Below are 59,440 nucleotides of genomic sequence, written 5' to 3'. Positions count from 1 at the left end.
ATAAAAATAGAGGGGGGTGTGCGTGTGTTTAATTTTAACCTGGATTTTTCCCTTGGCCTGAGACAATATAAGACTGTGGCCTCAGACGTTTAATTCATGTTTCAGCGCTCTTCCCTGGTGGCGAACCTGGTTTCAACCTCTCTTGCTCCTGACCCAGTGCTGCACTCTCAGTTGTGCTAGTAACAGTTTGTGGGGCTGCATAATAGCCTGGATTAGCTCTGGATTCAAACCCTCCTCTTTTAAGTGTTTTTCCTCCCAAGGTAAAAATGTCAGTGGAACTATACTCTTGATCTGTGTATTTGAATCTGTACCCAGATCATGGGAGCACTGGTATTGGATTATAGTAGGTACAAGATCAAATCCATATGCTGCAATATGTAAGTGTATAACTAAAAAGCTTTTATTTCCTGTTACTTATGCTTGCTATCCTGGAAGTGGTTGTATATGCATTTACTGAGACCTTGGTGTTATCACTGCCTTCAGGACTGTTTTATCAGGAAAATTTGTAGTATAAGTCAGAAGAAAGGCAAATAAATTATTCTTTAAACCAAACTTCCTTTGTAATTTTGACAAAGCTGTGCTGCCCTCTTTGCAGATCCGATACATTTTCAGGTAACAAATTGAAAGACTTGTTAGCTTTAGGTTTTAGTAGCAGTAGTTCTTGCTACACCTAGGTCTAGCAAAGCAATGCGTGTAGTGTTCATCAGCACGCTAGTGTCATTGTTGCGTAATAGTCATGTTAGTTGACTTGCGTGCGTTTCAGATAGTTTTTCCTACTTTCATTTTCACGTGATCTGATGCAGCCCCAGGTCAAAATGAGCAGGTCACAGCATCACATTCCAGGGTCTCGCATTGCGCTGGCTGGTGGTAGCACCAGGGAAGGGTACTCGCATCCATCCTCTTAACCTTCCCCTGTAAGTCCATGTCTATTCTCTGTTACTAGTTTGACCCGAGGAAGTAGTTCTTTCTGAGGCTCTTCTCAATGGCTAATATTGAGAAATATCCTGAACTGGTAATTTCAGCTATACTGCATGCTGTAAAAAGGTGTCTTGTGCTTAAAGTTCTGCAGTGTTTAGTGCGCTCTTGTAAGCGTGTGCTTAGCTTACTGCAGCACGGTAGTATTTGATCTTTGACGTAAGCAATAAGACTTATGTTTGGAAGTATTAGCTAATTAAAACATGGGAATTGCAAGGGTGCTTGTTCTAATCCCGGTTAGCAGGTGGCGTACTCCACAGTGTGGAGGACATAATAGCACAGAGAAACGAAATAACTTGTTCATCACAGATTTTCTGCTTGGAGGAGGACGACAAAAGGCAGCAAATTGAACTCCTGTGCTGCAGAGGCATCCTGAGCTGGTTCTGGTTTACAGGTGGTTACTACAAGATGCCACCAGTCTCCAGTCACCTGATTTGGTCAAGACAGCAGCTTGCTTTTACCTATAAACGAAAGGGTTTAGATCTGGTGATGCAGAAAAATCTGTAACTCTGTCCCTTGCGCAGTGGTGGAGGGGTGTCTACCCAAATCTGCATGTGGCCTCACTCTAGCTCCAGATATTGAGTCCCATCCTATACCTGAATTTGCTGTATCTTCTGCCACCGTGGGAGGGCACGGTCATGGCTTCCTCTGTGGAGGGCTGGATCCCAATGCAGAATGTAGCCATGCTCTGCCTTCCAGCTGGGGAAGGATCCGCAGGGAGTTACAGGTGCCTTGTGTGTTGCTTTGAGTGCTTTTATGTCTCTGCTACTTCAGTGTATTCAGCAGTGAGGTACTCAGAAGTATTTCACTGCTGGCAGTTCATTCTCGGAGAAACTGAGGCAGAACTGCAAGGCTGGAGAGCTGATGAGAAGGCGATTGAAGTCTGTTATCTGGGCCATCGTTGCAATGTCTGTAACAGGAAGGAAGGGCTTTAATGATGGTCAGTTTTGTAATAGCCGTCGACTTCTTCAGCTCACACTGTTCCCTGGAGACAGGGCTGGATTCAGAGTCAGCCTCAGCCAGCGGTTCTGTAGGTCCAGAAATTGGCTGGCTCTTGGGGTTCCCAAAATCAATGGAATATTCAGGGAATTGTGGAAATCTTTTCTGTGTCTGCTCTTTAGGTCATAAAGGGGATGTAAATATTGTTCCGTGCATCCTTTGAGAGAGAGCTGAGCTGGGCTTAGTTAGTGGCTCCCCTTTAGAAGGGGAAATCTTTGTACTGTTAAATATTTTCCTCTGTATCTTCTGGAATAGCGTGTTTGCCAACAGGCAGGGACCTATGTGATGATAAAAGAACCGCAATGAAAACACTCATAGAGGAGAGTTAAAAAAATGTGGGAACTTTTACTTCTTTACTTTTTTTGCCATTGTAAAATTGGAGTGACTAATTCCTCCTTCCTGAGAGTTTTGCCATGGCTCTGAAATGGACTTTAAGGATGTTGAACATTATGCAGGAAATGGGAGAGGCATGGCTCCAGAGAGGGAGAGACATTTGGCTCAAGGAAATCTTTCTAACAACACTCCCAGCCTGCTGCCTAACAAAATGTAGTTGTAAAGTTAGAGAGATGATGCAAAAGGGGTGATATTTGTAGGTTCTTGCCTTTTGTTCCACACCCAGCAAATTCTTAGGAGACTTTTTAAAGCCTGTGTTCCTGAATCTGAATAGGTAATAATAAATAACCACCTACATTGTTTAGAGGTTTTTATCCTTCAGTTGTCATGCATACATTGAACTCATCTGTAGCATGTGAATTCCAGACCAAATCCACTACAGGCATCTTCTTGCAAAGACTTCTGGACTCATTAATAAATCAATTTTAGTTTTTGCTGTCACGATGAGGGGCTCACATTTTTAAAGTAGTAACCATAGACTTAATTTTCTTTCTGTTTACACAGTTGAATTATTTTTGTTCTAGACTTATCAATTAAGTTATTTGGATGACACCTCAAAATCCAATTCTGGACAGTACTGAAGTGTGAGCCGGAGGCTGTCCCAGGGAGCAACTGCTGCAGAGGTCAGGGGTGTGAGAACAAGAGGAAACGTAACCGATACTGAAAAATGTGCAGTACTTTGTGCAAGAGCAAGGTGCTGTCTTGTTGCCAAGTGAGGTGATTGTCAATTGTGTGGATCGTGAGAAAGGATTTGTCCTTGTTTGATCCAAATTCTGACCTGAAATAGATGGCTGTAGCTTATTATTTACATAAGGTCTGAGTTTGTCCGTGTGTTTTGGCAATCTCCACAAGGCAAGATAATGCAAGTCAAGATGACGAGCGGTGGTTTACCCTTGCTTGCTGGAGAGGAAACACACCAGAGACAAAGTTGGCCTTTAGATTGTATTAGCCGTGAAAAACACAACTAAATTCTGTTATGTTTTTCTGCTCTAAATCTGGAATAACTATTACTTTAAGGCAGTTATTCTGGTATAGAGGTGCTGTAAGGGGGGTTGCAGGCATTTCCACATCCTATTGCAGTTTGCCTTTGCAGCACAGTAGACTTTGACCCAGGCTTTCCGCGAAACACCAATGTATACAAATGTATTTCAGCTGCTCCTTGGTTCCGTTTGCTTTGCTGCCTTTCTGCAGGTGAGGTTTTGCATCCACTTGTGGGATTTATCTAGAACTTTTCCTTTAGATTAATCTAGATAATATCCCTTTAATAAATTTGAAACTGACGGCTCCAAATATCTGCTGTTATCTTAGTATCTGTCACTAACTCAAGCGCTGTTTCTGTTCTCTTTGTACGCTCCAGGGCTTTCCCCTTTACCTTCGGTGAAGGGAGCTCAGACCTTTACACAGCAGTGTGTTCACAGCCTAACCTGCCTGCCTATTAGTCTCTTACATAATATTCTCATTATCCATCTTTACCGTAAACATTGTAATCCTTCTGCTTCTACATCGCAGGTTCAACAGTGTGACCACTCTCTTGATTCATATACTCACAGCAAAGCCTCCATCTGTCTCATGGATTATAGATCTAAATTGGTAACTATCACTTGCTTGCAATATTTGTTAGCAGTTATGTTAATTGCTCATACTATGTTTTCTGCTTCTGATAAATCTCTCTTGTAGTTATTAGCATTTGTTAAGACTCCTTAAGGTCACGGACTTATTTTCTTTATAAGCTTTATTCTTAGGACAGCGTACATTGGCTGTAAAAAAAATAATCATTATTTGATAGAAATCTGATTCAGGATTTGATTTAATTTAATTCCTGAAAAATATTTTTTTTTCAGATGGCAGAGCACATAAAGGAGTGAGTTTTTATAATAGAGAATTAACGTAGATGTGTAATTTGTGAACTAGAGTATGTTTAACATAGATGCACTTTTTAAGACTTTTGGGGGAAAAAAACCCACAAAGTATTAACTCTTTTGAAAAGAAGTTATGGTGCATGTCAGTAATGTCTCTCATGGATTACTGCTAAGCTGTAAATATTAGAGATGAAGAAATCTTTTGGTTTGGCTACTTTTTTGTTTCTTCCCTACCACATAACTTACAGAATTATTTCCACAATCTTTTAGCATCTTCAGAGCTGTCTACAGTGCTCCTGTCCTATGTTTCTGTAAGAGCCTTGGCAGATGTGTGATCTATTTGCCTTTAGCACAATGTATTGACTTTAGCACTATGTACGTGGTGTTTTGTTGTTGTTTTTTTTTTTTTTTAACTTCTACCTTTATTTAGCCTCATTATTTCTGCTTGTACTAAATGAGTGTATCTAGTAATCTCTCTTCTTCCTTCCACACTCCTGGGTGGCTATGGATAGCCAGGAGTCTAACAGGTACAGCTGTGTGTGTGACAGTGCCCTTTCTCTTGTTGCCTGCTGATACCGCTTACTCCTTCTAGGCTGATGGTTGTTAACCTCTTTCTCAGTTTTTCTCTGTTGGCTGATCTTGAGCACTGGAACTCAGGAGCAATAAAATGGAAGTAAGAAAAAGGAAGTTTGGACTCTGAAATAAAGGACTGGTTTAACACTGGTGTCTCTGTAAGGCAGTAAAATAGTACGTCAGGAGGAACAGCAGAGGCTCAGTTGCTGAACACACAAAGCGAGGCTGGAGCCGGTGGCATGAAGCAGCATGCTGTCGTAAAATCTTTGATTCTTAGAAACATGGAGGGGCAGTTTCACCCCTATCTTTTCATCTGCCTAATAAAAGAAACATGTGTGTGCTAGTAGATGATGATGCAACAGTTAAACAGTCACATTTAAATTGCCACTGGTCCTATAAAACACAAAGCATATGTAGTAAATTTCAGTTTTGGCTTTAAAAATAAAGGTGTGACAAATATTAAAAGATGTTTTTACTGTTAGAAATGCATGGAACTTGTAATACACGGAATACAGAGGTTCATAACAAATTGAAATTGCAGATATGTCTTCGTGTGTAGTTTGAAGTGTAAGTTAAAATCATAGAATAGTTTGGGTTGGAAGGGGCCTTTAAAGGTCATCTGATCCAACCGCCCTGCAACGAACAGTTCCATCAGTGTGACCACGTTTCATGGTTAACTGAGGTGACTGACAGCAGACAAGGAGATCCTTTTCCAAAGGTAATTCAGACTTCTTCCTCTCAATGTTGTGAGAGAGTGGGATGTGGAAATGGCCGTGTCTGAACAGACCCATGTGGTTGCTAATACAGAGATGCCTAAACTTCCAAGGTAATGGTCAGATTTTTTGTTTCCTGTCTGTGAGTGGATAGAGAAGAACAACCTTCTGTTAGTTTGTAGCCAAAATGATAAAGTCTGGAAACACTTGAATTCAGCATTAGGTTTTTTTTTTTTTTAGGGAAGTAAATGAATGGCAAGATATACCAGTTGATTTCTAGCCAACACCATCAGCTTTAGACAGTTCATGTACTGCTTTTCACTAAAGTTGGCTGTAGGCAATAAATACTGCAGAACTGGGGCTGCAGTGACCACTTTTAGTGATTTGTAAGAGCAGTAACACTTTGATGGTTTGTGTTGCACTACAAAACAGTTTGATTCTTTACCATAATGTTGGTCACAAATTAAAGAGCATAGCTGTGTGGAGCCATCTATGTGACACATTTCAGTGAGTACTGAAAGCAGTGAAGACTGGTTTCCCATGGAGGTGTCTTATGGTGATGGGCTTCATTTTTTTTAAACTTCATTAGGTCAAAATATAAAATAAAGGCAGAAGAGACACCTTGACTAAGGAACATATTCTTTGGTGGCCAATAAGCTCTGATTAAGATTTTATTGCTTTAGAGCATTTGTAGCATCCTTCTCCTATGTGGTTTCTCTGTCTAATAAAAGATGAGCTCACACTGCAGGTTTTTTTCTCAATAGGGAAATAATAAGGTATCTCATAGCTATGTAACTGCCTATTCTCACAAAACTAGCTGGAAGTGGATGTGTTTGAGACCTTGTTCCCATTGCTAAAGCATACGGGGAAAACAGGTTGTCAATATTAGTATGCTCTTAGGCACAAAGAAGTGAGATACTCAGGCGAAGAACTAAAAGATGCAAGGTCTCGTACTGAAGTGTTCTCAAGGACAATCTGATTGGCAGTTTTTTCTTCTCCTGTGTAATGGGTTTTCTGTAATGTAGCTAAATCTTTCCTACTATAGGTATTTTCTTGAGGATTATTCCAAGGCAGTCAAAGTGGAAACAGTCACGGGCCTTTCTTTTGCACTCTGCATGCCAGTCGTATTTGACTTGGGTTTCTGTAACAAAGCCCCAGTTAGTCTGCACATGCTGGTAAAACAGCAGAGACGCTGTTGTGTTTGGAGTCATCCTAAGCAAAGAGTGTATGTAGCTGTGTACCCAGAGAGCAGGGGGTTATGCTGCCAACCAAACGTCCTTTCACCAAGGAGGGAATAAAATCCTCTGGGAGCGATGGCTGCGCAAGCTGTTCTGGCAAGTTGGACGGGAGCTGCCCGCATCAAGTGTGTTGTTGCCTTTTCCTTCCACTGCTGATGCTGAATCTCCGCCAGGTGCGGAGGGCCTGCAGGAGATGTGATTTTGTGGACCTTTCTCTCAGTAGCATAGCAACTGCCATCGCTTCCCACTGCTCAGTCCCCTCCGCTTGGCTCCCTCAGCTGTGCTGGATCAGGAATGGAACCAACTTTAAAAACAGCCCTGCAAAACAGGAGAAGTTGTGGGAGGGTTTATTTTTAACTGGGATCTCTCTGTTCCGTGAACCAGCTCTGCGCGGTCCTCAGGACTGCCATACCCAGGGAGGGCTTGGAGCAGGGGTGGGACAACAAGTGGGTAAGAGGAAGGGAGGGGAGGAGAACTGGGAGAAAGGTCTCTTGGTTCCTGACTTCAGGATTCAAGCACAAACTCAGAGGCAGCCCTGAGAACTCCTTCAGCCCAAATGCTGGTGGAGCACAGCTTCAGTGATGATCTGCAATCAGAGTCATCATCAGTAATTAGTACTGAAGTCCTCTCAGTTTCACCGTGCCAGCCAGAGGAGGGGAAAGGGAAAACTCAAATTTAAGCAAGAACAATTTTCTTTGAAATTGTTGTGCCCCGACGCTGCCTCTGATGATTCAGGGAGCCGGCCTGCAGCATCTTCAGCGCAGCACAGTGGCACGCGCAGGCCGGCGAGTGTTGTGCTTCTATGACAACAGCCCCGCGTTCCGTGCGAGTATCATTGGATCCTATTTTCTGCATTGTGCTTCTAACAAAGCTTCTCTAGCTGGCCGCATTCTGTAATTGCTTTTTTAACTGAGATCTGAAAGTGGCATTTGTAGCCAGGTACGCTTTTGATTATAGCAATCTAGGGGGGGTTAATAGAAGCAGCAGTGTTTCATTTGAAAGATCAGCTTGGAGTGTGCAGATGGATTCTGCGAAGGCAGGGGTAGAAAGAAGGTATTGATTCCTGTATGATTAGTGGAATACTTCTTTGTTAAAGGTCTGCCTCTGAATCTTTAAATGACCAGGATTCAAGTGATGAGGGCATCTCACTTTTTCAAGCCTCTGTGAGTGGAATGGAGAAGTAGAGATTTTTACTTTTTTTTTCCTCATTAGCAGGTGCACGTGTGTTCTCAATAGCACTTGTGGAAGTTATGTATGTGTATGAGGAAGATAAATTACTCAAATAGATAACTTCTTATTGTCTTCCAGCTTGGTGACGGTACAAATCAACTAATTATCTGGATTCATAATTTTTGCAGCTGAGACTTCTAGCATTTGAACTGAGGCAGTGAGTGCATTGGTCTGAGTATGTGTGTGGAAGTCAGTTGGGTGTTGAATTCTTCATTTTAGAAATTCCTGTTATGAACCACAAGGCACGAATAGAAGAGCCCTTTTCTGATACACTGGTGAGAAGAAAATTTGTACTTGGTTTTTCTGGAGTGCTTGCACAGGACTGTAGTCTTACTGAATAGCAGCTGAAGTTCAGGAGAGCGTGTGTCTGAATTGTGTTGTATCCTACAGAGAAACACTTGTGGGAAGATTTTACTGTATTTAGTGCAGCTGTTGCCTATTGAGCTACTGATAAAGTTCTTCAGAAACTGTCCTTGTTAATGCAATCTGTGAATGAAATGTCTGCTGCACCAGCCCTTTTCTGTGTGAGAAAGTTGCACGTGTTTAATCAGAGATAATCACGCATATTTTACTGAAGTTTAAACTGGGTTGCATTTGGTTTGTTTCCTCTCTGTTGGGAATTTAAGTTAAACTGTCATCCCAATTTAAGTTGCCTTTGGAGAGCATTTTGGTTTGTAGCTGTTTAACTGCAGTGCGTTTTGAACTGTTTGTTTTGATTTGTTTTTTTTTTTTCAGTGAGTGAGGGATGTCCTGTGTGCAGGTGAGACTTGCTAAGAAGGAAAGTACTTGGGCACGTGGTGGGAGTAGACATTGGTGGGAGTTTTGTTCCCAAAGGTGCCCATGAATCTGAGTTGAAGAGAAAATTAACTTATTTCTTTGGGTGCTGGGGGAAGAAGAGACTTTGGTCTCTACTCGGTGCTTTCTGACACTGCACACAAGTAGCACATGTCCTGGTTTGGATGAGTACCTGCTAATCAGACCCGTGCTGTCATTGCCCCGGTTTGCACAACCCCAGGACTGGTTATAAGGAGTCAAGACCCTTGCTTGTTTGATGTGGGATAGATTTTGAAACAGCTGTTAAAAGGTAAAGTTTCCTTTTTCTCCTCTCTGTAGTAATTTGGTCTGTGTAGTTGTCTTCTGCTCTGTACAAACAGATGAAAAGTCAGGGCCTTGCCTTCTATGGAGCGTCTGAACTGCGTACATTAAAGCAGCCAGGGCTGCTCAGTGAGTACTACTCATCTTGATATTTCAGATGTCACAGTTGTTTTTTGGTTTCTGAATCCAGTGCAGGGTCACAAGAGATGGAGGGATCTCTGAGGCTACATCTTCCCCTCTCCCCACTCCACTAACGTCTCCAACTCTCAAGTCCCCATAATAAAAAGGGATAATTTATCCATTCCAAATGCTGCCTGCAGCCCCACTGAGCCCTCATGTTTTATGCAGGTGCTGTTTATTTTAATTGCAGTCTTGAGAGTAAGTACGTGTTGGATGGATTCAAAGTTGTCAGTTGAAATTCCTGATGTTTCATCTTCTCCCGTTGCTTTTTTTTTTTTTTCTGTAAATGTTGAGGACAGAACTTTTCTAAGGATAAAATGGTCATGGTGCCTGTGCTAGAAATGCAGATTTTCCCTAGTAATCAGAAACGGAATTATTTAGGTTTACCTGCCTTGGAGGCTGCTTAACGAATTGCATAGCTGGATGCACTGTCAAAGATTTTAGTTCTTGGTTGAAGTACTCCAGTTTATTGGAGTAACAGAAGTGGCACCCTGCCACTGGAGTAAAGAATGCTGTTTCCCCACTAGTATTTGAACAATCTGCAATAGCCATCTGTTACTCTTTTAACACAAAGCAGCGCAACAGGTGTATTTCTTGGGTTTGGAAATCTTACCAGTACAAGCGGATAATAGAAATTTAAAGCGAGGATTTAAAATAAAATTTTAAGGTGTGTTCCTCTTTATTCAGCAGATATAGTAGTTATGATATTAGAAAGAAGAGAGGTAAGCTAAACATATGGTACACAGTTCAGGAAAACAAATGCTGAGTTGCTCTTAAATCTGTTCTTTTTCAATGTTTGTCATTTTCTTAGATGGCTTCAGTAACAGATGCCAGATACAGGCAGAAAGATACTTCAGATCAAAATTTTGATTACATGTTCAAACTCCTGATCATTGGCAACAGCAGCGTGGGTAAAACATCCTTCCTCTTCAGATACGCCGATGACACTTTCACACCAGCCTTTGTTAGCACAGTAGGAATTGACTTCAAAGTGAAAACAGTTTATAGGAATGACAAGCGGGTGAAACTGCAGATTTGGGTAAGTGCCAGCATTTTCAAAAATTCTTTATATTAATCCCAGCAAAGATATGATGGTAAAAAACAGCTTGTTTGGGAGTAGGTTTTTGGATTAATATAGATTTTGATTGTTCATTAAGTTTTGTGTGGCTGTATCATTTGCATCTCTTCAGTATAGCTGAGTTTTCTTTGTGTTGCTGTCTTGCTCAGCTGGTGGGACTCCTGACATGGTCTCAAGCAGCTGCTCTGCGTTCTCAGGAGTCAGTGTACTGTTAAACTGCAACAAACCCAAAGCAGGTCTGGAGCCCTTTAATATAGTGCTTTTTGAGTAAGCATTAGTAGGTGAAGAAATTCAGTGAGCGAACTATACACATAGCTTCTACTGTCAGCTTATGTCCTCCAAATAAGACATTTGTATGTTCCTGCCACTCGTGTACCTGCTCAGCAGCACCAAGCCAGCTCACTTCATCCATCCAGGATTCCTCAGGGGAAGACAGAGGTATGCTTCAAACCATCTCTGCTGACACGACTTCTTGGTAAATCAAATGGGAAGAGAACTTGTGCGGGTAAGATGGAGGCTCCTTCTGCTCAAACACCCAGTCATGGGACATTTTCAGCCTTTTTGAATGACAGCATCCTAACCTAGTTTTAAAAAAAAAAAAAAAAAAAAGAGTTCCTGAGCTGCAAAGTGGCAGACCAAGGCCAAGCAATTGTCAGTAGCTCATGATGTTTCTTTTTATGGAAACTAAATGTTTACTTTTATTCTACTGGCTGGCAAATTACTTAAACCCTGTGGTGCAAGTGCAATTTATCCTGATGGTGCTTAAACCCTCTGTGTCCCAGTGAATTACTCAGTGTGTTTAAAAAGAAACTGGGCCCAGATTGCTGTGTTTTAAAGTACTGCGTGGCTTCAGCTGGAATTCCAGTTAGCAAGACTCGTCTTCTGTTTTGCATAAAAAGAAAAGATCTCAAATAGAACATATGAAGCTAATATTCTCTTAAACAATGTCAAAGGAGTTAGCTTACTAACGCAAAGTAGCTGCCTACTTAGTGCCTACTTAGCTTTTAGTTCAGAACTGAAGATGAGTTGAAACTGTACAGCATTTCTACCCAAATCCTGCCCCAGCTAAGAGCATAGTCTTCTGATGGATCTACATACACTTGATTTATAATTAATTTTTAATTAATGCATTTAAATGTAATATTATAGTAATCACTTTATTTATTGTGATGATCTTGAATAGTCACAATAAATTAGTGAGAATCTAAAATGATTCATCTTATTTCTGTGCTGCTGGGTACAAGGTACAACAAATTACTTAATAAAAGATCCTTTTCATGTTGCAAAATTCTGGCATTGAAACTAATGTAGGTAACCTGACGTGAAACCGTTTGATTTTAATTTAGTGTTTAGGTAATAAGAATGTTTTGTACTTCAGGCCCTGTAAGCAACTAAAGATGATTTCTGTCCAGTTTGTCTGTCTTAATCTTGGAACATGGAATTCTATAGTAAGTTGTGTAAAAGCAAGACACAAAGCACCATGAAATATTTGGTGTTTTTATTTGCAAGGATACTGGGATTAAAATGAATTAAGCAATAATCTTAATTAAATCTGTTTGAAGGCTTTGAGGGGAAAAAGGCTTTAATAACCTTAAACTTCCTATGAAAAGAGATGTCGGGTGGATTCCTCAGAGGGTGCTATCTATAGGACCTGTAATATTGGAGTTACCAACAGCATTGCTGATGTAAAGTTTGTTTTCAGTCAAAGGTTCATGTAAGTGTTCGACAGTTTTCCGAGTGACTCATGTTCTTTTCTTCTCTCTTTCTGTATTCCTTGCATGGATCTCTGATGTGAGTCATGATTTAAGGACCTTAACAAAAACAATAAATGTGTACCTCTATAAAAAACCACAGCATTTGAACTTGTTTACCTCCTGCCTGTCCTGAGACTAAACTTGCAGTTTCAGTGTATTCTTCAGAGTACTCATAGTAGTAGTAGTGGGGGCCTTTAGCATACCAAAACTGTGTTCCAATTACTTTTTAAAATGTTTTACAGCTGCTATTGAGTTTTGTGAGTGTGGGACCCTGCGGCTCCATTGAACACTTTGCTTTTACTTACAACTTTCCAGTTATGTTGACTTTTTTTCTTTTAATTATGCTTCCCTGAAGCTTGATGTTAAGTCTTACCTGAATCAGGTTTAATGAATGTGAAACTAAGTGAAGGAGAAGGTACAAGTGTTTAAATTAACCACTTCAAATGTCTTTATAAAATCCAGAGAGGAGCACTTCTAGGAACCTGTAATGTTCTCTGCTCTGCAGAGCCAGGTTTCTTTCAGTTCATGGGTGCTTGTGGACCTCTTAAGTGCATGCAGCTGTGGCAGACTGGCGGTGCTCAAAGGCTGTGCACAAATAACCTTGTTTTGTGCCCTGCAAATCTCAAGGATGTGGGGGAAAGTTACTAATTGCTCTGCTGTGATCCAGAGAGATCAGTGATCATTGGGACTTTCTACATTGACTTTTGCCCGTGTTGAACAGAAGAGCAGGACACTTGGGTGTAAGACTTTGGCTACGAAGAGCTCCTTGGGTTTTCTTAGATTTAAGAAAAAATCACACCACTTCAAGTGCCAAGCAGCTGTGTGTAAAGACTAATAGCGCGTCGCTGTGTCAGTGAATGTCTTTCTGGTCTGTCTCACAGTTAATATCTCCAATAGAAATTGATGAGCATTTTCAAGCTAGAGATCTAGCTTTTGTGTTTGTGCTGAGTTTGAGGAAGTCCATATTTTGTGAATCAGGATTTGACAAGCTGTCAGGTGTAATGATCAAAAAAGAGTGCTGCTTTGTTCAATTTTTATGTTGCTAGTGGGCCTCTTGCTTTGTTGACATTAACATGTCAATCACCCAAATTGATATTTTAATAAGATTCCTATCAGTTGTGCTAGTGACCTAGCAGTCTGGGAAATTATCTGCTTTGAAAAGACTTGAAAGGAGTATCTCTTTCTCTTGAGTTTGAGAGGAATGGGACACAGCAGAAGATATTAATGGTGTTTTTAAGGTAGAATTATAGTTCTGCTGCTAGAGAAGAAAACAGTAAAATGGTCCAGAGAGGTTATGTGAAATAATGTTTTGGGGTGTGGTTTTTTTTTTTTTCTTTTTTAAAGAACTCCAAGATCAGTTTGATTGTATTTTAATTTCAAGTCTCTTCTGTCTTGTTTAGGAATGGTGGTCTTATGTAAATTGAATAAATGACCTTTACTGAGAAAGTTCATTTTGTAGTTGGATGAGGTTTGGTAATGAAAACATTTCTAATTTAAAATGTTACTTATGCAAAAATATTAATATATTATGTAGATAGTCTAAGATCTATATAAATGTAATTCTTGGATTAAATTTTTTTTTACGCCACTGCCATCTGTAATAATACTTTCATATAAAGCATCTCCCTGACTATATATTTGTAAGGAGTTGATTTATAATGTCTTTCTGCACGTGGGGTATATGTGTGGATTATTTCTTTCTCGACCAACAGTTTTGTACTCCCAGAGTTGCTAATTACTGATTACTGAAGGAAAGCTATTATATTTTCAGCTAGGTATATTTTTTATTATAAATAAATCTCAAAGGTAATGTTGTTGTGTTCTTAGCAAGTGCATACAGTTAATACTCAATGCAGCGCTCAGGTTGCCTAGCAGCTAGAGAAGGCCACTTCGTCCAGATCCAGATGGAAGCAGGGTGAATGAATAAAAGTGATTTTGGTTTTAGGTGAGAGCAACATGAGACTTTTTTTTTTTTTTTCCTTCTTCTGTGCATTTGTGTGTCTCTTGGTAAGTAATGGTAAGTAATGGTAAGTAATGGTGGTAAGTAGTAATAACAACAGAACTCTTGAGCAACGTAGCATTGAGATCAACTGCTGAGGGGCAAACTCTGGTCCTTCGCGCTGGCCCAATTCCATGAGCTCTTTGGATAGTAACACAAATTTATTCATGGAAAATCATTTGCAGTGTTTAGCTCAAAACACTTGCACGCCACAACACTTTGCACACCACACAAGATGTGCTTTGTGTGAGGAATTTCATTACGCTATCGTTGTACTTTTGTAGGGCACACTGTACAGTGGAGCCTTGGTTTTGTTGTACATACTATAAACATCTATGTGATTAATAATAAACATAATTAAATGTAGGGTTTAGTTGCTGATGTTACAACTGAAACTACTTTCAACCCCCTTTTTTAAAGGTAAATAGAGGTTAAATTTAACTTCAGGTTAAAAGGCAGAAAGGATGTGATGTTCATATGGAGACAGCGTATTTAGACTGCAGTATGATTTTTCTTTTAAGGTGCTGTTTATCAGATTTAAACTGCTAGGATGAGTATAGCTTTTTCTTTCCCATTAACAAAAATGTTTCTATGGCTTAGCTGCTGAAACCTGTAGGGGTCTGAGATTAGCTGTAGTGGACGTCTGAAACACGTGTTGCAGCTATCGGCACAGCTGGGAAGAGGGTGCAAAGCAACATCGCTCTGGTTTTGTGGGAAGGATCTTTACAAACAGAAATATGACAACTGCTTATTATGCCGAGTGGCAGTTACCATTACAAAACAAAAAAAAATTGTAAACCAAAATAAACCCCAAGCTGCATAGCCATCCAGAAGGCAAATGTGCAGTGTTTTTTAAAAGCTTTTTGTATGGGTTGTTGCCTGGATGACAGGATGTTACTGTGCAGTTCACCTCATAGGGAAGGAATTCAAAGAAGCAACACTGGTAACTAAGTTAATCCTTTCATTTAAAGGAGGTAAATTTAGAACACCATCATACTTGATTGTAAATTTTAATGTTAATTGCACACTTAACCAAAAGCTAATTATGCATTTCAGATGAGAGAATCATCTATTCCCCTGGCATCCCATTCCCATCATGTTTTTGCTAAGTTCCTTATAAGCATTGAGTTTAAACTTGAATGTTTGCACAAAAATTGCTTCTAAAAAAAGAGAAAATTTAATATATAGATGCAATAGCGATGGGTGTCTCTAATATCTAATGGGCCTGATTCTGCTCATCATTTTCACAGCTTTTGTGAAATCCTCTGATTTGCTGTTCAGACAAAGAACTGAAGTGGGCAAAGTCATGACAGTGAAAAGAACAGGTTGATCCTTGTAAGAGAGGCAAGGATCACATCTTATTTGTAGCATTGAGGATTTACTGGGTCTCAGAAATGAAAATCATTGGGGATGAGTGGATGTAAAGCACTACTTCTGATGTTAAAACACAATGCGGAATATTTGACTGGAGAAGAGATTCAATAACAGTGTCTGTAATTCAATTCCAATGTCTTGGTTATATCTCAAGAAATAATACTCCTGCTTTGGGAAGAACTTGGTGATTGTGGCACTCTGAATGGTCTTTAAGATTAGAGTTGCAAGAGTGATACAAGGGAGGAAAAACCCCTTAAAAATAAAATCCTGGGTGGTTAGTTATCCTACTCACTATTGAATTTGTTTAACAGCCTAAGCTTGCTAGGCAGGGCATTTCTGTATTTGCAGTTAAACAGTTCACTTCGAAGGTTTATTTCTGTTTATAGTTAATCAGCTCAATCCCATTGTTATCTCATTATAACTCTACATTACAGTGAAGACCAAATTCAACTTCAGTCTAAACTCTATTACCGCTGGAGTTATTCTGGTTTACAATATTGGATTTAATATCACTGCAAGGTGTAGTATCTCTTTTCATGCTACATCTTTGCAGAGTTGCTGGGTACATGGAGCATTTGCCTTTGTTTGGTGCATTACAGTAAAATGAAAAAAGTTACAGTACTGCTTTCAGAGGCACCATGCTGTATCCAAGAGCAGGGTCCACTGTGTTTGTTTTAGTTGATTAAGAGCTGCTTGATAGTCCAATGGTTTGGACCTTTTCTAGAGAAAATGTGCCAATGTTAACTGGTTGTCCCGTACAAAAAAAGCAGTACTTGGAAGATTTCAAGGGAAATTCTTCAGTTAATGTAGTAAGGCAGTTAAGCTTTGAAAGGACAAATGGGTTGCTGACCTCCTGACCTTTTGCATTTAATGTTTTTTACAGCAGAAATTCAGAACAGATATTTTGGTACTTTCCAGTAATCATTTTACGTAAGGTCTTAGACTTACATGCCTCAAAACATTTTCTGGTTGTCCTTGTCTTATCAGAATTGCCCTTACTATGATTTTCTTTCACAGTGTGATATTCTACATAATGACTAGGAATATTCTCTATTTAAATATACTTGGTTACACTGTGATCAGTTACGAGATAATGCAGTGGGTGGAATTTATGAATTCTCATGGTATTTGTCTCAAGTGAGCACCTACTTAAACTGTATCATAGGTTTTTGGTCAAATGAGAAAATAAAACTATTTGTTGAGCTCACATTAATAACTTTCATGCATTATGTTGTTTGCTGCAGTGTCATGTTTATGCAACACTTATGAGTAGGCTGGATGGCCAATTTCAGAGATAAAAACAGGAACCTGAGATGATAAAAACTGTTTTCTGATGTGAGAAATTGTACCCTGTAGCGCAACTGGAGTACCCAGGAGTTTAGCACTGGGGATTTTGTAATTTATTTTCTGCTGTCTAGCTATTTAATGTCATCCTGATTCATTAACCAGCGTGAACTAAGCTTCCAGATGTTGAGCACTGATTTTCTGTATTTCTGTCGGCCAGGGCTATTTTCAGTCACGTTGATGGAAGGTCCTATGAGTATCCCTGAAGCACCTTTTGATTTGTTAGAAAGGCAAATGAGCGATGATCCTTCCAGCACAGGGGAAATGGTGATGTTATTCCCTCTCCACAATAAAATCATCTGTGCATGTGATTTTGAGTTTTGTGGGGTTTTTTTTGTTGTTTTTTTTTTTTTTCCTTTTAATAAACAGGTCCCCAAAACAACCTCTTACCTGGTTATTGTAGTTGAGTTGTGCTGAAGCTGCAGTGTCACCACAGCGTGCTCAGAGATCCACCTGGCTGCTGTGTGTAGTGGTGTTGGAGGGCAGCAGCACTGGACTCTGCCGATGTGTATGGTGCTGACAGAAGGGAACACTAGTGAGAAGCACCAGAAACTGGACAAAAATGCAGCATGCTCCTGCAGTGCGGAGAACTGGGAGGCTTATGGCTTGCTGGTTAGGTTCTCCCATCTGCAGAATAGCATAATGTTTACCAGGAGACACTGATGTCAACCTAAGTTTCTGGAGAGCTGGTCTGGCTGTCCAGCAAATATTAATGAGTGGCAAAGTGGGAAACATATCAATCCTGTTTGGGGATAGACATATCTTCCAATAGCAGTTTAGCACCTTGCTTTTATAGTCAGGGGCCGCTGCAGCCTGAAAGTGTATCCTACGCATCCTAGTGTGCTCTTCTCTGCTTCTGTCACAGTCTGGGCTTTGCTGTGTTGCTGGGGTGTTCCTCCTTCCAAACGGAGCTGCTAGTCCCAAGTGTTTTACCTAGCTCACACATGGCATCCTGTGCTTCTGTTGTGTGCTTTTATCTTGTCTGAAAAGTCCTTTGGTTTTGCTAATTCTGCTTCTGATCCATTTCTTTGCTAATCATATATCAGATACTCATTGCTTTGCTACTAATTTATGTTAGAAGCTGAAACGGTAGGCGGCAAGAGAGTTTGAAACTTGGGAGGAGCAGGTGTGAGTGGAGCAGGTAAACGCACCACGTTATGAGCTGCTGTGCTTTATTAACTGAAATAACTTCATGTGGTGTAAGAGTCACGTGATTAAGCTTTGTGTATTACTCAAACAAGTCTCAATGATGACACTTTCTCAGCCAGATTTCGGTTGGCTAGTTGCTCTGACAAACTGCAGACATCTGTACCAGTGTGAAAGGGTAAAGTCATGGAGAGAGAGCAGTGTGTGTAGATATGTGCGTGCACATCTGCTACTGATGTCTGTCAGGTATTACTGTCTCTCTGCTTTTCTTGTAGTCAGAGCTATAAAATAGAACACAGAGGGGATCTGTGCATAGGATGTTTATTAGGCAGGATATACACACACACACAGAATCACACAGAATGGTCAGGGTTGGAAGGGGCCTCTTTTGCCTTTGCATGTGCTTATTCAAAGATCCACCTGCTGCTTCCTCTCCTTTGGTCCCTACATCGGTGATAACGCTGTGGCAGTTCTGAAGTCACCAAGCGTTCGAGTGCCATGGTAACTGCATCCTGCTCCACTGACTGCCAGTGGGCACGGAGCCCTTCCCAGTTCTGAAAGGCAGTAAGTGCTCCAAGTGCCAAATTGTGGTAGACTGGTGTGAGTCAGCTTTGATAAGTCCATGGAAGGTCTTTTACCAAGTGGTCTGCAGGTTTCTTTTTCCTTTTTTTTTTTTTTTTTTTTTTTAAGAGGGAAGAAAGAGAAATAACTCCCATCAAATGTGTTTTGGATTTTTTTTTTTTTTTTGTAACCCTCAAACTCTCCTACGTTATTGAAAGGCTAAAAAATGAGTTCCCATTGGAATTACCACCAAATGCTAAATTGCTTCCTTACTGTGCATTTTAGCCTCATGCCATACACATTTCTGTAAGGCTATACCACTTTTCCTGTAGTTTTCTCTTGGCTCTGTGCCACGCACCCTGGCTTGCTCTTGGTGAAATCAGATAGCACCTTTGTAAACACTTTTGCATTAATCATAGGGATAGTTCTCACAGAGTACTGTCATAACACAATTTGAAATAATGGAGTGAACAAGAAGAGATGGGTAAAAGAGAGGAAGTCAGTTTGCTTATTTCCTTTTTAGAGAAGAAATATTCTGACTGTAATATACCATGCTGGTGCATCAATCGATTGCATGGAATAACAACACTGGAAATTTACAGCGAAGCAAGGCTATTTAAGGAATGCATTTTCTACGTTTCTCTTGCATAAGAGTGGAATGGTGGACCTCAACCTTTATGCTTCTCTTACCCTCTCAGCCTTTGCTGGGTTGTAGAACTGCCAAAACTGTGAGGAAAATCAGACTTCACCATGTTCATGTGTATATGTGTGTGCAGTTTCTAAAGACACACTCTAACTTACTTCTGTTGTAGTAATCAACTTCAGCTATGACAATGGTGACAGCCCCGCAGAGGTTAACTGAGGCTAAGTGCAATTTGAGGTGTGTAGTCACGTAACATCTTGATGACTTGGTGGGCAGAATCAACCCTCTCTGGAGTTGTTTCCACTATCATCAGGTGTAAACACTTTTGTTTGTTCAGTGTTGCTGTAAAATACAAACTTCTTCAGCTGGAATTCTTTTATACCTCCTCCCTGCTCCCTTTGTAGAGGCATAGCCAACTAAATGGAAGGCAACAGAGGACTGGGAAACAAGAAAAGAGCTAGGTAGGGGTTGGAAGGGGTGGTTAAATTTCCTTTCTCTTACCTTAACTACTGCAAACTGCTACTTAGCTGCAATGCAGCACGGCAGGGTTTGTTCCAGTTCCTAATGGGATGAACACAAAATGCTAGGTTTGCTCCTGCTACATGTCTGGTTTATTCCCATGTTATTTCTAAGGTGCCCAAGGCTGAAGGCATGCGTTATGCATTGTTGGGAATGTTGTGCTATTTCAGAAATCACTGCTTGCAGGACTGTGGAAACTTGTTTCTGATTGCCAGAGAGCAAGTTTTAGCTGCGTGCAGCCGTTAGGGAGAGAAACTTAAGTGACAATTTAAGGAATAGATGGTGAAATGCCATTGAGCATTTGGATTTGCAGTGTTTTTTCTCCCATCTTCAATCCCAAAGACACAAAGTGCTGAACAGTTACCAGAAAAATAAGGAACGTCTTTAGATATGATTCTAATCTCTTAACATTGGTGCAAACTAGGAGGATCTGCAGGTCAGGCTTATGTCACGCGTAGAGTTTAATGCTGCAGTAACCCGGCCCGGTGCATCCAGCTGCTCAGCAGCATAGTAAAGCACTGAGGGGAGATGCGTTGTCTGAAAGTGGGATGGTTGTGCTTGGTGCAGCATGGCAGGGGGCTTGCAGCAAGCCTGATTTAGCTTAAGCACAGCTTTGTGCTGACAGAGATGTGCCATCTCCACTTCTGGAACTAGCTCTGTCTCTGGGAAGTGAGATTCTATTCAGACAACTCCACTGCACAGTGCTGGCATGCCCTATAGCCAGCGAGTGGAGTGAAAACAGGCACAAAACTAGAGTAGAACCAAAGCAGGACCACTGAATGAAAAACAAACAAACCCCAGTACCTTTGATTATGTTAATTACACTGGAAAGCAACAGCAAAGAAGCAGCGTTTGTAAACGCTGGCTTGCAAGGAGTGGTCCCAAGCAGCAAGCCCAAGAGGGATGGGTTCTGCAGGGATGGAACTGCTCTCGCGGAAGTGTCAGTCTGCACGAACACCATATGGATTCCAGCCTTCCTGCGAGGTGGTTGGTGTCTGGGCTTAGCGCCTCCTGAGATGAGGAAGGTATGCGTTTGGCAAAGCTCTTCAGCCTGTTTTTATACACCCTTCCTCACCAAACCCCCTTCCTAGGTTGTTTTCCTAAGTGTGAGACATGGTGTAAAGCACAGAAGGGACTTGAATGGGTTGGCTGGTTATAGGAACTCGGGGCTCCAGACAAACAGCATTTCTATACTGATGCTCATTCCAACTGTTGCGCTATAATTATGCGACAGCTGAAAATCCATACCTGTTTAAGGCTCCTTATCCTAGCTAAAATTCTTTTATAAGAATGCCCTTCATCTTGAAAAGAGCATGCAAGAAAAGCCACTGCTGCAAAGCTATTAAATGAGATAAATTTGTGAGAAGTGCTTGGTCCCCCTGAGTCTTTGGGGGCTGGAAGTGTAAAATTAATCATTTCCTTTTACTTGTGCTGCTTAATGATTTATTTAGGGAAAAGCGAACTCTTCCAAGGGAAGGATCTGCATAAAGTTCAGCCCCAGTGAGGTGTGTGCTGCTGTTCTGAGTTGCATATGCCCTGCTCCACAGTAGCATGTTCAAAGCTGTGGCTGTCATTCTGAAATCTTGGACAGGTTTGAAAATATTTCCATTTTCATGCTAACATTCTGATGTAAATATGCATAGGAACTACTTATTATTCTATCAAGAGACTGCAAGAAATCTAAACGGAGCAAATTCAGCAAAAATCATCCACACCATTGTCATGGCAAAACTGTGATTTGAATAATCTTTCACCGAAATCTGGAAATGGTCTCGGTTTATTTACCGTTTTAATGGGAAATTTCACCCGAATCAGGGGTACTTGCGGAATCTGGCTGTAACTTAGACACAACAGCATCTTTGCATCACTGCGTCGTTGGCTCAAAGTCATGTGGCAGTTCTCCCATTTGCAGCGTGGGCTGTGGAAATCCTCTCCGCACGGCTGGGAGACCAGAACGCACAGTAGCTCCAGTTGCGTGTCAAAACCTGATGTTGCTAAGTGATGGCAAGGTAGTCACCTGCCATATCATTTACAAAATCCAAGTGCTTAAACAGAAGGAAACGAATAGCTTGATTTTCCACTGACTGTGTAGAAGGTGTTTTTCACTCTGGTACTGAATATATCAAACCTATGCATCCCTTTTACTCCAGCTGGGATATTCAGAGGTTTAAAATTCCTGGAAACTCTTTATCCTGCCTGAGAATGTGCCCTCCAAACATATAATATTATGTTATCCCACAACTGTGAGAAAGTCAGTGTGATGAATCTGATGATCAAAAAATACCCAGACTTTTTTTTTTTTTTAAAAAAAAACAAAACCAAAAAGCCCACTTTTTATCAACTAATGCAAAGGCAGAGAAGTGGTGGTAATTGTTTTGTTGATTGTAATGTCAGAATCCATGCAACGTGGCCCTCTTCTTTTTTTTTTTTTTTTAAACTATAGTTTACGTGCCCGAGAAGCATTGTAGCATTGATTTCTTTTTTTAATATATTTTTCATGAAGGAAGGTGAGAATAAATCCAAGCTATCATATAGCTAACTAGTCTGGGGCTGTTAGTAGGAAAAATGAGAAGCAGGAGATTTTTCATTTCTAATTTGTCTACTTATTTTATGGATAAAAAAATTGATAAAGATTTAATTGCCCTCATGCCACAGATGAGTCACATGTGTTCTGCCAAAATCTGTCTGCTCAATAAAGTATTTGTTCAAAATAGTCCCTCAAAGGGAGATGCTGAGTGACTTTTTCAGTCATGACTCATTGGGTCTCCACTTTTTTTTTTAAATGAAAAGATTCCCAAGACATGTTAATTTTAAGATCACATCTATTAAATTCTTGATTAATAATAACAAGAGTGTTAATCTGACAGTGTGTCAAGGCTTGAGGGAGTCATATAACTGGTGTTCTCCTTTTGGAAAAGGGATAGTTTGTCTTATGCAGAGGTGGACTTGCACAGACCCAGGTTTGGAACTAGAGACCACCATCTGAGAGAGCAGGAGCGTTGCAGTAGATTGTCTCCCTGTGAGGTGCAATCAGGAATGCATCTCCCCGTCTGCATGGTCTTCCCTTCATCCGGAGGATATACAGTGCCTGCTTATCTGCAGAGGAAGGGACAGGGGTCTGCAAGAATGAAATCTGTATTGGCGTCAGTGATTACATCCTAATTCCTACTCTTCAGAAATGACCTCTTCTCAAGTTTTACACTTCTGCACAGTACAGATTGCACTTAGAATTTGGACTTGCAATCTGGAGCTGTTTCCAGCAGGGACTTCTACTCTAGAGGAGCTTTCTCCCGGAGTCAGATATGTGTGTTCTCTGTTGAGAGGCTTGAGACTTTGTTTCTTTGCTTCTGCGGTCCCAAAGTATAGCTCGACTCTTGCAGGTTGCTGCAAAATCCTATACATTTAACATTGCTTTTGTGACTAACCTCTTCATTGACTATGACTAATGAATGGAACAGAAAATTGTGTTTCTTTGTTTTATTAAGTAATGAAAGAGAAAATTGTGCTTCTTTTACTGCACAACCCTTACCAAAAATAGCACCTGACTATATTTTCTCTAGCTCTTTTTCTTTACTATTATTTTACTATATTAAATGCAACCTTTTTTCCCCTTTGGATTTCTTTCCATCTTTGTGCCCTGAAGCTTCAAACACCAAATTTTGTGAGTCATATAAATGTTCTGAGACATCAAATTAAGTAGAAGCTGGAGAATGAGTTCTCAAAAGGTTGTGAATGCTGCTGACGTCAATCTCAGATTGAAATAAGAAAGAAGATATAGCTGGTGGATCCTGTGAGCAAGACTGTAAGGGCACTTATGCTAATTCTGTTGTTGGAGCAGAAATTGTGTTTTTATAAATGAAGGCAATAGTCCCAACTGAAGATTTAACAGGCATTCATCTTGGTAACTAGATGATCTTGAGCTTTCATACTTTACAGTGAAATTTGCCTTCAGCAGATTCAAACGAAATTGCTTGGAAGTGACTAAAACGAATGGCATCGTGCTTTCTGCTTTTTCAACTTGTAATACAATTCAGTTTTCCAGCTCTACTTTTGCAGAATTCCTCCTTCAAAGTAGCTTTGCAAAGTATGTCGTTTTTTTTTTAATGAATGGAAGACTGTGAACTTATTTAGAGATTTTTCTTGTCTGTGGGAGAGAACTGAATTTTGAAAGTAGCGAGGAGTCATGAAAGTCACTATATCTTAAGAATAATTTTGATAACATGAAACATTTACCTTTTAGAAAGCAGTTAGTAATACTGTTTTTGAAGTTAAATGCATGCAGATTGCGTATCCGTATCGATTTGACGGTGCTATTGAAACTTCCTGTAGGTGTAGTGAGAAGAGTGCAAACCGTGGCTAAAGGAAAGGGATGTTTTCGTTTTGGAAACACCAAGGAAGTAATTTGCTATTAGCTTATCAGTACAGGACGCTCTTATGTGTATGCATGTTTTGGCTTTAACAAATACGGCAGTTCAAGGTTGACCAATAACTGCTATACTTGCTGACTATTTTATGCTATTTCCATTCTGGCAGTTCACTGGAAGCCTGCATCTAAATGTTAATTAATAGTGCTGCAGTGATCACTCTAAGTCTAGATGTGTTTTGACCGAAGGTATGTTTCCACTGGTGAAATGGGAGTTGAAGATGTTCAGCCCTTTGTAAAATCAGACTATGGTTTCGAGAGCATCTTACAGCGGCAGATAGAGTGCTGTCAAGTTCGGAGAGACCAAAGTGAATTGAAGTGAGCCCAGAGGTATTGAAGGAGCAAGATAATGTGATTTCTGGTTAACTAGATCGGGACAGCAAAGTGAATGCCTCCATCAGGTTATCCATATTGCTGTGCTCAGGTGCCTTTCTGATGCTGTGAAGAAGACCTTTTGACAGATTTCTATGGGAAGTCAGTTTACAGATTGGTGGTGTAGCATGTACGTGTGCATGAAATACTGCAGTCAAGGCCAGTATGAAAATAAACAAGTAAAATTGCTTCAAATTTAGAGATTAAATACAGGCTGGATATACCTGCAGGCAGCCAGTAGGAGCTCAATAGGAAGGTAATGAAGAGGGGCTGTCTAGTTGGCTGCTCAGTGCAAAATGTACTTTTGCTTTGAAGCTGAGAAGAGTGCAAGGGAAGAGGTTCTGGCTCTTGAAGTCCGTGCACAGTGCTCTGTAAACAGAAACACCAAAGAAGAGCAGCCCCAGGAGCTGGCGCTGCTGACAGCTGCAGGGGACAGCAGGGTGAGCTCATCCCAGGATTCGGTCTCCAGCTGCAGGCTTCTTCTGGGAGGGGGACCAAACCCCATCATTTCACAATCCTCCTGCCATAACTGCGTGGTTACCATTGAAATGGAGAGGCAGGCAGTGATGCTAGATAATTTGACTGAAAAATTATCAGCCAGTGGGATGTGAGGTAACTTGACTAATGTAGGTGATGGCATGGCTTTCTAAGGCTTACCCCAAGAACGATCAGGGAGCATCTTGTAGTCACAGTATACAGTTTTACCAGGGAGGGGGGGACCTCAGAGGGGAGAGGTCCTTTAAATTATACCTATAGGGATACAACAAAGTTTTAAATTAAGAACATCATGTCCTGAAAAGAGTCTGTGGGATTTGTCTGATTCTGCATGTTTGGCTGTACAGGCAAGGGAGGAGGAGGAGGAGAGGTTTCAGTGTTGCAGTTATACATCAAACGGTACTGAAAAGGAGGTCCACCACAAACTGCTTTATTCGTGAACGGCTTCTAAGGAAGATGTTTCCTCTGTTGGTAAAGTTTTACGTAATTGTACTTCACTGCAATTTTGTATCTATTCCAGAAACATCCGTTTCTGATTGCTGTTTGGCTCAGAAGCTTGTACTGTTCAGGCCCAGATGCTGAAACACTCCAACTGCTGATCTGAGATGGCACGGTGATTCCTCTACCCTGTGGTAGAGAGGCATTTCTGTTTTCTGAAGCTGCCTGTTTCTGGTTAACTAGCATAAAAATGAATATCTGCCGAATTGGTGCTTATCAGAATTCCTAAACAACTCTTCTGCCTCCAGCAGTGACACTCGATTATGTTTCTCATTCCTAAGCCTCTTAGAGGTTTAGCATTTATGAATCTCATATAATACCGTTTGCTTGACACATTTAGTTAGGCATATGACAGTGATCGGTTGAGAGAAAAACAAGTCGTCTCATCGAGTACAAATTGAGGCATCTAGTAAGGAGGGTGGAGAGGCAAGCAAAAGTTTCCTGCTGTTAGAAATCAAGTTAGAACAGGGCTGTTAAAATAACTGAAATGGATTTAATATAAAACCGGGCTATATGTCCACTTCGCAGCCAATTTCAGACCATCCACTACAGCTGGTTTTGTTAGCGATTGCAGTAGGGAGGCTGAGGACCGAGTGGACTATAGGGTGGCTCGGCTCTTGCCTAGTCCCTCCGGATGCGTGAGCACACTGGTGCTTACTCTTGATATTGATTCTGCAGCTAAGTTGTGGGATAAAACCCAAACGTGGATCTGCAAAGAGCTCTCTGCCCAGCGTCTTCTGTGAATGCAAGGCAGACAGTCTAGTAGGGAGGAGGCAGCTGTAGTGCCGGTTGGGTTGGTGGTTCCTGCAGCCCCATGGCTGCGAGTGCTCGCTGCCGATCCTCCTGGCCAGATGCACTTCGAGCAGCGGCTGGAGGAGGTGCTGCTCAGCCAGTCTGAGTTACCTCTCTGCAGTGGCTTCACAGTGAAGGGTCCTAAGCATTCTTGTAATATAAATGTTGTTAAGAAGTAGTTGGTATTGTAAGCAGGTGCATTCCAGCTCGGCGTACCTTGAAAATTTGACAGCAGCCAGATGTTTAACTAGGTAGAGTAACTGATGATTCTAAATACCATCATGTAAATCTTGCAAATGCTCCTGAAGCTGAGACTCCAGATACGCCTTGTGAATTGTGATTTCTCAGAGGGCCTCTTTGATCAGAGAGTAAACTCTTGTCTTTAACCCCTGATTGGACCCAACAGAGACAGCACGTATTGTGATGGGTCACTAATGACCAATTTCAGCAAGTCAGTTAATTGATTCCTCGGAGCTAAACAAGGCTGGTTGAAAATAGTTATACAAAGATTTATTTTTTTTAGTATTTTAATGGAAATTGACCCAACGTTGCTGTAAGATGTAGCTGCAGAAAGAAGCTTTCTGCAGCAGCACAGTCTTGCTTTGGTATACATTTCAGCCAGCATATGGTATACATTTTAACTGAACACATGGAGAATTAACTTGATTTAAGTTGATTGATTTTGATTACTGACAGGAGGATATGCTAATGAGAAACAATCCATCATGTCTAAAAGACTGCTTCAATTTCTAGCACAGCTGATACATAATGTTTGTATGACATGCATGAAAAGTACAGTAAAAATGTGTTGGACTACTTTGAAATTTTTCTCAGTGGTTACTCCTTGATGAAAAGGAGAAGACACATTATTCTGATAGCAGCTTGACAACACATTCTTCTGTCGGTGCAAATTAAGACATTGAATATATGTAGTTAGGACAGATATATTTCTTTGCCTCAGGAATTTGGTAATGCTGGTAGTTGTAAAAAAAAAAAAAATAAATAAAACTAAACCACCAACCAAAAAGAACTCCAAAAACCAACAACAAAAAAAACCCACCAAAACCCACCAACCAACCAACCAAAAAAACAAACCCAAACAAACAAACAAAAAAATCAAAACCCTGCTAATCTGGCCGTAGCAGAGAGTTTGGGGGCTCACAGCTTTGCACCCTCATGCTGAAGTGTGTGAAAACCTCCCGCTGCTGGATCATAGCAGCCTTCAGCTACCACACTTTGTGGTGGAAGAGGGTAATCCGGTACCATTTTTCAGTAAACCTTCTGCCAGGGGGTCAAGAGGTTGCATTGCCTGGACAAGGTGCCAAAATGACCTCTTGTATCTAAAAAGTTTCAGAGAGGTTATTGAAATGCGATACCGGACTCCCACTAGTGGTGTGTGAGGTCTAGGCACCCAGCTCAGACCAGTCTTTGAAATTGGTCCTTTAGTTTTTAGTTTACTGGAGCCTGTTCGTTTTAGATGTCTGTGTACATGTTGCTTAGGAAGAAAAAGCATAATATCGTAGTGGACAATTTTAAGTGAAAGCAGATTGCTGGATGCAACATCTCAAACCTGGGGGTAGAAACTTTTTCTTGTGAGCATTCAGTTATAGGTAGAAAGCCTGTTGTATTGCGTGGGTATATATCAGCCAAGTGATAACTCCTTCCTTGAGGCAGCTGTTCCTCCTGTGCTCCCAAAAAGTCACATCAACTTATCTATGTTATGATCCTGCAAATGCTTAATAAACATGCTCCAGTGTAAATATACAAGTTAGAACAACCAGCTCCACTGTTCTTGTCCGTATGAATATGGTATTGAAATAAAAATCTTTCGAAACGGTCAGTACATCAAGTTGTGTCATAGCAAGTCAGCTGCTCTCCTTATGGGAGACTTGGCTGATGCCTAGGCCCTAAAGTGTTTTCCACCTAGCCAAAAATACCCACTTTGTCAAGGAGGTAAAACCCTTATTTATGTAAGAACATTAAGTGATAATCCACCATATAGTCATTGATAGCAACTGATCTGAGTGACTTATGCAAATAATCACTATAGACACAGCAGCTGCAGGAGGAGAAGAAAGAGTGGGATGTTTTACTGCTATCTCTGTGCGATGTTTTTAATACAGCGCTTGAGTAATCACGCTGCCTGTGCTACCAAGGTGAGCCATACAAATAATATTTATTTAAGTAGACAAGAGCCTCCTGTATTGAGCCTGAACAGGAGGAGGAGAGCTCTGCTGCTTCCCCCCCCCCCCCCCCAAAGTCCCTTGCTGGGGTCAAGCTTTGTGCTTGGGTAGGAAACTATCCCCCGTGGAGAAGAAACTCGCAGGTAGAGGAAGCTGGCGAATGCCCACAGGTGGCAGAGCTGCAATGGCTTTCTCCCAGGGCAGCTCCAGGGCGAGCGCAGTGCTTGTTGCACTGTTGGCAGCACAGCTGGCAGTAGTGCCAGCGAGGTTGCTTTGGGGACTCTGGAGCTGAAAAAAAACTTTGGAGTTGAAAAAACTCTGGAGTTCTCTCGCCTTTAGCCAATATGATGTGTCGAGAGGAGGAGATGGCACTCCTGTGAAGGAGAGAGTCCCAGGGACGTATGAAGGGTTGCTCCATAGCTAAGTGTGGCGTTCTCCTTGGGCGCAGAACGACGCAACCTGACTGTTCTGCTTTCGCTGTACGTTTTGGAGGAGTCATTCATGTGATGTGAGCAGGGTTGCTAAGATCAGGAAGAGGTTTGCTGATATTTAGTCTGCTCCGGTCAAGTATCAGGGTGGCATCTCCTCCTAGATGTAGCAGATGACAGCCCTGATATATCCGTGAGGCAGTTTGTATGTGCAATTTGGAACGTATAGCTTGTCAGCTACCACCTGTATTCATACAGGCAGGTAAGCAGACAGGCAGTAATGGCGAATGAAGTATACTCTTAATGTGAACCTATGAAACCTAATGTTTCTCTGTGGCAAAACCAATCTGTATTTCGTTATAAAATGAATAGCTACCTCCAGGATAGTGTTTCTTTTTCAGTTTGGGGTTTTTTTTTTTCTTTTAAATATTAACTCTTCATTCCTTGAAACTGAATTCCTGTTTTACTTTAGGAAGTACACAAAATAGTCCTGGATGTGGCTTTGTCATACCTGTGTCTATAGAGATCTGTCTCGTACAAATTCAAGTCTTCTCTGCAAAGACAGTTTGGGATACAATTAGGTCTAGGGCACTGATGTGGCCCAAAGTAATGGGGCAGGAAGGCGATTGTATAGTTGGGAGGAAAACACTTGCTAGTAAAAGGTCAGTGAAGAGAGAAGGGTCCTCACAAAGACTCAGCAGGACTCCTAAAAGGTCCTGGTGATGTGCCCTTGTCTCCCTTGCTTTAACAGCGTAGGACATGCTTTTTCTCTTCCTGTTTCCCGGGCAGCCCCTCTAGCACTGTCCATCTGGAGTGACAGGAGCATGCTTTGTAATTGGCAGTTTTTTGTCACTGTGAAGCAAGTGAATAAACAGTAGATCAGCTGCTAATCTCAGCTGAGATCAGTCAGACCGAGAGAACTCTGGATCCTACCGCAGCATACCCGAGAGGAAAATCTGGTTCAGATGCTTTATCTGAACCAGATTTATCTTCAGATGCTGAAGTTACATTGGAAAACTGCGTCCAGAAATTATTTCACTTTCAAATTGTGGAAACTGTAATGAATTATGAATAACAAGCTGGTGACTCCTGTGAACAAAGAAATTCTGAAAAATTTCTGTGCTGGTTACTGCAGCTTCCCACAGAAAAGGGTGCATGAGTTTGCAGTGGAAAAAGTACAGCTCCATGTTGCCTTTAAAGTATTCAATTTTGTGTTGAAAACATGAAGCTGGAAGGAACAATGGTACCATGGTAACTTGTGATCTTTTTAATCTTTCTTACAAGATTGTAGAGCTGTTTACCATGGCAATATCAAGTTAATATAGCACATTCTTTCTGAATTTCATGTTTTTCCTTTTATTATTTTCCTTTTATTATGTGTGTTTGAAAACTCTCTGATGCTATGTACTGCAATTGAAGCTCTGCGATACTTTCAGTAAAACAAAGATGCTAATTATGAGCATTTTTATTACTGTGCCTAGTTGATTTTTTCCTTCACTTATTCATTTTTTCTTTTAACAATCCTAATAATACCTGAGAATTCTGACCTAAGCACAAATCTAATTGAGACACAATGTGAAGCCTGTAATTGAGTTTCTGTTTTCATTAGATAATTTCATTAATTGTATTTCCATCATTTGCTCCTGAAATCTGAGAATGATGTCTGAGAAATGGCTTTTCAGTAACCACATGGACATAGAGGTAGTGACAACTCTGCTTCTCCAGAGTGTGGTTATAATTCTTGGTGCAGTCTCTGCACTAATCTGTGTTACATGCTATGAAGTGGTTCAACATTCAGACTATGTCACAAGTAGACAAAATGCATCTTTGACTTTCGATGTCCTAAGCTTTACCAGATTTCTCTGCAACTCTGTGGGTGCTGAGTTTGGCCAAACCCCTGGAAGTGACAGAAGAAACTCTATGCAAAAATTCAAAAAACAAACAAGCAAACAAAACCCCCAACAACCAAAAAACCCCACCAGCAGAAGCAGAGGTCTGTGATTACCAAGCAAAACCAGCTGATTGAAGAGTTTTCCTCTGTTGAAAATTTAAACAGTGAAGCGGGCACAAGTCCTAGACCCAGGCAGATCAACAGCAGTTCTTTCGCCTTACTGACTATGACAAGGATAATATCACTTTATTGGCTTTAGTTTCTAATGTTCCTTGGGAGCTGCAGAAGCAGGATCATTCAAGCTCAAAGGAGAGACTGCCTGAAGACCTGGTCCCTGTGATCTCTAGCACAAGCTGAAGCAGCCTGTCCCCTGCCCAAGGAAACTGCTTGGTTTGCCTTTGCTGAAGCAAGCCTTGTAACCTCCTGGCATGATCGTTGTTACTTAGCTCATCCAAACACAGCTCACCTTTCCAGTGGTTTGTTTGGGGTTTTTTTTTGTTTGTTTGGTTGTTGTTTTTGTTTTTTTTTTTTTAATAAGCCAGCCCTCCCATCACCTTTTTTGCTGTTCTTTTGGCTCATTTCAGTTCGCCCCTTTTTCTCCAGCATGATGTGTCGCAAGATGTCTCCTTCCCAGTAGCGCAGTCTCTGCAGCAGATCCCATTCCCTCTGGAGAAGTTCCAGTGTATTTCTAGTGTCATCCCTTCCATTGTCTTTTATAGGCACAGAAATGAACCTCTGTGTTTGCCAGATGCACCTTTAATACCTGCTGGTTTTCTTCTTTCTGCACAAAAATGCAGCCTCTTCCATTGTCCAAGTGGCAGAGCAATGGATGTAGCACTGAAGCAAGCGTGGATGATGGGTTGTTCCGTCAGCTCTTGCCAATAAGCTGCTTTGAAAGATAGGGCATATGTGGAGGTCATTTATGTTTACATCTCATTTCACAAGATAGACTGCAACTAGTCTGTTCATTAATTAAAAGGAGGGAAACATGTGCCAGAATGTTGCCTGTTCTTATCTACGCAATTTTATATAACATTTGCTGTCTGTTGACAAAACTGTCCTAATGAATGCAGGGCTGATTTGATATGGTATCATTAGTGATGTGGAAGGACACTTTGAGATTAGAACAGAGTCTATATTCTTTATCGTCTAATACTTATTGTCTGACTCTTTGACTCCAGGAAGAGTACATACCGTGGATGAAACTTTGCAGCATATTTATTTATGTGCTACTTGATGAGGATAACTATGATCTAGGAAAGTTTTGGTCACTAAGCCTCAGGAAGGCAGGCACAAAGTACTGCTGAGCTGTGGCAAAAGACTCTTTGTTGAGGACTAGATCTTAGGATTCCCTTTCCTCAGCTGCAGGTGTTGGCAGGAGATGAGCTCTGATGCTACCACCTGGTCTGCCAAAAAGGCCTGGTTAAAGTTGTCTAAGATTTATGGGAGCTCTCAGTTTGTAAGACTTGTAAGCACTTGTCCTCACACATGTGCTTTGTCATTGTGCAGTGAGTGCTGGTAGGACAGGGATGAAGTCTTCTGCTTTCCCTTCAGGCTTCAGATGAAGAACTAGCAAAAGGAGACATATAAGCACAGAGATCTGGATATTATTGTGGCTTTCATAATTTAATTGACTCAAAAGATGAAGAGAAAACCTTTGGTCAAGGGAAATGGGCACAAGTTAGAACACAGGAAGGTCCGTTCAAATACACGGAAAAACTTCTTTACGGTTCAGGTGACAGAGCACTGGCACAGGCTGCCCAGGGAGGTTGTGGAGTCCCCTTCTCTGGAGATTTTCAAGACCCGCCTGGAAGCAGTCCTAAGTAATGTGCTCTGGGCAATCCTGCTTTAGCAGGGGAGTTTGACTAGATGATCGCTAGAGGTCCCTTCCAACTCTGAAAATTCCGTGATTCCGTGAAATTACTTTCACTTTGGTACACTGGACGGAGAAAGAAGACCTGGGTGCCATGTGAGGACAGAAGCTTGTTGGTTTTGTTTTGTTTTTTTTTTTTTCCTTTCAGTTCTTTGTATTAATTTTATTAATGCTTTAAATTGGGATACATTTTGTTCTCTGGATTCTGTTGTTTTGAGAATGGTGATAGTGGTATGAGTGTACCAGTGAAATAGAAACTAATTATCTATTTCCTGCAAGACCAGAAATCATTCTATTCTGCAGAAAGGCCAGATACTGTCACTGCCCGAATCTTGATATAAAGCATTAGGATAAGGTCCAGGCAGCCAGCACTAAAGCTTCCCCTGCTGCCCTAGAGCATCCAAAATTGGGTCGAGTTATAATTGTTTGATATTGGAGTAAGGCAAAATAGTGGCAGGCGGAAAGTGCAGTTCGTTTAAATGTAGTTTCATAATGTTTTGAAAGAGGAATGCTGTTGTTGAAGTCATGTCCCCTTAATGTTAAAATGTCTTTAGCTCGTTGGCAGATCCAGTTCTGCTCACTTACACCTTATGTTTTGCTCCAAACTTTGCTTTTGCACCCTTTCAGTCAAGGGAAGTGATTTGGACTGGAGTGGGACCAAGAACAAGTCCTAAGAGCCTTTTTTTTTTTCTCTGTCATAGTAAGTAACTTTTATTCCTCAAAACATCAACTTCTTGCACCTTTTCCAGACAAATCACGTCATTTCACATGAAAGCAGAGGAGCTCATTCTGCCCAGAGGTTAGTTCTCGCTAAGGAAGCTGGTTTCATTTGATAAATATTTCGGTATGTGTTTTCCCCAATGTAACAGGACAAATTCATTCCTAAGCTGGGAAATGTTTCTAGAAGTGCGATGGTAATGGAGTGTAGAATTGCCCTTTGCTGAACTGAGCTGCTGGTCCAGAGAGTCTGTTGTCAATTTTCTGCTGGCAGACAGTCTGGGTGATTTAGGAAGCAGCGTAATGCTTATGCATGAACTTGTGCTTGTATTGTGCCCAATACTGTGATTGCTTCAATTACAGATTTGTTGATAGACCTTTGCCTGCTTGGGGTGATGCTGTGCAGTTTCCCTATTTTACAAAGCTATATTAATGTAAAATTGATAGACTATAATGAAGAATGATGACCCCGTATTTTTGTTGATCAGTAAAGCATCACACGCATTTAGTGTTCTGTACAAATATGATCTCATGCTGCCACTGCTGACAGAGGATTTTCATTCGCTTTAAATAAGACGGTCTTGAGTTATCATTAACAGCTCTTTTTACAGCCTTCTTTCCTTGGGCCAAGGTCTGTTACGTGTTTTGAGAAACAGATCACATGGGAAATGCTGTATCTTCTTTTCCTCTTATCTAGAAACTTATCTAGAAGCCTCTTATCTAGAAACTTATCTAGAAGTCTCATGGGAGAGAAGCCAGGACCGCTGCGTATTCAGGATTCTTCACTGTCACTGGATGCAGGCAGGACCTTATGATTCTTCAGGGCTTATTTTATGTCAAAGTTCAATCGCCAAATGGCATCTTCCCAAATCTGGGCTGAACTGAGTGGTGCTGGTGAGTATAGGTGATAGGCTGTGCTTGAGACCCTGACCGAGGTCCCACTGGCGTGAATGGCTGGGGACAGATGAACCTGGAGGCACACAGCAACATAGCTGCTCTCCATCAGAAGAGTAGGTAAGTGCACCATCAGGGCCACCAGCAGTCCCTGTGGCAGAGTCTCCTCTGCACCACGGATCTGCCCCCGATAAAAGTAATTCCGTTGCCTTAAGTAGAAGCTTGCTCGAATCCTGTAAAACGTGTGAACAATGCTGCTGTAGTGAACTATCTCTGTATCTACCATTTTTCCTGCGTGGATGATAATTCTTTTGTCCTTACCTCTTGTGTACATGTGCACATATTAGCCTAGCAGCAAGTTGGGCTTGAAATAGTCTGTTGCTTTTATGCCTCACATTGCTTAGAAAATCATTAGAAATATGATAGAGTTCACCACCAGTATTTTTCTTGTCAATATTCATTCTTTATTGGTTGACTTCAACTGTATAAGATTCACGCTGGTGTGAACATCCATTAGTGCTCATTTTCCAGCTGATTATACTCAAAAGCAATGTAAGGTGGACCCAGCAGCAGCTGTCCAACCTCAATTTAGGCCAGGATTTCTCACTGAAATCCTGATGATCTGAAGTGCTGACATGATATTCTCATTAGTATCAGAGTTGTGGACCTGCTGCAGAACATGCTGTGATTGACCCAGCTGTGGTCTGCTTGCTAAATCTGTTTGAAATATTCTGGCTTCTTGGGGTCTTTTTCAATGAGCTAGGTCTTCAAAGACTTTTTTTTTCTTTGGGTTTGTTTGGCTTTTTTTTTTTTTTTTTCCTTTAGGTAGGTCTTCATTTCCTCTGTTTGCTGGGTTCCTTGGCAAAACCATTTGTCCTTAAAAAAGGGACTAGAGGAATGGATTTTGGCTTGCTCCTAAAATGAGCTTAGGTGCAGTATCTTTAATTTAGAAGAAATGTAAAGTGATTCATGCCAAGAAGAGCTGCTAAAAGTCAGTTTTCTTAAACAGCTGATGAAGGAAGTAATTGGGACATCTCAAGCAGGTAATGGTGGTAGGGAAAACCTGCTTGTAGCCCCATTTGATCTCAGAGAAGGGAGAAGCAGCTCTTGATAGGTAGGGGCTGGCTGGGCAAGGATTGGAACTGAGTTATAAGTTTGTTTGAATGTCAGATATATTGGTCATGTGTCCTTCCTTTTTATGCCAACAACACGTTTCAGCTGGGAAATCTGTTGTGGTTTTCCTCCATCTTTCTAAAAAGGTAAATATGGAGATCTGCTTTTCATCAGTAAGACTTGAGGCACTTGGGCACTTAGTGTGTCCACTGGCCAAAGGCATGGCCCAGACAGAGCAGGGATGTGTCGTGGCGATGAAGTGATTAGTACACAGTAAAAATACCAAGCAGCAAAACATCTCACACGTATGTCAGGAAGCATTTGCTCATGACCCCCTTTCCAAATGGAAAGGAGGAGACGGCATCACCACAAAGGTGGGTGAACTTAAAATAGCACGCAAAAGGACCTCACACCAGGAGACCCATAGGCACTGTAACCACATGACAGCCCCGAGGGGACCGCACAGCTGCTTACTGAACTGCCTCAGGAGTGCAGTAGAGCCATCTGCAGCTGCTACACAATGAAATTTCTAGTTTAACATCTGGACTGTGTGGTTATAATAGAAAATATTACGGTAAATGGTAGCAGATTATTTTCTTTGTCTTGTGCTATTACTGAGCATCATCATGCGTGTACGGTTGTGGTTGACAAAGAACTTGAATTCTAAGCCTCTATTTTAAGATGCTTACGACTACTCCAAAATAGCTGTCCTTTAGCTGAAAGTCTTCCTTTCTATTCTCAGCAGAGATGTGGGTTTACTTGGAAAGTTTCAAATTCCATTTGATTGTTTTTTTACATTTTTGTGCATTTAAACAAAAACCCCTTCGTGCCACCAATGAAGAACTGTATCAGATTTATTTATTGCATTGCTTTTCAAAGTATGTGCACATTTCTATCAAATAAAAACTTTCGAGATAGAGGACTCTGTTATTGCGAATTCCAACATTTGGAAAATGTATTTCAAACTCCACTGAAGTGAGATATATACCTATTTCTGATCCTTTTTATTTACACTCTGATTTATAAGATTCAGCCTGTTCTTGGGTTTTGTTGTCTTTAAGCTTTCATTCTACCCTCTTGAGTGCTACAGCCTTAAGTGTCTTTATGTTTTTGTTTAATGCTCACCTGAATTCAGCAGTGGGGCTTTTTTCCTAATTTGGGAGAAAATAAATTGGAAACTGCCCGATCAAATCTTAATTTCCATTAAATGTTGAAAAGTTACACATTAGGGTTTTAAAGACCCTAAAAGACTATTTTTTTTTAATTAGGGTGTGGTTCTTAATATAAATTATGTTAGGTTATCTTCTTTTTGTCAATTTAAAGCACATGTTCTTGCCTTATGGTTGTAATTTGATCTGGTATTTTAATCTTAAAAATATCATAAACAACTTCCTAGAATTTCTGAGCACTTTGTCTTAGAATTGACCTGCCTGACATAACATCTCTAGGGGGTTCTTCTGAAGTGCAAGGCCTAGATTTAGCCCTAATCCACTCATAAATAAGCTGAAACCTTCCCTTGGTAAGAACAAGCCCTAGGAGTGATGCTCATAGCAGAGTAGTAAGTTTTTTTTACAATTCAGGGTGCTAACAGGTCTTCCAGGCACAAAGTCACTGAGCTTCACAAACCCCTTCAGACATAAATATTTGCTTCGTGAATGAGTTACCTGAAGGTCTTGCCAAGAGCTGTGCAGCCACAGCCGGGGCTGGGTACCACCACCGCGATGCTGCCGGGGGACCGGTGCCGGGGGAGGGCTGCTGCCCATCCTTGCGCAGAGCCCACCTCGCACAGACCCGAGCAGCCCCTCTCGCTGCCCGCCTCTCTTGCTGGTTACCATGACATTTGATCACCTAGAAATAGGCTCCAGGAAGTCTGGTCTTGTTCTGCTGCTCTCGGAGCTGGGATTTGCTTTGTTTGGCTCGCCTGCGTTTTAGGGAGAGGAAGGCCAGTAGCACTGTAATGCTAATTCCCTTCACCTGTCCTTGTTCCTTTCCAGATCAAAGAACCAGGCTACTGAATTTAGGCAGTTTTGTACCGCTGATCATTTAACTTCCTCCTCACAGATTTTGCATTTGTTCTTTTGGCAGCTGATTCATAATGTATTGAGATTTTCCTTTCTCCTGTACATCTTTACGGGTCAACAGACTGCTGTTACAACCCACACGGTCGTAGCTGGACTGTAGCACGTCTGTCAACTACACTGTAGGACCATTTAGGATGTCCACGCTTCCTCATTCACAGTAGTGTAGTGCTGCTTCTGAAGTACTCTGGCTGTGATTAATTTATCTGCTTCTCAAAAACCCTAGCTAATTAATAATGCTTATAGTGGCTAACATTGCTCAGACATCTGTGCATGGTACAGCTGTTCTTACAGTGCTTTAAAGGGTATATGTGTAGAACAACTAAAAAATCTCACAAAACTGGCAAAATATTCGTATATAAAAATGCATTTAGTGCCTAAAAAGCTGTTTATTCTAGGATGCCACTCTTAATATTTTCTTTTTTTTTTTTTTTTATCATAGCAGTGATGGTTTTATCACTTGCCTGCAGGGGATGGGCTTTCAAATGCATCATACCTCTGAACTTTGTTATCTTCTGTTTATTTGCAGCTAAAGAAGTGGAAGTTGGAAGTAGGTATGTGATGTGGATGCTACGCGTTTTATTGCTGGCATATCTTTATTTTTCTCTCAAAGTAACTGGATCAGGAAGAATCAAAAAATATCAGAATGATCTTCACATTAATTCTTAGTCATGATAAATAAGACTTTTCAATTTTGTAAGATTTAAAAAACGTGCACAATGAACTTAATCTTTGTGTGTACCTCTTCATGTAATTTCTCTTTTGCAGCCACTGTCTTTTAAGTACTCTAACAGAGAAACTCAATCTACAAAAAGATGAGAAGACCAAATAATGTTCATAAGCAAGCAGCCCTATTTCAGTCCTCCTTACTGTTTGACAGATCAGGAAGGGCAACTGCTGCTAATCTTCACTACAATCTCAAGGCACCTGGGGAAATGGAAATAATTTTTTTAACATCTTACTAGGTCATGAGCAAGAGTGCTAATCACAGTCCCTTGGCCTGATACCAGTTTGGAAATTGCATTGTCTGCTGAGGAAATGCACTCCATTGCATTTTCAGTGATTTACTTTTTGTCTTAAGTGGTGTGGAGTTGCTGAGCAAAGTTAAAAGAACTGGGGCTTCCCAACCGCCAGAAATGTAATGGTGGCTGAGGTCAACCTACACTAACTTTTCCTCCTTGTCCATCAGCTTAGTTTACAAAAGTACTTTAAAAAGAAAAGTAAGTGCAGTGCCTCACCTGAAGGGACACTCAGCCACTGAGTTATGGGGCACAATTTTTAAAGTGTGTGTGTTGGGGAAGACTGAGGCCTCTGATGACTGACCGGATACTGGTTAGCTCTTGTAGCCTGTGCATGTAAAGTCTCTTTTTGTAAAATTTCCATCTCCGTGGTGGGAGCACTTAGTGTGGAAATGTTAAAGAAAACATTGTGTTAGGAGCTTCTGTACAGCATAAGTGTAATAGGATGGGAAAAGTGAAGCTTCTGCAACTGGTGGTACTGAAATTATCCAAGGCTTCAGGTTTTACTACCTCCAAAGAGTTGAAGTGAAGATAGCCATAGTGGGTAAATATTTAAAAAACACTTTGCAAGGATAGAACCTCTTATCAAAAAAGACAGGGTGTTTTGTGTTGAGGTTGTGGGTTTTTTTTTTCCAACAGAAGTGGTTTGCTGCATATTGCTAATATTGCTCAAAAAAACTGGCTCTCAAGGTATCTACGTGTATGGAGTAGGTTCCAGTGACTCTTGGGCAATGGGAGCACTCAATAACAAGAGAGGAAAAAAACCATGCTTAATATGATCTGTTGAACTGGAGCATTTTAATCAGAGCTGAGCTCTGAAGGAACCAGGTGTTATTTTGCTCCTGGCAGCAATTGAAACTTCACAGGCTTTTCATGACATCACGTCTTCCCCATGTCTTAACCAGTGACTCATCTTGCTTGCCTGTTTGTTCCTATTTCTAGCTGCCAGCAGGAACAGTAAGCTCAATGTTAGCATTCTCTTATTAATGGCCCATACTAGTCTGCCCAAGGTCAGGTTTCGCTCACCCTTGTGGTTCTTGGTTGGGTCTTTCTCCCACTCCCTCTTTCTCAAGGTGACTTTTGTTTAGCTGATTCTTGGTAGCTTCTGCTCAAAAGTTCACTTTTGCAAAAGAAATATGTGTGTGTGAGTGGACACACTCCAGGAGCTCCAATTGCAGGGCAGAGCCCTTCTGTGCTGAGCACTGGGCAAACGCAGCTAAGGAGGTCTCAACCCCAGCAAGAGAGCAGTCTGAAATGCACATCCTGACTTGAGGGTGGTGGAACTGGAACGTACCAGCCACCTCGCGGCAGACATCAATAATATCCTGACCAAAACAACCAGAATTGCTGGAGGTCATGAGTAATTTAACTCTGCAACAGTCCAGAAAAACAAAGCAATGCTGTTTTGTTCCCCCCCCCCCCCCCCCCAGCTCTGAGCAGCTAGCTAGGTCCAGCGAGGAAGGCAGAACAGGGCAGCAGCAGAGAAGGCTGCAGTTAACAGTTTGAGAGATCTGCCTGGAGGCGCGAAGACAGAGGGGAGGGAACCGAGGTTATGGATGGCAGAATGGCACTCTCACTGCTCCCGACAGACACCAGCACAGCTCTGTGCAAGCAGAAATGTTTCCTCATCCATGCAGAAGGGAAAGTAACGGGGTCAAGTACTACTGAGCCCCAGATTGGCCTGAAGCAGGACAAACAGCCCTCTGCCTTCTGGATGTGCCTTTATTTCCTGTTTATTCAGGTTATCTGTCTTGTAGAGAACGGGAGCTGAGGTGGCCAGTCTTCCTGAGAACTGAGCTGTGTTTGCGGGAGTCAGGTGTTTCCCAACACTTTGTTGTCTAACAACTTGCTGCCCCTATAACCATAGGACTGTGAAGTCAGTTATCCCACCTCCAAGGCTGACCAACCTCCAAACGAGGTGCGAAACAATGGGTTGCTGAACAGCAGGGAAGAAGAGGTCTCTCTATCACCACAGCTGATGAACCCCCAAAATTGTTGTTGGTGCTGGTTACTGGGGTTGATGTAGCCTCTGTTCTGACTTTGAGCAGCCTAAGCAAGGATGGTGCTACATACGTGCATCTTGTAATTGTTGCTAACCGTTTGGACAAGAGGTGACTCTTATTCTTACATATTATTCTTTAAAAAAAAAATCAAACCATAATCCTTTAAAAAAAATGAAAGGCTTATTTCTTTAGAGGTTATTTGTCACATACACTGACAGAACAGTCATGATGCTGAGGGGATTAAATCCGGTACAGATGAGAAGTTTCAGTGACATTTTATTTGGAACAAAGAACTTGTGGCTGGAAATCTTCACTAGAAGAACAATGGTTCAGAATCAGAGGTTCTTATTTTTCAGACCTGCAGCAAAGAGCATCTGTCGTGATTTAAAAACTCAAATAAGTTTCCTGTGGAAGTACCTTGCTGTTTCTGCTGAGACAGCCAAGAAAGAAAATTTAAGAAAAGCTGGTTGTGCTCCTGTCATGAACGTTTAGGTGATGGCTCTTGTGAGTGGAGGGCATCTGCACATAATGCAAATGCATTTAGGTCTTTTTCTCCTCTGATAAACACTGAATTTTGATTGCTCATTAATGCAAAACCTTCAAATTTTTGTTTCAAGCTACTAACTAATGGTCTTGTGGGGTTTTTTTGATTGTTTGTATCAAGGACGGGTGCATATGTAAGCTACAAAAGAATAGAGTTGTTTGCACATTAGCATAAATATACATCACAGAGACCCTTCGGTGCTTCGTTACAATGAAGCTTCCTGATTCCTCATCAGGGACAGCAGACAGACTTCTGAATGCTGAAGGCTCAGGCTGTTCTTCCCAGGCATTTGCTGGACTGTTAATTAGAGCTGCACCGCATTTCTGCTGATCCCTGCCTGTGCCTCATCTACTCGTCTTCTAATGAGGTTGTGGTCTACCTGGAAATCTTGCAAACAACTTGGGAGGGAAGCAATCTGCGTCAGTTATTTCCCCCTTCATTAGATAAACGTCTTGCCCATAAAAAAACCTGAAATGCCCAATTACCTAAGGTTTGTGGTGTTTTAAACTGATGTAAGGGCAGCTACTGTAAATGCTGAAGAAACCGAGCTCACATTTTGCAGTTTGTTTTGTTTTATTTATGTTATTGGGGGGGAGGGTGGTGTTCACTGAAGCTAGCATAAAACAGTGTGAGTCAAGAAAACTAAGCCAGTTTATAGCTGTCTAAGAAGCTAACATAACCTGAGGAAAAAAATTCACTTCAGGGTGATGTTACAGAGATTCAGATGGATTTGGAGAAATGCAACTAAAAACCTTTAAGGGGAGATGACATGCTCTGTACCTGTACAGTAAAACAGAGCGAGGAATCCATCAGTGACACATAGAGATGAATCACATCTCTGCATTATACCACATTGCTACTAGGGCACGGTTATGAATAAACTTTACATTCCACGAAATATAGGATGCCTTCCCCTCCCCCCACCCTGCTTTTGATAACCCGAGAAGGCAGGCACCTAAGTATACACTAATGAATATGCAAATTGCCTTCCTAATGAGGTAAGTGCATTGCCAACCAGAGAACAGGTTATGACTAAGCAAATGCATGTAGCACTTTGGGGTTCTGTACCTCCTGCAGCCACGTTCCTGTCTCTCGCGAAGGTATGAATCGGGGCCTACCCCCCACACAGGGGGGTCGCAGGCAGATTGCTGAAATTAACAAACCAGAAGTACTAAATTTCAGTGCTTTGGGCAATAGCACAGTTTGCCTTTAACACAGATGAACGCTGTGGGCTGGGTCCAGTTCCTCATTGAGCCGAGGTACTGAGATGGTACCAGGGCAGGTTTTGGAAGCCGCCCTGAGTCCCCTGGGGCTGCTTCCCAGGACAGCCTGGACATACATCCTCAGAGCTAACTCCTTGCTCTGAGCCATTGTCAAATTTAATTCCTTTCCAAATTACTCTGTGTGTAGCTAGACACAGTCTTGCAGTTGCTTACTGCCTGGTCATGGCCTCATGCCCTAAATCAAAATGAGTGCTGGTTAAACGCAGAGCAGAAGATAGAAGATGAGATTTGGGAGACAGAAGAACCTGGGAATGCAGGTGTAAAACAATAACACTGTGAGCATGAGAACTGAAGAAGTCCGACTTCCTATGGATTTGTTTCTTTTTGTTGGTTGCAGGATTTGAGAAGTTATGGATTTAGGTCTTTCTCCTAATGAGGCGTGAAGAAAGCCTCTCCCCTGTGGGTCCTTTGGTGTTAGAAAAAGATAAGCATTGCACTTAAGCTTTTTTCCCCAGCTAAGGTATGTTTCAGGTCTCTCTTCTTCACATCACCAACTATTTTCATGACATTTGTAGGAATGTACCTTTGAGAGTGTTTGCCCTCAGCCAAATTTGATCAAAAGTCAGTAGAGTTATAATGAGCGTATACATGTGGAGACTGATGATTTAATAAGCCTCATGTCCTTAGGAAATCAGACTAAAATAAAGCAACTATCGTGTCTGAAGAAACAGAACGATGCTATTTCTGCTGAGACCTTTCCCACTTGAAGTACAGTCAGGATCTAGCTGGCACGGCTGGTTTAGCAGATCAGCAGCTAAGCGAGGATGCGGTGTCGGTGAATATGAGTGTGCTCTGTGACGGATTTATCAATGGCAGGAGAAGAAACAGTCACTCCACCTGTGAGGTGTAGTCCATCTCATTCCGGTACTTCTTGTAAGGAGGAAAGGAGGACTCTTTTCTTAGTGTGCAATGCCTTGCTGTGATCAGCCAATGGACTACCCTCCCTTGAAATAAAAGCACAGGTTTCAGGGAAAAATACCTTCTTTTTCCAGAAGTGTGGTGGAGAAACCGAAGGATTCCTGCTGCATAATCTCTCCACTGGGAAATTTGTGGTGTGTTACAGCTGTGGGTAGTCTCACGGTAGTGCAATAGGCAGAGCCTTTTAAACACGCTGCAGGGAGTTTATTTAAAAGCGCTTTCCTCCTACTGAGAGCTTCTGTGATGTTCTGGTGCAGAACAACAGGTGATCATTGATGTTTTCCCCTTCCATAGACTGGCTAGCATGTGTTCTGGAGGGGCCCACACTGTTTCTTGCATGCAGCAAAAATAAAGCTGCGTGTATGGGAATGATGGACAGGAGGATTTTAAAGCTGAGTAGTTTCCCACCCACTGCACCTTGTGTGCTTTCTGGGGTTGTGCTGCGTCTGATCAGAAGCTGGCTCTATAATCCTGCAAGAGTGCTCTCCATGGCTTTATTTTACTCTTCCAACTAACTGGTAAGCGATTTATCACACTAGAGTGAAACGTCCTTTAGGGTCTTTTTCTCTAGAGAAGAGAAACTTTAACCGAGTTTTAAACCAGTGGCAATAAGTGCTTTCTTAAGTGTAGGTTTTGGAGGACTAAAGAACCAATTACTTCAGAACTGCCGACCCATAAGAGTAAGTAGCAGTTAACTTCTTATGCTGAACATGCGCTTTGAAGGTAGGGCCTTTTGCCTCCCTGCAGCTGTTTCACAGAGTTGCCATTTGCCAAAAGATGGATGGAATGTGCTTGTTCAAATTATAGGTACCTCCTGAATGCGAGATACCTAAGCACATGACTTCTCTCCCTGGTTCAGAGGCAGGTCCAGGGGGAACGAATTGGCTGCAGGACTGATCATCTGATGTAGAAATATTCCTCAGCTGAAGAGCAGGCACCCAAAATATGCTGAATAAATGTTGTTGGCATCCAACAGATGGTAGTTGATGTGTTTTCCAGCTGTCACAAGTCTTGAAATTCTTCTGTTGTTGTTGTATGTGCCAGAGTTTCACCTTTGTGTTGCCAGGCTGAACATAGAAATGACAATGGCAGGTAAAAGTGTTCTTCAGCACTCTAGAAAGAGAATTAAGCTGAACCAACAGGAGAGGATTAGTATGTCTTGAATTAGTAGGTGCACCTCAGGCATTGTAATTGGGACATTTCACATTAAATTCACTTTGTAGAATAATTTTCATTGCATCAAGTCTTTAATTGTTGTCTCTAACCTCAGGTGAGAACCGCATCACCCGCAGCATCTATCTCAAGGACATTTTCCTGACCGTGACATTAAATTGCAACATGTAAATGTCTTTTGCCTGGTACAGTCCTGGACTGTTTTCCGTTGCCTTTGCTTTGAAGTATCAGCTTTCAGTGAACTCTGCTAAGATTTTATTATTGCATTGAGGCTGAGGCAGAGAAGAGCAATTAAAGGGTTGACATCTTTGGTTATTTTTTTTAATAGTACATGTATCAAAATGCATTTAACAAATCATAGTTGATGTAAAAGCCCTATTAGTGCTAAGATGTAAGTACAGTTCATTTCAGTGGGAGCAAATGAGAATTCTAAAATATATAATAACAAAAAATGGTTGCCTTATTTTAGATATAGGACCTAACTACAACTCCTGTTTCTGAGAACTGAAGTCTTAAAGTGTAAATATTCCTTTCTGTTCCAGGATACAGCCGGACAAGAAAGATACAGGACCATCACTACTGCATACTACCGAGGAGCCATGGGCTTCATCCTCATGTATGACATCACCAGTGAAGACTCTTTCAATGCAGTGCAGGACTGGTATGAAATAAGTTGTTGTTGTGTTTGTTTGTTTTTTGGCCTATTCTCTACTCACAATTATTTATTGAAAACATTTGACATCCCACCCTCTGCAGTGCTTTGCATCACTGTATGCTTCCCTCTTCATCTAAACTCTGTGATAAATAGTTTCTTAGAAAAAGTTCTATGGCTTCACTTTAATGAAAGTTATAATTCACATATAGTAGCATACTATAGCAGTTGTTGCTTTTAAAAGTCATAATTTATTGTAAAGAAATTAATCTTTTAATGCATTATTTGGGCTTCTGAGGTTTCTGGCTATGCTGCTAAAACAATCCAGTTTAACATTGGTTGTTTGAGTCAAATCTCATTTAAAATCTAATAAGGCTAAATCTTTCCCAACTGCCTTAAATATTGATATTTGTTTTTGGAACCTACAAGTGCAGACACATGGAACAGTATTCACCTTGCCTAACCTGAGATAATTAAAACATGAACTTTAGCTGTTTAAAACTTGTGAAGTTTAAATTAGTTGTAGTTGTAGTACGAGGAGGAAGAGCAAGGTTTAGGACAGACATCAAGCATGCCCCGTGGAAAGCGACCTGTCTGTACCACTGGCTACAGAAGGCACCTGAACAATTCTGTAAAGCAGAGCTCAGTGTGGAATGATGAGATGGGGGAGACACAGTTATCTATTAAATGGGAAGGGTGGGGACTTAGCCTTAAAACTAGCTATGAAAAAGATTCTCAGATATTATAAGCTCCTCTGGCTCCACTGAATTCAGTGCAACTGCAAAAACATCAGAAAACAATTTCTGGACTTTCTGATGACAAAAAGCCAGGAAATGTTTTTGGCTTACAGTGAAAAAAGAAAGTACCAGGTCAGTCACTTTAGAAACTCCATGGCAGCATCAAAGATGCACTGGTATCCAGGGTCATCTCCCCCAACGTTTTGGTGTGCACTTTCCCTTTCCCTACCTGGAGGCCCCCCTTGTAGCTCATGCCACCTGTCTTCTTCCTCAGGAAGAAATGTCCCATCTCACCCCATACTGTGATTTGATTTTGGAAGCGGAGCTGTGGCCCAGACCACCTTCCTGCTCTCCTGCCTTCCAGACAAGTACATGTACAGAGCAGGAAGAGTAGAGGTCTTCCCAGAAGATCCAGAGCACATGTCATTGCTGTGGCCATGGGCAGTGCCTGCAGCCCACTTGGTGGGAGCTGACAGGGGGTGTTTTCTCAGCAGGGACCCAGCACCGTGCCTGGGGTGAAAACATCTGAGCTGCTGCTGCTGTGAGGTAGTGGCCACAGGCACAGCACAGATAAGCAGAAGGCTGGACCCTGTTGCTGGAGCTCACGTTCCACCAAGGCATCCTCTCAAAGGGGCACCTGACTTTGTGTAGGAAATACAGGGCATGAGGAGGCAGGGAAAGGGCTGTGTTTATCCTCAGAAATAGTACCCCTGTGGCTCCCCTCAGATGTCTTGTGATCATTTCTGCTTGTTACTCTGTTGCTGTGTACTGCAGATGGATATGGTCAGCATGCAAAGAAAGGCAATGCAGTGGTTAATGTAATCTCTCGAGTCCAATAGGTTGATTTGCAATGATTTCGGTGACCTCCTGGGAGCACGTGACAGTAGCATGTAGGTGACTTAAAATTTTCTTACCTAACAGATCAGAAGAGCCTCCTTCTCCTGGAACATATGCTGGTTATGGCACTGGCTTTTAGCACCCAGCTCAGTATGTTTTTTTGTGACCACGTAGTCTGTATTCCCTAATCTAGGTTGTAACTCAAAAACCACAACAACATGGTCTGTTGTTTTTAGTAATTTGGCCTTCCTCCAAGGCTGCCCATTATTTGTTCTTGTTGTCCACTGAAGTGGTTGGTCATGATCATCGCATCTAAAGATGTAGTCTCCGCTTTCACCCCACCTCCAGTATCATGACACCGTGCTGCAGAAGGTGAACTGCAACACCTTCCTGAGCTGTCCATCAGCAGCTAATGGTAGAGGAATAAATTTTTTTCCTTGCTAGAAACACAAACCCAAAGGCTTTGCCAAAACCAGGGTCCTCTATGTGGCATACCCTCCACCAAGCTCAGGTGAAGCTGTTTCTCCAAGTGTCTGCACATATTTTTCCATGAGAGTGCAGGCATATGAGCTAGGGAAATATCTTCCACTAAACTATAAATATTTTCACCTTGGTTCCTTGATGAAACAAGGTATATACGACCACTTCATCTGTCTGTTTGTTTGTTGGTTCCTGTCCTGGTTTGAGTGACACAGGACTAATGTCTCTTCTAATACTTGGGAAGACTGCACTTTTAGAAGACTCCTGTGTCTGAATTTGTGAAAATATTTACTTTACAGCCAGCTATGTAGTGTGGGTTTCAAGGTCTCAGTGTTTTCGAGCTTGCCAGGTGCAGGGATGAGGAGGTGTGAGACCCGGGCACTTGACCCAAGCTGGCCAACAGGGTTATTTCATACCATCAACGTGACATTCACTATAAATTAGAAAGTTTGCTGCAAAGTTCTCCCTCTCCCTTGATGGCTGCCATCCTGAGAACTTCGTGCCCTGGTGCTGGAGCCCTGAGGCCTTCCCTTCCTCCTGAAGCTGTAGCACTCGCAGTGTCCCACATTTGCTGTCCGCTGCTGGAAGTGCACAGCTTCCTACTGATATAATCGGCTGAGTATAATCTTTGCATATTCTGTATTGGTGTCGGGATCGGTATTGGTTCTTTAGTGCTGTTAATGGCAATTATCTAATCTTATTCTATTAATTCTGTTTATACTTCAGCTCCCGGGTTTCCTTGTTTTTCCTAATTCCCTTTCCCAGATGGGGAGGGGTCATCGGGTGATAGATGATTGTCTAAATGACAACAAATTGTTATGGGTCTCTCAAACCATAACAGTTCCTTTCTAATAAGTTTTACTTATCAGTCTTAACTTAGCCAAAAAATACCAAATCTCAATATCTGAGCTGCTACCATTTTAAAGTTTTGTCCAGGTGAAGTTTAACCTGAAGCTTTGTATTGGAAGTGGTCTAACCTCTCTTCCATGAAAGGCAATGGTGCACAAGTAAGAATTAGGAAAGGTCAGCTTTGTACATTTGGTTTCATGTCTTCCTCTGCCATTGGGGCTGCATGAATATCTTTGCTAAGAGCACCTTGTCAGCTAAAGGACAGAGGTGAACCATCAGTATTTTTACTCTGTATGTCAGGAATCCTTGCAACCAATTTTAAGATTCTGAGCCCAAATGAAGTAGTGGGGCTGATAAGTTCGGCCTGTGGTAGCCCATTTCCTTCCTTTCTGAAGCTTATCCACAGGAGAGGAGATGAGGACTGTCGTAGAGCCAGCATCGCTGTGCCAGCAGAGTCCTCTAGTGGCGATGCAGCTAAGAGGTACTTTTTTCCCAGTCTGCAAAATTGCTTTCTAAACTTCCGAAGGGACAAGAAATGGAAACAAAAACTTTTGTCTGGTGCTGGTGTTGCTGTATCAGCCTCTGCCATTTGCTAGCACAGCAAGTAGGTAGGATTTTGGTTTGGGTTGGGTTTTTTGGGTTTGTTTTTGTTTTTGGTTTTTTTTTTTTTCACCATGCTGGGTGATACAGTTACGCTTCAAAAAAACTTTACAGTGGATTTGGTCTTCAGTCGGGAACTGTGCTCTCCCTGGAACATAAAGGTGTCTACTACTTGAGCTCCTTTAGCTCAGAGCCTTTATCTGCATGAACCTAGTCCCTTCTTCAGGTCAAGTGTGAGACAGCAACAACATGCCTAGTGATAAAAACAGAGCCTTAGCAGTCCTGCAGTGCTTCTGTTCAGTGCTGGTGAGAGGATGGAGTGGCAGCAATTGGGAAGCCACACAGGCTGCAAAGTCAGTAGCATGCCCCTGATGGTCAGCCCTGCCTTGTCTGGTCCATCACGTGTGGATAGGAGAGCCTTCCTGCTCTGCCTGCTGTACCCAAGAGGGAGGACCTCCATAAGAGCACTAGACACAGAATGTTTGGGACATGAGATGATCTGATGGGAGGACAAGTGCCCGAACCACCTCTTCTCCACTAACGAAGCTGTTACCCTCAATGTTGCTCTTAGATTCCCAGGAAACGGCAAAGTTGCAAGCTGCTTTTCACCTTGCAAGGAAGATGTGTGGCCCGATACGCGAGTTGCCTCTTGGCTTGCCATGCTAGTTCTAAGACCGTACTTCAACCTTCACTGAAATTAAATGGGGCATCCACCTAGAATATATGCAAAAGCTAGCAGCTACGCTCATCCCAGGTCTTCTTGCATCCTGCAAGTTTCAGGAAATTAAAGCAATTAATCCTATACATCCCTTCTCTCTTTTAAGTGTCCTGCTAGCCTAGCTGGCTAGTGATGCGTTTTTCAGTGTCCAGCTACACCAAATAAAGAATACTGATAAGTTGAATATTTTGTCATAAGTGCAGCATAATGCAGCAGATAGGCTGACCTTTTAGACATTGAGAATAAATCAGCAGTACTCAGTTAATGTGAAGGAAGGCCAGCAAGGAAGCTGTTAACCTTCCCAGTTATTTCTAAAATAGCGTGTGTGGATGGAAACTGTGTTTCTCTGGCATAAAAAGAGTAGGCCACCTGCTATGCGATCATGGAACTGGGTTCATAAAGCAAATACAATCAAGCTTAGGAGGATATCTCAAGAAAATCATCAGCAAATAAAATATGAAGTGATGCCCCTTCCACTAACTTTTGGCTGCTGTCCATCACACTCCATTCTCATTGGCTGATAAGAATTTCCCACCTGAACATAATTCCTTGGTCCTAAAATTGTACCCATTCACAAAAGCTTGGGATAGTTGTGTACAGTAGTCCTCTTTGTGTTTTACAGTAGGACGTTCTCCAGTCCTAAAGCCCATTACTTCTTACTGGTGCCCTAACTACTGCTGTTTAGTGATTCAGGTTTTTTACGATGCTGTGTAAGCAGGCTGTCAACATGAGTCTTGGCCCATCTCACTGCTTTCTCTTGTACCATCTCTTCCTGCAGAATTCCCTACAGAGAACAAGGCAAAAGCATGAACAAACAGCTGAACCAGAGACCTAGCACTCCAAGTAAGCTCTCGCCCATGACAAACTCTTACCTTCTGTTGAGCTCATAGGGATGTGCACATAGATCTCAAAATTCATCTTCGTAATTACACTGAAATTTCAGGAAGGCAGCCTTGTGCAAAGTCGGCTGTCCACGAGAGAGAAGTCTTTTCCCTTCTAGACCTCTCCAGCACCTTAGAGCTTATATCCTCCCTCTAGCTGGCAAATTGCCGTAGCAGGTTGTGCTCACTAGCTGCCTTATTCTCCAAGCCTTTTCACGAAGCTCCAACATCACCTCTAAAACTGCCTCCCATATACGTGTGGTGCACTTTACCTCTCATCTCTGGCTCATTGGCATGTGACTGTTTTAACGGCCTCCTGACCTGGCCTCACCTGCCCACAGGGGAAATGAAAAGATCTCTTCCAGTCTGCTATATGATTTCTTCCTTGGGTGATCTTTTTACCGCACGCTTCTTATGGGTGGATGTCCTAAAGAGGATTCTGGTTTGCTTTGTGTCGCTCCAGAAATACTTCACCTAAACCAAGTAAAGGCACTCTTTCTTCTGAATGAGGAGGATCATGGCTGCTTATCAGATATTTAGGCAAGCTCTCAGGGTAGTGTATGAACGTGAAGAACGTCTGTCTTTCATTCACATGAATCACCCCAATTAATGATAATTAATGCAGCTGAGAAAGAATACAATACACATTTTAAATGCATTTGGGAATATCTAGGACATAACCTGTTCTCTTGCGCCCTCACTGGGAAAGGTACAACAGATTGTACGAGAAGCCTTAAAAGATTAAGCCTGGGTGATTTCCTTACTGCAGTGTGGCAAGAGTACAGTCAAAAAAGCATAAATGGGCAAAAGCAAAGATGGGTTTTACCTGATATTTGAAAATAACTAATTATTTTGTTTGAATAATAAGACGTCTTTCCTGTAGGGTAAATGAAAGGGTTAAATGAGCTTTCATGGCTTTCAGCTCATTTTCTACATTTTTTTAGTAGGCTCCTTTGACAGTTATTATTTGACATTGGCTTGATAGTTTTGTGTGTAGATAAATCTGTGGTTTTATACCTCATTTGAAACTACCGAAACTAGAACATACTCAGAATTTGATACTGTAGAGTAAATAGAAAATATTATGGAAACTCTGCTTTGGACAATCTAGACAATTTCACAGAAGGAAAGAAAAAGTTGGTTAAATTTAACTTAGATTTAAGCGACAGCTGGGTTCAAAAATCATCAGCTTTATTTATCTTTAAGGCTGATCTCCCAATTAGGCTGTTGATATATCCATGTAACTGTGAACCTGAGGCTATTTTTCTTCTAAGTGTGAATCACAGAAACCATGCTTTATTGTTAATTTGGGGAATTCAGCACAAATAAGGCACAGCATTGTTATTGTGTCACAGAAATATATTTTTCGCAGTGTGTGTATTAGACTGCCCTGATACTTGTTGAAACATCTCAATTGCACAGGCCTTTTTATTTATTTATTTACCTTTCCAAAAGCTTCTGGAAAATTGCTGCCTTTATTTTTGTATGAGGGATGGGGTTTCTTGTAGGTGTTCTTTATAACTTTGTTTGTTTGCTTGTTTTTTATTCCTAGTAAGTGTAAATGTCAGTGTTCTGTGAGAGAGGTTTTTCACTAGCTTGTGCAAAACAAGGAGAAGGATGAGTTTCTGTGGGAGATCCTTCATGCTTTTGTCTTTTTCATTTTCTAAGTAATTCTGTTTAAATAGCTAAGATTTGGCAGTGTCCCCCCATACAACCCCCCAGGGGCTGAAATGAATCCAGAGAGAGGACTGGGAGTCAGAAGAGAAGCCTGGTTATAGGTCTTCTAAATTTAATCTGGAGAGACTTTATTTCTCTCTATTGCTTATGGAGGGATACTGGGGAGATGTCATCTTCCTAGGCTTTTGGTTGATTTCTGAGGTTACCCCCTTCTCTGATGAGCCTTGAGAATTATAGAATCATTGAATGGTTTAGATTGAATGGGACCTTGAAGATCATTGAGTTCCAACCCCCCTGCCATAGGCAGGGACACCTCCCACCAGACCAGGTTGCTCAAAGCCCCATCCAGCCTGGCCTTAAAACACTTCCAGGGATGGAGCTTCCGTAGCTTCTCTGGGCAACCTGTTCCAGTGCCTTACCACCCTCTGAGTGAAAAAGTTCTTCCTAATATGAATATTAGGTTTATCCTAATAAGAAACCCCAGCGTACTGCGTAAACTCATCACAGACTCACATTAGCTCTCATACGGCTTGCCTACATAGAAGCACTCAAAAGGGTGAAAGTGGAGGAGCCAAAATTGGGATTACAGTGAGTGCTTTTCCAGGAGGACACTAATAAGAGTAAGAAGTTTCACTGCACAAAGTCCCTGGGGCTTTTTGCGTGTTGCAGTATGGGTCTGGGCTTGTGCAGTGGGCGTGGGTGAGGTTTATGTTTTCCAGTGCCATCCAAACAGGCTGCTGCTTCGAGGCGAGCTGCACAGGGAAATGACCCCCTTTTTCATAGATACCTGTAGAGTAACATGACTGGCTGCTTTCCATGGAAAAGGCAAGTAAGCAACTCAAGCTAATTAAAAATTATCATTAGTAGATCAGAGCTGGGGGCTCCTGCTAATTCAAAAGAGAAGGAATTGAGTGCTTTACTGTTAAGGGAGCTGAAGGAAACTAAACAGAAGTGAAAATCTGAGGGGACTCCTGGCTCTCCTGGGAGAAATGGCGGGTTTGCCTAAAACTGTAGTGGTGGTGGTAAGGGACAAAGAGTGGGAAGGTGAGTTAGGGACTGGAGGAGGGAAGGAGTGTATTTCTTCTGGCAGAGCAGCCTAATTACCTTTGGGAAGGAGGGAGTCTTAAAAGATAGAGCTGACTTGGTGAAGATAAAATAGGTTGGGCCAGTCTGAAAAAAATGGATGAGAATGAATGCTACCAAGCTAATACTGTTCTGCTATTGGCTTTGTGACACCTCACCGAGGATGGTGGGAAAGGACTGGACCCTAAGGATAAACAGAAAAAAAAAATCTTCTTTTTTTGTCATAGGAAAAACTATAAAGAGGCCAAATGTAGGGTCAGACTCCTGGGATCCTCAGCTAGCTGCACTCCAGTTTCAGCACATGAGCCATAGAGAGCTTTAGAGGCTTTAAGTTCATCCCAGTGCTCCTACTTAAGCTCCCATGCGCTTGGTCCCTCTGTCATTGAAGTTGGCATTTGTCTGATACCTGCCGTCTGTCATGGCATCTGCTGTTTCCTGCCATAAGTATCACTTAATCCTGCTGGGTTCAAGTATTAACTCACAGAGCCTTACCTTGACCCCATATCTTCCTGATTTGGTAAATTTCTGTTTCTTTAGCATATGTTTCTACGTTTCTATGCAATTTTCAGTCTCCATGAACCAGTTTTCCTGTTCAAGCAAAGACGACTTGATGCTTCCATCTGTTTTGACTCTCAAACCACAATTTCTTATGGTGTGACTAAAACTGTGCAGCAAATGGGCAGCAGCAAATGAGCATTTTTTTTTTGTCTGCTCCAAATTGTTGTTGTTAGATGTTTTATAGGAAGTTGTAAATGTAGCATGAAGTATGTATCTACTGTATGGCTTTCTCTATAGGGACAATACCCTTAACAGGTGTAATTGATTGTTTTTCCTCTTGATAGATTGCAGCTGAAGGAGGATAAGCTTTAGAAGACTGCTTTTTTGTCCCTAGACTTCAAAAATTATTCAATTTGGCTTTTTGTCTCAATCTCAGGATCTTTAAAACACTTGCAAAGTCTTAACAAGAAACTTTATTGTCACACAAAGTGAAGGAGTAGTAAAATAGAATGGTGCTATAAATTACGCAGTCTGCATTCTTGCTTTATGTGTAAGCTTGGTCGTTTGTCTTTTAACCTACATACCGTCTTGAGATGTTGATTTTGTCATTAATGGTACTTGTTTTCATACTTAATATATGATTGTATTTTGGCACAGCTGGTGGAATGTAACGATCTTTTTTGACTTGCTGTAGGGCCACACAAATCAAGACCTACTCCTGGGACAATGCGCAAGTGATCCTGGTCGGAAACAAATGTGACATGGAGGATGAAAGAATTATTCCTGTGGAGAAGGGGAAACATCTGGCGGATCAGCTAGGTACATGTTAAAGCTTTTCTTTCTACTCTTTTTCCTCTGCTTCTTTATACTGAGCTCCTTTTAATTTGTAAAATAAAAAGTCCTTCCAGTAGTAATACTTTAATAATGGTATCACAACTAAGCAGTGTAATATATTCTAGGACCATGTTTTACTTGCTTAGTGCTGAATACTGCCTTTTGGTACTGTTGCTGTATCTGGAAAGTTAATATCTAAGGATGTACAGGAGATAAAGTTTGTTTGGAGAGAACAGCTTTTATTAGCTCCACAGAATGAAAAGAGAAAAATTTTTCATAAACATAGTTCTGTCTCCAGGTCTCCAAGTACCATATAGTCATTTTCAGAATGCAAACATTGATTTTTGTAGAAGAATTTTTTTTTTCAACTAAACAATGAAAAAAGAAGTTTATACAACTGAACTGTAGAGTTGAGTAAAATATATTTTAAAAATGTACCAGACTTCTCTGTCCAGATAAGGAAATGATATTATGTTATTGATGTGGGATAGACAAAGCAAAACAATTCCATTGAGAGGAAGCTGGCATTGCAAGGAAAACTTTAGAAGGAACAGCAAAATATGATCATCCTAATTTCTCATTTATTTATCATTTTTCTTTATATATTATAGCATATATGATCTTTTTCATATGGAGTCAGGACTTCTGTGTTAAGATTTAGCTATAAACAATTCATAGTGGCAAGTAAATCCTGTTAAAATTAAATTCAGTTAACAGTGGAGACCTTTACAGTGGGCATACTGTAAATATTTCTTTAGCTTGTAAGAGTAGAGATTCTTACCAGACCCAAAGGAATCACCATCACCCCCAATTTATAAAATTTGATGTTGTCTTCAATTCTTAAGCAGTAATTGGAGGGTGCATAATACACTGTTAAACTGGGGGTACTGGAGTTCCAATACACATTGCATACGTTGTTGTAGTTTAAAGTGTGACCTTGATCAAATTGCAAATTATGGTTAAATCTCAGATAATGAGTATTTATTAGTTAGGGGGTTTGTTATTGTTATTTTTGTTTGGCTTTTTTAATGAAGGGAAGGTATAGAAACTCGGCTCATAGGTGAGTATAAAGTATGGCTTTGTGATAGGGACGTGTGTGACATAAACCAAAAGATGGTCACTGTTCCAAAGAGTTAAGAGCAATCAGTTTATTTTTTTATGTTTCACATGAATAATGTAAAAAAAAAAAAACACCACCAACAAAACACGTCTGCAAAGGCCAGCAAGTTTAGAGCCTTCAAGTGTAAATTCAACGTATGCTAAACACAAAGTGGTCCCATTCATGACTGGATCCTTGAGGCACTGCTATCATAAACAAATAATGGGCAAATATCAAACGAAACCCTCTAATTTCCCATTGTAATAATAATTCTTTACATGTAGGACTAGCAAAGCAAACAAAGACGTGGTTACTTTGCAAAAACAGTTATAGGCTTTTTTTTACACTTCAGAATTTAATTTGCTTTTGAAACTATGAATGTGAATAAACTTGGCTTTCAGACTCTCAAAACCATTGTGAATGCATGTGTGCCCACATATTTTGCAAGAGTAATTACACTGTTAGTAATTGAAAATTTGTCCAGAAGAATGTAACGGCAAATAGAGGGTTTTACTGGAACTCCCACTCCTGTTTGGACTTCTAATGTTTTTTTCTCCCCCAAAATTCATGTGTTTGTTTAAAGACAGACTTGGCATCTAGAATCTGAATCCTTTACGTATGGGACACTTCAAAACACACATGCGCACACAGTTACCATAGCAACTGACTCCATCAGTAGGAAACTGTTCTGCTGAAGAATCCCCAGTTCTGCTCCCGACCTGTCCTCACACTTGTCCAGCTCACCCTGGAGAAACATACTCCAGTGCAGAGCAAAACAAAAGCTAACCGTGCTTTTGGAAAGCGCTGTCCCAGTCCTCCTCTTCTGTGGCCTCCCAAAATACTAAATTTTTTTTTTAAAAGGGCTGGAAAATGTATCTTGTTTTATCAGTCAGTTTTTCCTTATATTAACTGTGCTAACGTGTACAGCATTATCTGAAATGACTTTGTGTTAGGTGGGAGGAATCTTTTTAATTGACTTTTTTAATAGCTTAAACTGCTAGCTTTCATCATAATGATTCACATAAAGGTTGTTCTTTAGTGTGTTTATCTAAGTTTGTATAGTGACATTAACATCGAAATCATTTCCTATTCAGATGAAGAAATTGTTATGGGCCTGAACGTGAGCTAAACTAAAATAGCTTCAGCCACAGCAGAAGCTAAACCAATGTTGGACTGACAATATCTAAGTTCAGTTCTCTGATTTCTTGTGTGTTTTATATACACACTTTTAATCATCATCAAAGGCAGCAAGTGGGGCAGACAGAACACTCATCTGATGCAGGACAGCCGTTCTTATTTAGTAACAAGGCGAACATCTCCACCATCACTTCCCCTGTTGTCCCATGATTTTTAAAAAGTCTTAGAATGGGGTAGGTACCTCCTTATCTCACACGTCAAGGTGGCTCAGTCTACCAGCAGTGGCAGACTAATCAGTTAAGATGACTTGTCTTTCCCTTTGTTTGTGGCAGACTCAAAGAAAAGCAATGCCATACAGAATGCCCCCAAAACAAAGCCCAACAGAATGCAGCAAAATAAATCCTCTGTGGTGCTTGAGCTCTCGCTGTTGGCTATATAATAACCTGGTAGAACAGAAGCAACAGCCATTGTAAGGGATGGTTGGCCTTTGAGGCCCCTGGGGTTAGGAAGAGAAAGGAATGCTTCACAGTTCAGCGCCTTTCTGCTGGCTGGGGCAGGGTTCAGGCTCGTCTGTGAGAAGGCTGGTTCCTTCTCGCACGGGGTGTCAACGGGAGGAGGCAGCAGGAATAGCTGTCTGTGCCATCCCCACCTTGGCGCGACTCCAGCCTCGCTGTGGTTTCTTTAATGAGAAAGGGTCAGTGTTGGAGCATCCGTACTGATCGCTGCAGCTAGGAGCTGGCGCCTGGACGCTGAAATTACTCTCTGGGAGGCACACAACGTTATTTGTAATGCAGCAATGCTGAACGGCACTTGTCAGGACAGGCGCTCTGTCACTGATGTGTACTGTGCGAGTATTAATCACCCTGAAGAGCTTTCCGTCTAAACAGACAAAGAATGGGAAAAAAAACAAGACCAAAGTCATGGAGTGTTTTGCTCACAAGCACAGAAGTTGGTCAGCAGGAGTACAACCACGATCTTGCTTCTTTGCTCTTGCCAGGCTGCAGGAGTGGTCCGCAGAGTGAGCCGGCAGCCCAGGAGGGACCTGGTGGCACGTCAGCAGCAGCTGCAGCCCAGGGCATCTTCACTGATGTAACTCCCTTGTCCTGGGTTTATTCAGATCTGTATCATCTGCAGATGTGTTTACCAGGATCCATTTGTCCCTTTGACTCTTCTTGATGAATTTTAGAAGTATTTCTGCTCTGTATTCTGAGATTGTGGGAATCAACTGAGCTTAAGAATTGTCTAATGTCTTGTTTTCTCAAGGTGAATTCTGAAAAAATGGTTAGTATTTTAAAAACCATCTCCATTATCATCAGTATCTATTGATTTTTTTTTCTACTTTTTCCTCACAGGTTTTGACTATTTTGAAGCTAGTGCCAAAGAAAACATCAACGTAAGGCAGGTGTTTGAGCGTCTCGTGGATATAATCTGTGAAAAGATGTCGGAGAGTATAGAATCAGACCCTTCCAGGGGCGCTTCTGGAAGGAGCATGCGACTCACAGACAACCCACCCCCTTCGCAGCAGAACTGCTCGTGCTAGTGACCTTTCTCGCTGAGAAATGTCCTTCTCCTTTCCTGACTAAATTTTATCTTTTCATTTGTGGTGGTGCATTATCATGTAGTCCAAAGGCAGAAGTCTCTGTTGTAGGAAATGGATATTTTTGTTTAATGTGCTGGAGTGTTAATATTATATATTTCCTCATCCAATAATTTAAAAAACAGAAATCTGAATAATTATTGTAAGTGCAACTAGTGTTAATGTGAGTTACCCTGAAGAAAAATAATTGTATAGTGTTGCAAATGTTATTTCCACAGAGAATGTTGCATTTTTAATTATAAATTTCTCTACTGCAGAAAGAGGTTTTTTGTCAAGAACAGCAGGCAACATAAAAACCAATTAGAAGGGACCAGGTATGTGTGTGGGGAAGAAAAAATCTTCTATAAAGCAAGAATATGCTTTTTTTGTTTTTCATTAAAAAAAAAAATCGGTCCCCAGATATTTTGAGTCACTGTTGCCGTCCTCTAGACACGGACCTCAGTTTTTCTGTATGGTGGAGCAGAAAGCAGTGCATTTCTGTCTGGCAGTCTGAGGTCTTCCAGAGAGCGGAAGGGGGGGTGGATTTTGTGTCAAGCCTCTAAAAGGAGGAAGAGCACATGGAGAAGTGAAAGCTGCCAGGCAGAGGAGGAGGAGGAGGAGGAGGAGGAGGAGGAGGAGGAGGAGAAGGCCTTGCAGCCGTACCCTTGTTTCTCTGTGCTCTTGGTGGGTGCTGGGTGAAGAAGCAAGAGCCCTTCCAGGGGCTGCCCTTGCCTGCAGCCTTCCCCACAAGTCACCAGTAAGGGCTTGCAGGGCACTGGGGGTGTTGCTGTGTTGGGCACCTCGCTGCCCCTGATTGTTTCTTTCTAGAAGCACAAGAGAGAACTGTCCCGCAGCTTTTCCCCTGTATCTTGTAGTTTCACCTCTCCAGGTTTGGATCTACTCTGATGGATTGCTTGAGGGTGGATTTGCTGCGGGACAAAGGAAGAGGAGGAATTGGCTGCTGCGTGCTTAGTTGGAGGCAAAATCTGACATGTAAGACTTGGAACAGCACTGTCTCAGAAAGATAAAAATATCAGGAGCCAAAATGTGAGTGTTGGTGACTACTAGTGCCAAGATTATTAGATTTTCTTTCTGCATTTTGTTGTTGATTTTTTTTTTTTTTAGTTTTGTGCTAGATGGGGGGTGTGTGTGTGTGGATAGTTCTTCTGGTTTCAGATTCAACCATAGTATAATTTAAAACAAGGAATATTGATTAATAAGACATAACTGCAAATGAAAAATGGCAAAGATGTCCTGTTAGAGTTATTCTGCGGATGTTTTGTTGCATCATTCTTTGAAGGGAGGAACAATTTTTAATACTTAACATCTAAAATATTTGTATACTTCCAACATCTGTAAAATTACAAAAGTTCTACATCTGTGGGTAGAACTCTGTGTAGATTAGCCACACG

At 41.5% G+C, this 59,440-nt stretch overlaps 1 protein-coding gene across 1 annotated transcript; it reads left to right on the top strand.

Moving 5' to 3' along the window:
- Window positions 1-3,936: 3,936 nt before the first annotated feature.
- On the top strand, window positions 3,937-58,036 carry RAB3B (RAB3B, member RAS oncogene family; the record flags this gene model as incomplete). Its single annotated transcript, XM_082484414.1, has 5 exons — window positions 3,937-3,957; window positions 10,067-10,294; window positions 44,913-45,031; window positions 54,077-54,201; window positions 57,805-58,036. 5 exons carry the CDS (start codon window positions 3,937-3,939, stop codon window positions 57,990-57,992), a joined length of 681 nt encoding a protein of 226 aa, XP_082340540.1. The 3' UTR covers window positions 57,993-58,036.
- Between the last annotated feature and the right edge of the window lie 1,404 nt (window positions 58,037-59,440).

Source organism: Vanellus vanellus, assembly GCF_965231255.1.
Source record: "Vanellus vanellus genome assembly, chromosome: 5".
NCBI lineage: Eukaryota > Metazoa > Chordata > Aves > Charadriiformes > Charadriidae > Vanellus > Vanellus vanellus.
This window is presented reverse-complemented; position numbering and strand designations above follow the sequence as displayed.